This window comes from Macaca thibetana, chromosome 4, assembly GCF_024542745.1.
Source record: "Macaca thibetana thibetana isolate TM-01 chromosome 4, ASM2454274v1, whole genome shotgun sequence".
NCBI lineage: Eukaryota > Metazoa > Chordata > Mammalia > Primates > Cercopithecidae > Macaca > Macaca thibetana.
Genome location: NC_065581.1, coordinates 124,345,562 through 124,417,650, shown reverse-complemented (window position 1 = coordinate 124,417,650; position 72,089 = coordinate 124,345,562). Strand labels below are relative to the sequence as shown.

The window sequence follows — 72,089 nt, the reverse complement described above, 5'->3', positions numbered from 1 at the left end:
AGATTTTATTGCATAACTCCCCCCCACCCCATACAAACCAAAATTCACAGGATCTTCACAGACTGCTGCGGCATGTTCGTTCATTAACAACATAAGGACAGGAGGACTCTATCTGATGAGAAAGCATTAGCAAGATTTGATTTGGAAGGTAATACAATCACAGCAGCAGAATAAGAATTACTTTAAAGTAGTTCCTAGTAAAGAAACTGCATGTTCTTTAGAACCAAGATAAAAACATCTTGTGTTATCTTTACAGTGAAAAAATGAGAATTCCCAGGGACATCTTCATTGCATCAGTAGACTGCTACATTCATTCTTCAAGACAGCCATTTTAACATATGCAACTAATTTATTTCAAAATAAACAGCAGAAAAAGTTAATGTAATTGTTATTTTTTCAACTTTATAAGTTACAAAACCATAGACAAAAAAAGAATTGAACAAGGGCAAGATAACCAATCAAATAATGTTAACCTAGTCAGAGTTGTTCTCCACATTTGAGTGTCATTTATGATAGTCGATAGAATCAACTATCATAATTATTAACTTCTTTGGTGTACGTAAAATACTTTAGGCAATGGAGATCATCCTTTTATGGAAAGCATTTATTTTAGAACTTCCTCTTTATAATTCCTTGTATTTTTTCCAAATTTACTTTGTTTTGTCAGGTAAAATCCAAATGAACAGAAATAGAACTACTTTTCATCAAAATAAACAATTATATATATCTGGGAAATCTTTCTCCTATAAAGTTAGAATAAAGACTCTTGAGAGTCATTGTAAAATATAGTACATTTATAGCCAATAAGGAGATAAAAAAGAGGAAAATAGTACTGCTCTCACTGATACTAGAGGGTAGGCATGGATCGAAATGAGTCAGAGCCACTGAGGTGCAGTCAGTAATTGCTCTCCACTCTACTGATGTTGTGACCTAATTCATTATTTTTTTTTTATACTGAACTTAGATGTTTCCTTTGTAGTCATGCTGTGCCTATAATTTATTAGTTCTTTCCCTTTAAATGTCATTTGTACCCTGGGAAAATTGGAAGTAGAAAGTCTCAACAAAAAGTAACAATTTTCTTTAACATGCTCTTAATAGCAATAATCACCACAACAACCTCAAACAAGGAAGGTATTTTTTTTTTTTCCCATAAAGGCAAAGATACCAACAACATGTTTTCATTTATATTGTGCACCTTCAAGGTAATCAACAGAAATAAAACAAATGCATTCATTTTACTGGTTGTATTTCCCAAGGCAAGTTTATTATTGCATCTCAATAGCTATAAATTCTCCAGGAAAACCAAATATAGATATTATTATGCACCAGGGTGCCTTTATGTGAGCATTATAAATGATTTGATGATAGGATCTTACACCTAAATATTTCTGAAGCAACCAGAGTAAAAGTGTTCTTTTCAATACCATGATACTCAACAGAAATTAGACAGTTAAAGGAATATTGTAAAACATGGATTTTGGTGCAGGCTGTTTATCAGCCACACTTTGAGGACAATGAAAGCCCCAGTTAAGTGCATTTGACTGCATACTGTAGAACACTTAAGATCAAATTCAGGATCGGGTGAGCTATCCACAATTACTGGTGTCAGCAGTTTAAATATAGTTCTTGCTGAGAACACCTTCATGATAACTGTTCCAAACCCATGCATTTTGCCAGGTAGAGGCAATAATTGGTAACTGTCAGTGCTACCTGCAAACACCTTGTTGCTCCAAAAATAACCTGGAATGATTAGCTCTCAGCAATTGACTGCACTTTTGCTGACTTCTTGTGAGTGGTTTTTCACACACAGTCATAGATAAACCCACTGTAACTTAACACAGCTGATGACTCATTTCATGGCTTTCTGCTTGTCTCTTTCAAAGCTGTATGTTGTTTCTGTTTTAGAAAGAACAAGCATCTATTTTTAAAGGAAGGGTGGATTTGCTTTATTATTATTCAGAAAAGGACCAATCTGGCATCCCATCCTATCATCTTATTCTGTGACATGCAGAACATTCCTGGGTTTTGTTCCATAAATATAGAAAAGTTTTATTTAAAGGAACAATGTCAAAATGACCTTCAAGCCTATCTATAGACTTTTGTGTGCTGCTAGAGTAAATGCAGAATTCAAATTGAGTTTCCCTGCAAAACGCATTTTGGAAGGAGACATTTCTAGAGATTACAGATGGTTCAAAAGCAATTTAATGCTGGGTACACTTGGGGTGCTATCTGATTCATAAATAATGAGGACACTTACTTGTTCACTGGATATATGGTATTCAAACAGAATGCAATGAATATTTCTTATGGAGAAGGTGTCAGCTGGAGTAGTTATGTATGGGGGACTTGCCATAAAAAGGCTCAAAGTTTGAGTTAATGTAAAATGAGGTTAATTTTCTTTTATTTTTAAAAAAGATATATTATTTTGCTCAAGAATGTGGGAAGAAATGAACACTTGCCAATATCAAAAAATAAGTATTTTCACAAAATATGTTAAATAAAATATTAGTCTTTACTGTAGTCCTATAGAAATATTTTTTTCTGCTCCATATTTTACCAAAACAACACAAATTTTCATTTTTTGATTCAATGGCCACATATACAATTGCCCACAAATAGAAAAGTTGAACAAGATTATGTAAGTTAACCATCAGGCAAGTTAGTGACCAAACCATTCCCGTCCTTTGCTTTCAAGCCTATAATATAAATCAGAGTTTTTACTGGCTGCAAGTTAATGTCATAAAACAAGTTGTAGTCTTCTTACTCCACACAAGTGTGTGTAAAAGTCTAAATACATCCATTTTTGTTGTTTGTTTTTGTGTCCTGTTTGATCCAAACTGAAGACACGTCCTTTTGTTTTGATGTCTGCTCATTTAATTTGTTGGTTTTATGTTTGATTGTTTCTTTAATATGCCTGTAAAGTAAATAGTTATTTGCAAATAATAAATAACTAGATTATAAATATTTTATATTGTGTCTCCTGCTGCTATTAAGTACTTATTCCTTAATGTAAAAACGTCAAAGGAAATCTGGACCACTGAAGTTACAGGCACAGGTCCAGTTTCCATTAAAATAGAATGCCTCTAACACATATTCTACCAATTTGATTTCTTAGCTATTATTATTTTATAGTACAAATAAATCCTTCCCTCCTAAACTACTATTTTTTCAAGGGATTTAACACATACAATTACACTTAAATTGCAATTCTTCTGCCAGTTCCCTTCATTCTCTTTATCTTGCTTTATTTTTGTAGCACTTATTTCTTTCATAAATATTATGTAATTTGCATATAATTATGTCTATGATCTATCTCCTCTAATTAAAATATAAGTTTCATGAAGGCAGTGTCTTTTGTCTGCTAACAGAATAGTTTCTGAAAAACGAAAAGTGATTTTAAATACTTGCTGAACGAATGAAAGAGTACTCACTAGGGTTCTGAGATGAAATATTTTATCTATAAGACTTTCCATATAAGTTTATATGACATCTATCTTTTTCCCTTTTATTAAAAAAAGAAAATCTTAAATAAGATTTATTTTTAGAGATACTGGATCTTTTTGGAATTTTATGAAATACACTTACAGATTTATAAAACTATAGTGTTTTGGTTTAGATATTAAGAATGATTTTTTGGCCAGAAAACTCATTTTTTTAGATACTAATTGTAAAGCATACATAATACCAATTTGTTGTATTTTTAAAACACAGATTTCCTCTTACACACTTTGAAAACCTTGAAGACTTCATAGATTCCACATCAACCTTGCCAATATTGTGAATCTCTGTAAATAACTGTGAGATACAATATAAAATGTTTATAATCTGGTCATTTATTGTTTGCAAATAACCAATTACTTAATAGAAATGTTAAAGAAACAATCAAATATAAAACCAACAAATTAAACAAATAGACATCAAAACAAAAGAAAATATCTTCAATGTGGATCAAACAGGACACAAAAACAAATAAATTGCAAAATTTTAGAGTAGATAAGAGCCTTAAACTATATATATATACGAGAGAGAGAGAGAGAGAGAGAGAGAGAGAGAGAGAGGGAGAGAGAGAGAGAGTTTTTGTTTTTGAAATGGAGTCTCCCTCTGCCGCCCAGGCTGGAGTGCAGTGGCGCGATCTCGGCTCACTGCAAGCTACGCCTCCCAGGATTCACGCTATTCTCCTGCCTCAGCCTCCTGAGTAGCTGGGACTACAGGCGCCCACCACCGCGCCCAGCTAATTTTCTGTGTTTTTAGTACAGACAGAGTTTCACCGTGTTAGCCAGGATGGTCTCAATCTCCTGACCTCGTGATCCGCCCACCTCGGCCTCCCAAAGTACTGGGATTACAGGCTGAGCCACCGCGCCCCACCAAGATGATATTATATATTAACACGAATTCCAAAATAACTTTTCCCTTAAAGAAAAATAAATTTTATATTAAAAATACATGATTGCTGAGTAGATCCATTATATAAGAGGCAGAAGAAGGATTTAGACCCAGATAAATAAAATAACACAAAGCTATAATTTGTGTAACATGAAAACTAGCCTAATATGGCACGAAGAATTCCAATCACTGGTAGCTTAGGCCCAGGGACACAGAGAGAAACAAGGAGCTATGAGGAACGTTTTTGGGGTGATGTAAAAGTCCTATTACCTTATTTTTTGGTGCTATTTTTGTGAGTTCCTATACCTGTCAAAATTCAAAAAGTTATACACGTTAAATAGATGTAATTATTGTACACAAATTATTCCTAAGCAAATTGATGAGTGAAACCAAAAGTCTCTAAAGATTTGTTAGACAAATAAAAGTTATAAGAACTAATCCCTAAAGAGCCATACTAAAGGGCATACTAAAAAATATTCAAGCATAAAGAAAATGATCTCTGTTGGAAAATCAGAGGAATTAAGAGAGCAAATCTAAATAAATATTGACTGTATAAGCAATAATGATGTCTTGTTTCTTTTAAAGTAAATAGCAAATTAAATATAGGACTTCAAAGGCATACGATTTGTGAGAAAGTGACTTGATTTAAATTCTTCTAAGTTGCTTACATTGCCCAGGAATAAGCCAAAAGTACACATGAATAGTATACATAGGTCATTTTAAAAGATATGTTGTAATCTCTTGGCTAAGTACCAACACAATAATGAAAGAGTAAAATTTTTCCAAAATAATAGAGGAGGAAATATAGTTGAATACATATACATACACACACATATGCACACATGACTGTCCTAAAGAATAAATTAAATACACACATAGGCACACATAATTGTCCTAAAGAATAAAGGAATGAGGGAAAAAAAAGAAAAGAAAAGAAAAAACAGAGCCGGGGGACACACAAAGAGCAAACAGCAAGATGGTAGATTTAAACTCAAACGTATACATAATCACATTCATTTTAACTCAGCTATTGTGCAAATTAAAAGACAATAGCTATTAGAGTGTGTACACAAGTATACACTCACACAAACACAAATACACTGACATACATAAAAAGAAACATATGAAAATGATAAAATATTAATTTCACCAAGAACATATAAACATTCCAAAGTCTATAAGCCTATAACATATTCTCAAATAGATATAAAACAAATATTTACAAAACTGAAGGGCAAATATACAGTGATAGTGAAGAATTTTAATAAACTTCTCCTGTGACTGATAGGCAAAAAAATCAACAAAAATATAGAAAATTTAGTGTAATTAGCAAATTTGACTTACTTGGTAAGTGTGAAACATTGTAAATATACACAAAGCAAGTTGCTGAATAGTTTCAATTGCACATGTCATTTTTTTAAAAAAGGACTGTATCCTTCACCACAAAGCAAGTCTCAATTAATTATAAAAAGTAAAATTATGCAATATGTTTTATGAGTGTAATAACTCAAACTATAAATCAAAAAAGATAACCCAAAAAATCATAATCTGTAAATTAAGAAATGTACTTCTACATAAGCCTTAGATCAAAATAAAATCAAAATGGGAATAATAATAGTTTAGATTAATCATAATAAATTACTACATATCAGAAGTTATGAGATATAGAGAAGTTATACTTACAGGAAAATTTATGGCTTTAATGCCTATTTAAGAAAAGAAGAAAAGCTAACTCAATGACTTAACTTCTTAAATTAGAAAAACATCAGAAAATTAAATGCTAAAATACACAAGAAGGGAAAAATAAAACTAAGCATATAAATTAGTAAATATAAAATGGTTGTAAAGTAGAGTCAATAGAGTAAAAATGTAGTTCTTTAAAGATTTTGTCTGATGAAAGTGATCAAGAAATAAGAGAAGGTACAAAAAATCAGTGTTAGTAATGCAAAAAGAGGATGTTACCACAGATCTTGAAGATACTAAATATTCTAAAATGTTAATACATATAGGATGTTCATAAAAATTGAAAGATTCAAAATTTTAAAACTGTCAAATATCCCCAAATTTAAATGAGCTAAATGCAATTCCACTAAAAATTTCATTTTTTTTTTCAGAATTTCACAATTTGATTAAGAAACTATAAATAATCAAGAAGAATCAACTCATTTTTGAAGGAGAAGGTCATGGTGGAAGATATTGCTTTCCTGGACATGAAAGCTCATCATAAAGCTATATTAAATAAAATAGCATGGCATTGACTCAGGATATATTTAAAAAGACCAATGGAACAGAATAGATCAGAAATAGATGAGAATATTCTGATTAGTTTATTTACTAAACATATGGCAATGTATTGAAGTGGCATCAGGATAAGGATAAAGGATAATATTCTCAATAAATAGTATTGTATCAATTGTTTAACTGTAGAAGAAAAAAACTTAAATTTACTTTTTCCTATCACATAAACAAAAACTTTTCTAAATAAACAACACATCTTTTAGACAATAATATAAGAAAAAATCATTATACTCCAGGTAAAAATTTCTTAAGCATACTATGACTATGCAATTCAATGATCTATCTGGAACAAGTTTTGACAGAGAAAGGGAGGAGCTATTAACAAATATGCTGAGGCATGAACCAAGAATGTGTCTCTCAAACAAGGACAAGTGCATTGCCACATAAACAGGACAAAAATAATTAGTCATAAAGAAAAAATTAAAACATTGATTTCTATTGTAATTAATAATACATAAATTAAGAATCTCAAAATGAAAAACAAGGTACATAATGGGAAAATATATTCATATCCTGCTTTTATGATACATTTCTACTAAGACAAAATTATCCAAGCAAATAGAAAAATATCAAGGGAGTTGAACAGAAACATTGTTGGTGGGGATATCCAATGGTCAATAAACATGTTAAAAGCTCTACTTTATTAGTGGGGCAAGATGGCAGAATAGAAGGTTCCACCAATCATTCCCCACAACAACCCCTTGGGAAATGACAACAATGTAACAACTATCTACACACACACACACACACACACACACGCGGCACCTTCATAAAAACCCAAATCAGGTGAGCACTCAATCAGGTGAGCTGGTTTTAACTTCATATCGCTGAAAGAAGCACTGAAGAGGTAGCAAAAGCAGTTTTGAATTATGATCACTGCCCATTCCCCATCCCCTGCAGCCACGGTATGGTGCAAGGGGTACATTTCTGTGGACTAGGGAGAGAGCACAGCAATTGTAAGGCACTGAACTCAGTGCTGTCCTATTAGAGCAGAAAGGAAACCCAGAGTGAACTCAGCTGACACTCACCCACAGAGTTAGCATTTTTAACCAGCCCTAGCCAGAGGGGAATCTTCCATCCCAGTAGTCTGAACTCCAGTTTCCACAAGCCTTGCCACTGAAGGCTAAAGTGCTCTGGGGTTCTAAATAATCTTGAAAAGGCAGGCTAAGCCACAAAGACTGCAATTCCTAGGTGAGTCTTAGTGTTGAACTGGGCTCAGAGCCAGGAGACTGGGTGAGTAGGGCTTACTTCCTACTGAGACATCAGTTAGGCCAGCTAAGGGAGTGCTGGCATGACCCCTCCCCTAACCCCAGGTTGCACAGCTCATGGCTCCAAAAGGGACCCCTTTGTTTAATTTGAGGAGAGAGGAGGGAAGAGTGGGAAGGACTCTGTCTTGCATTATGGATACCAGCTCAGCCACAGCAGAATATAACAAGGTCAAAGTCATGAGGCCCCTATTCCAGTCCCTAGCTCCCAGTGAACATTTCTAGACACATCCTGAACCAGAAGGGAGCTCACTGCCTTCAAGGGAAGGATGCAGTTCTGTCAGGATTCAACATCTGCTAACTGAAGAGCCCAGCAGTGACACCCAGGTACTACATTGAGGGCCTTGGTTGAGAGTCTCAGACTTGCTGGTTTCGAGTGAGACTCAGCACATTCCCAGCTATGAAAGCTATGGGGCAAGACTTCTGCTTATGAAAAGCAAAGGGAAAAGTAAAGGGGACTTTGCCTTGCTTCTTAGGTACTAGCTCAGCCGCAGAGACGTAGAGTACCAAGTAGAGCCTTGGAGTCCCTGCTTCTAGGACTTGGCTCTTGGACAGCATTTCCGGACTTGCCCTGGGCCGGAGCAGAGCTCATGGCCTTGAAGGGTGAATCCCAGGCCAGGCAGCATTCACCCCAAGCCGACTGAAAAGCCCTCGGGCCTTAATGGAACATGGGCAGTAGTCTGGCAGTTGTCCCCATGGGCCTGTGGTGGTGGAGGCCACAAGGTGAGGCTCCTCTGTCTTTGGAAAGGGAAGGGAAGAGTGGAAAAGACTCTCAAAACAAAATGCTTTAAACTTGCTCATATGTCATTACTATTTTCTATCAATGTTTCAAGTAAATAGGACTCTAGGATCTATGTATTTATACAGTGTTGATTTTTAACCCCTAATTAAATGTATTTATTAAAACCTACTTTAATATTAACCTAGGCACTATTATTTTGAATGGGAATTCAAATGGTATTATTTTATAGCAACCCATTAAGTATTTTAATATTATGTCATATAAATGTTTTAATACTTTTTAAAAACAGTGGTAAGGCCTGAGATGTTAAAAGTTATTTAATAATTTGATATGATTCTACAACAGATATTGAAAGCCTTGTTGATTAGAGAGTAGTACATGAACAAAAAAGAAATGAACTACTTATGCATGACTAGTAATTTGTTATACTTTGATCTACCTAGTCATCTCACATTTGTTTGTTAATAGTTATTGAATCCAAGATAAGATTATAATTGGCTTAGGACACACCTGGGACACTGGTCCTTTGTAAAGATTTTTGGCTCCCAAGAAAAAAAAATCCCAGTAAGTCAAATCAGCAAATTATATTTCTACAGTTTTAGAAAAATGACGATATTTCTGAAAGAACTGAGAGTTTTAAAATAAGTCAAAGTCATTCTGACCATAATTATACGACATCTCAAGGTCATCAAATAAAGGACCTATAATGCAGATAATCAACCTATTTAGAATCTATGACATAGCTTCCCTATGTGCAAATGCAGTGATTAAAAACTTGCCATGCATCTACACTCATGTAAGCTAAATGGCAGACTTCACATGGAAAGGTTAAAATGTAAGATTAATGCTACACAGTAGCTGATCTGGAGGCACCTTAGGGACATGTGATGTGGAGAAGAATAGATAGGAAACTGTCAGTAGCATTAGTGCTGAGTTGAATCTCTAGGTCCAGGGTTCAGGCTGCCTTATTTCATTAAGTTATCCTTTCTCATTAGGTGATTGAGTTTGATATTTCATATTCTAAACCAGAAAATATCTGCATATCTAGAAAGTAGTCTATGCTTATCAATAGTTTTAGAATAGCTTTGGATGTTTTGTCCAAATGTCTTTTCTTTTCTTTCCTTTCTTAGAGACAGGGTCTCACTCTGTTGCCCAGTTTGAAGTGCAATCGCATGATACTTCACTGCAGCCTTGAACTCCTGGACTCAAGTGACCCTGCCACCTCAATCTCCTGAGCATCTAGGAATACAATTGGCATAAGTGCCACCATGCTTGGTTACTTTTATTTTTATTTTTCTATTTTTGTATAGATAGGCTCTCACTATGTTGCCCAGACAGGTCTGGAACTCCTGGCCTCAAGCAATCCTCCTACCTCGGCTTCCCAAAGTGCTAGGATGATACATATAAGCCACCTTGCTCAGTCCAAATTTCTTCAGTTTCAAGGATGTATAAGGATAATCCTCTAATGCATTAGTGTCTTTTATTTTTAAAAGTAGTATTTAGAGTATATATTTTTTTAACATAGAATCAAATGGAGAGTATAGAAACATAACTTGGATGTCTATGAACAAAGATAATTCTTTTTAGGGACAAAATTGTATGGTGTATAATGAGTTGAATTTTGCATGGAAGTTTTATGCACTAACTTACGTATTGGGATTACAGTAACTATACACACACTTAGTCAAGTCAATATTAGTCTTTTAAAAGGCATTTTAAAGACATTGAATTATCTCATTTTTTTTTTAAAAGTATTGTATTATAGCAAGGATACAACATGAGATCTGCCCTCTTAAACTTTTAAGTATAAAAAGCAACACTGTTAACTACAGGTGCAGTGTTATACAGCATAGCTCTACAACTTACTCATCTCGCATTACTGTAACTTTGCCTGTTGATTAGCAGCTCCAAATCCTTCCTGCTTCTGCCCCTGGCAGGCACCTTTCTGCTCTTTGATTGTACACTTTAGCTATTTTAGGTATGTGAAAATTAAGGGCAGATCCTGTGCTCACCTGGTAAACGAAGATAGCTCTTTTGAGCTCCATGTACATTGAGTGTAACAAGAGGGAGGGAGGGAGGAAACCACTGCTCAGTTGGGATTCCTTCAAATTCACGTCTTTCCAAAATGGTAAATTCTGTCTTTATTTCAATGATCAACCTTTCTCGTTGTCAGCTCTGTATTTTCATTTTGTAATATTACTATGGCAGAGGCATTAAAAATATGGAAATGTTCTCCATTGAGTAGTTGCTAAAAATGATGACTAATAATTATCCGCCTCCCAAAAGACATGAACAGACTCTTCTCAAAAGAAGACATTTATGCAGCCAACAAACATATGGAAAAAAACTTAACATCACTGATCATTAGAGAAATGCAAATCAAAACTACAATGGGATGCCATCTCATGCCAGTCAGAATGGTGTTTATTAAAATTTGAGAAACAACAGATGATGGCAAGGCTGCAGAGAAATAGGAATGCTTTTACACTGTTGGTGGGAGTTTAAATTAGTTCAACCATTGTGGGAGACAGTGTGGTGGTTCTTCAAATACCTAGAACTAGAAATACCATTTGACCCAGCAATTCCATTACTGGATATATACCCAAAGGAACATAAATCATTCTATTATAAAGATACATGCACATGTATATTCATTGCAGCTCTATTCACAATAGAAAAGACATGGAATCAACCCAAATGCCCATCAATGACAGATTGAGTGAAGAAAATGTGATACATATACTACATGAAATACTATGCAACCATAAAAAGGAATGAGACCATGTCTTTTGCAGGGACATGTACGGAAATGGGAGCCATTATCCTTATCAAACTAATACAGGAACAGAAAACCAAACACTACATGTTCTCACTTATAAGTGGAAACTGAAAAATGAGACCACATGGACACAGGAAGGGGAACAACACGCACTGGGGCCTGTCGGGGAGTGGAGATGGAGCAAAGGAGAGCATCAGGAATTATAGCTAATGCATGATGAGTTTACTACCTAGGTGATGGGTTGACAGGTGCAGCAAACCACCCTGGCACATGTTTACCTATGTACACAAACCTACACATCCTGCACATGTATCCTAGAGCTAAAATAAAATATCATCGGCACCTAACAAAATTATAACTGATTCCATCTGTATTCCGTGGCCTTGTCCCAAATGAAAAGTAGGGGAAATTAAACTTTGACCTCTTTGGCCTCTTCTCTGTGCTTTTATTTCCTTCTCTAGAGATACTTCCCTATTCCTTAGGCACCCAGTGATTTTATAATCCTTTCCTTCCCCTCTTTATCTATTAACCTCTGCTCTCAAGAAAAGACCCAAATTGAATTTATACTACATTCCAAGAGACTCATTTAAACATTTTGTGTTATCTTTCCCAGGGAGATTTGTATTTTATGACATTCAACTTAATCAAAGAATAAGGCTTTAACAGTGGCATCAGTGACATGATGGATGAGGCATCATTTTGAAGCAATAATGGTTTTCCCAGTGACTCAGATATAGCAGTATGTTCAGATTCAGAGTGCCTGCTCATGAGGTGAGCACTGCATAAGACATGCAAAACTGTTGCACAGGAAAAGACATGGGGGAAAGGAAGAAGTTAAGGTCAAAGAATGCACACTGGTTGTGACAGAAACATGTATATTAAAAGACTTGTAATAGAATGGGAAACAGGTTGAATTCAATCTTGGTATGTCTCCCTTCTACATGAATGTTAAGAATAGGATATCATAAATCAAACTCCAATATTTACAATTGTCTTTTTAGAACTCAATCACCTCTGTCTTTCACAATGTATCTCCTTTTAAAGAATAAAGTTTTGTTTTCAATTTCTTAAGATAGTATTGGAATAGAATTTCCCAAAGGATTACTATTTAAAATCTAAACTTCCTGGTTACTGTGTTCTCATGATTTTAGAACAAGTCTAAAAAATCTAACTTCCCTGTTTTCATACAATTTGCAGAGCTCTGCAGAAACTGCACATCTGGCTCTTTGCCTGTGCACCTGAAGTTATTTCAGGAGAAATTATACAAATTAAAGACAGACACAGAGAAGGTCTTTCTTAATTCAAAGGAACAGAATATATATTCAAGACAAGCAGAAAAGGTAAGAGAAAAGGTAAGGGACTGTAGTGATATTAAGCTAGAAAACTAACAAAATGATGACAGTTTCCAGCAGAGCTTTTCCTTGCACTCTTACCATAAGCATTTGATCAGTGTTCAAAGAAATATTTATATCTGAAAGTGTTTATATCAGTAAAAACATGAAAGAATGATAATAAATGAACCACAAGTTCGACTCAAAGTCAAGAGAAAGAAAATGATATAAGTAAAAAGAAATTATAAATAAGGAAACAAGAAAAATGCAAAAGATTATACCAATTGATAAACCCAAATTTTAAAAAGCTAATTAAATCAAGAATAAAGGATGGAAACACACAATATAAAAGAAGAAAAGAAAGGATTGGAGAAATACAATAATATGGATTCTTTACTTTTAAATATGCTTGAAAAACTAAATACAGTTAATTATTTCTTTGGAAAACACAGTATATCAAACTTGATTTTATGAAAGACAGAAAACCTGTACATGCCAATTTTGGCAAAATAAATAAATCATTGTGCAGAAACTATAGTATATTTCCTCAGTGGTGAACTACACAGATGTAGAAACCATGAGGAAGATCTGTATGAATTGAAGTAGAGTGAGTTCATAAAAAGCAAAAAGAAAAAGCATATCTAGTTTTCTAACTTTTCGGTAAGAATAAAGCAGAAATATAAAAATATAAACGTAACTATTACACAAAGAGAAACATAGGAAGCATAGATTAGAAATCAGTAGATCAATGGGATGGGAATGAGATTGAAGGAATCAAGAGAGTAACTACTGAGGTTTTTTTTTTTTTTTTTCAGTGTGGCTTTAAATTTTTGAACCATGTTATTGTTTTACGAAAATAACAATCAAATGAAAAGAAAAATTTCTAATGTAGAATATGAACGGGGCTAAATCAATATGTTTATCCTTGATTCTATTAATTTGATGCATCATGTTTATTGATTTGCATATGTTGAATCCTCCTTGCATCACTGGGATGAATTTCCCTTGATCCTGATGAATGACTTTTAAATGTATTGTTGAATTGGGTTTGCCAGTATTTTGTTGAGGATTTCTGCATCTATGTTTATTAGTAATACTGGTCTGTAATTTACTTTTTTTTTTTTGTTTTTGACTCTGATGAAGATCTGTTTGCATATTTAAATATTACAATAGCATAACTTTGTCTCATTCAAATACTTACACTTTATGTTTATTTTTCTTATCTTACATAACTGAAATTTTTAGTACAGTTTTGAATACAAGTGTAAATTGAAGGCATCCTTGTATTTTCTCAGTTATAAAGGGAATTATCTCAACATTTCACAATTAAATATACAGATGCTCCTTATCTTATGATGGGGTTATACCTTATAAACTTATCATAAGTTGAAAATACGTCAAAATTGTCAAAAATAAGTCGAAAATACATTTGTTACACATAACCTATTAAATATAATAACTTAGCCTGACTTACCTTCAATGTATCCAGAACACTCACATTAACTTACACTTGGGTGAAATCATCTAAAGAAAAGCCTATTTTATAATAAATTGTTAAAGATTTTATGTATTTACTGAATAACATATGAAAAATTGAAACATAGAGTTGTTCTGTGGGTACCCAAAGTATAGTTTCCACTAAATGCATAATGCACGTGCATCCTTGTATGTACCAAAAATCATAATAGAAACATTGTAGGTCAGGGACCACCTATACTGAATTTGGTTTTGGTTATTTTTATACAATGTATTTTAAAGTTAAGGCAATTCTCTTCCATTCCTGGTTTCTTGACATTTTTGAAGTGTACATATTAAATTTTTAATTCTCTTTTTATCTCTTATTAGATGTTTTGTAAAATTTAATTTGTTTATGGAATAATGACATTAATTAATTTTACTCATCAATTTAAAGTTCTATCATGGGATAACTAATTTGGGCCTGATGTGTTTACATTATATATAGCTTTGTATGTTTGGTTTGAAAATATTTTCAAATATTTTGGGTTCATTCTGAGAAAACTGGGCTATAATTTTACTCATCTATGGACTTTTTTTTTTTCTTATTTTCTGGAAGTTTTCTCTATGGTTAAAATGTTCTTTTACTTGCATGTTGCTAGAACACACATCTGTTTTCTTTGATGCAATAGTTGATGTGGTGTTTCAATTTCATTTATGGTTATAGGCATGACTGATATTAGCTGGTACACACTACTGTGACTATATTGGTTTTTGATAGCCAGTGTTCTTTGTGATTATCTAAGTGCCCATGTGGCTAACCTTCTAATTGGTTGATAGCTGTGCTATATCAGTTGTTAAAACATTTCTAAATATTTCTGTGGGTTATAAGACCATAACTGCATGGGGCTGATTTAATAGCCCTTTTCTGGTCATGGCAGATTAACATTATTGGCCTCTTCAAGGTCCCTTTCTTGTTTCACACATTTATTTTCATTTACTCCTATTCCCCTCCCTTTAGAGGACACATTCTAATGCATTTAATATGCACTTATTTGGTTTTCTTTATTGCTGTAACAAATTTTGAATTGTTTTATATGCATTTTTAATTTACATAAATTCTATTGTCTTACATGTCTTATTAAGTAAGACTTACTTACTTACTCCGTTCGTCACCACACCTTTAAGACCCATCATTCTTCATGTGCTCCTAGGTGTGTTAACTTTGTTGATTGTAACTGTGTTGCTTCGAGGTCCTGAACAATACTGTAGGTGTGGATTTATTGCATTTTACCTACTACAGTTCAAGCAATAATCCCCCAGTTTGCCTGTAACATTCTACTACCACAAATAATGATGCAATAATCAAGCATGTTCCTACCTGTCCCTCGATACAGCTCTGTAAGACTTTCTTTGGGATATATGCTCTAAAGAAGAACTGCAATGTCATAACAAATGGGTACATTTAATTTGATCACCCGATGCCAGATTGCTCCAGTGAATGCACGAGCCTCCCTTCCTACAAGAAATGCAAAAAGATGACTATATCCCTATGATATTACTACCATGGAGTATTATTCAGCTTTCTAGTCTTTAACATTCTAAGAGATGTAAAATAATATCATATTGAATTTGCTTTTGCTTTTTTGTGCATGACAAGTAGTTTTTTACATTCAAGCAACTACTGGTAAATTAAATATAAAGTCTAATAAATAATTGAAGTCTATCATCTAATAAAATTTATCATGTGAACTTAAAGACAACGAAGTCAAAAAGAACTATACCAATAACATTGTTTTAACCCTTATATGGAGGGAAATACTTTAAGTGTGGTTGTTGATTCACACAGTGTACAAATAACATTATAGTAATTTTTGATTAAAAAGTCTCTCACCTTAAAAAAGCACTAGCAAAATATAACATTCAGCTATGTATTTATATATGTATATATGAATATGTGTGTATATGCATAATATGTGTGTATGACCTAGTTGAGGAGTACTTTTATATACAATTCTGTTTTAGCTACAAAGAAAACAGACAGCTTGTACCCAACCAATATATCAGTATGATATAAGTAGTTAAGAAGAATAAATTTTTGGACAAACTTTAAATGTCTACAGAGAAACTGGGTTCTTTAGTTAGACAAAAAATGTGTCACTACTATGCCTCACACAGTCAATTACATACCCATGCTCTGTCCCAAAGTGTCACAGAGTGTCCAAGAAGAGCAATAGTAACTCAAAAATTCCAAAAACAGGCTGCAATAGTCAAGGTTCAGTTAGGAAGACTGAACCATGATAAGTCTTATGGAACAAAGGAATGATTATAGAACTAGAGAAAAAATGGAAACAAAGGTTTAATGTAGGGAGTTCAAGGATCAAAGTCACTGACCAGTCCTCTTGAGGCCACACATGTTTAGCTTTGAGAGTGGTGCTGTAAAGGAAAATCTGGGCAGAGTGTAAGAAAACCTAATGCCTCTCTTTCTAGCTCAGGGCCTGCAATCATTGTTGGGAAGCTGTGGCAGAAATTAGGACGAATACTGAATGAGTTCTTGCTCTCTTGGTTCCTTCAAAAGAAAAAGAGCCTGGCACTTCCCCTTTCTGTTATTTCCTTCTCAACACAGGCTCTCTGCACACATCAGTTCCCCTTCACTTTACACCATGAGTGGAAGCAGCTTAAGGGCCTCACCAGAAACTCAGCAGATGCCAGTGCCATGATTCTTGTACATTCTGCAGAACCATCAGCCAAATATATACCTTTTCTTTGTAAATTACCCAGCCTCATGTATTCCTTCATAGCTACACTAAATGGGCTGAGACAGCTGCCACGTCCACTTCTTGTCAATTAGGCATTCCATATCACTCCTTTAATAATATTTAACTTCTGACTGAAGACAATAGCAAAATCATACACACCTATTACAGTTATCTTTCATCATATAAAAGCCACGATAGCCCTCTATCCGTCTTCAATTGGGGCCTAACTGTGCGCGTGTGAACGCGCGCACACTCACCTCCCCCCCCACATAAATATAAAATTGAGAAATAAATACTTATGATTCATTTCAGTAATGAGTCATAGGGCGGTATTTGATATTTGTAATTTCCAGTTTATACTTACTCCATTATTTCTTTTTCCGTATAAATCATTTGAACTGTTCATGATTACTTGCCTAATGGAATAATGCAAAACTTTTATTCCTTAAGGATCTATGACATTAGTAGTTCCTTGTCTGTAAGAAATTTTGTCATTTTCTATTAACTTTTCTCATGGAATATAATAATTATAAGACATTGCTATGCATATTCCTTGTGCTACGAACTACTTCTAGTCTCCCAATTCTGTAAAAGTAATACAATTTTCACTTGACAGTCACAATCAATTATACAGTCATCAGATTAACCACCTTCTTTACCTATCGATTCATGGTGTAATAATTATAAAGTGGCTAAGTGAAGCCTTAAATTTTGGTTTAATGGAATCATTGTTGTGGCCCTGGTACAAGCATTGCCTTTTTGGGAATAAGTCCTATGAACTGGCAAGACGCAAATTTGAAGGGAAAAAAGCCACAGTTTTGCTCATGGATTATTAGAGTTAACAATGACTGAAAATATTCTCATTTTGTCTTTTTATTTTCAGACTTGTCAATCTTTTCTAGGAAAAAAATAGTATAATGTATTAATTTCTAATATTTAGCATATACCTTGGATCATATTACATAGCCCTTCAATGTGCTGTCATTTAGATGTTGTAATAACTGAGTCTTCAAAATGCTTTCTAACCATTCTATCAGGCCAGCTGCTTCAGAGTTAAGGGAAATGTGGAAGGACCATTAAATAAAGTGCACATTACTGAGCCCATGTGTAACCCTCATTTCAGCTGCCATGCCATTTTGTCATGAGGCCCTTAAGAACAGAGGTGTCGGAGAAAAGAGTCTCGCCACTGTCCACGGAACAGATTATTTTCTCCAGTTGAAAATTAAGATTCTATTTTAGATATTATACTTTTTTGACCATTTACAAAGGACACAGATATTTCCCCTCTTTGACTATTTCAAAATGCCTGTACACATAGCTCCTCCCTAGCCTCCCCTTGTCACTCATTTTCTGCTGTTTCTTCTAAATCTCAGACTATTCAGTCAAACCATTAGATACTTTCTCTGAATTAGCGTAGAGCCATATCTCTAACCATCTGTACTTTCAGGCAAAATGGACTATCAAGTTCATGGCAAGTTTCTGTCCACTGTGTTACTTTCCTATAACCACTCTCTTTTAAGACTAATTCTCATATGAATCATTGTGTTTTTCTATTCAAATCTGAATGGAGACTGCATGTTGTGCAGAACCATATACAAATCAGGCCCAGCATACCAGCTCCTCAGTCAACAGGTCACAGTGAACTCTTCTTGAGGTTTTAGGCGTTGGTTGCAAGAAAGGAGGCAACATAACTGGAGTAGGAGTATGAGAGTATGAGTCACTTGCTCATGTGATATCCTTGTGCCTTTAGGAACTGCTGGTGCCCAAACTAGTATCCAGCACTTCATGTGTTGGTGGGGTTTTGCTGTGCATAGCCAACTTTAATGCCTGATAGCTCTTATTATATCCAGTTTATGACAAGCATACTGGGTTCTATGGTAACTTGGAGAGGTGTGTCTTCTTTTTTATTTTTGTTAGTCTTAATATTATAGGTTTATTAATTTGTTAATACCAAAGTTATCAAAGGAAAAAAATTAAAAATATAGGTTTAGTAAATGTGTTGATGTTTTTAAATAACCAACTCTTGATTTCATTAAACTTTTTCGATTCTTTCTTTTCCTGTTTTCATTTTGTTTCTGCTCTTTGTTATTTTCTTCCTTCTGTTTGATTTGGATTTATTTTGCTCTTCTTTTGCTATTATCCTGAGGAAAAAAACTTAAATTACTTACTTAAGATTTTTCTTTGTTTCAAATGTAAATATTTAGTACTATAAATGTTCCTCTCAGCATTGCTTTGGCTATGATCCACAAACTTTGATATATAATATTTTCATTCATTGCTATGTATTTAAAAAATATTTCTTTTGTGACCTCCTCTTTGACCCATGGATTGCTTAAGAGTGTGCTAGTAAATTTCCAACTGTTTGAGGATCTTCTTGTTTTATTTCTGTAGTTAATTTCTCATTTGACTCTATACTGGTCAGGAAACATTTCATATGATTTCAATTTTTTTAAGTTTGTTAAGGTGGCTTTATGGCCCAGAATACGGTGTATTATATTATACTTTCCATAGGTGCTTGGAAAGAAGGTGTAGTCTCCTGCTATTGCCTAAAGTGTTCGATTTAGATTCTATTGTTTCATTGCGTTATTCATTTATCCCATATCTTTGCTAATTTTCTGGCTAGTTTTTTTTAATCAAATACTGAGAATGGGATGTTGAATTCTTCAGTATAATTACAGATTTGACTATTTCTTTTTAAATATATATTGGTTTATAGTTCGTGTATTTTGTTTCATGAATTCTGTTGTTTGTTACATATTTAGGATCATTATGTCTCTTTGTGGACTTATCTTTTTACCATGTAATGTCCCTTTTTGTCTCTAGTAATTTTATTTGCTCTGATGTCTATTTTATCTGAGATTAATATAGCTACTGTTACATTTTAAAGTTCACATTAGCTATGTTTTTTGCTTTTATAATTTATGTCTACCTATGTTATTAAATTTGCAGTATATTCATGTATATAGCATACAGTTGGGGTTTTAAATAAATCCACTCTGTTAATCTCTCTTTCAATTGTTGTATTTTGACTATTAAAATTTTAAGTAATGATTAATATGTTAGACATTCCATCGTCCATTTTTGTTTACTGTTTTTTCTTTATTATTTTTATTTTCTATTGATATACATATTAGTCAGTCCTCACTAATTTATACTCAGATATGCTATAACGACATACCTGAGACTGGATAATTTAGAAAGAAAAGAGGTTCAATTGACTCACCCTTCTGCATAGCTGGGCAGGCCTCAGGTAACTTACAAGCATGGCAGAAGGGCAAGCAAACACATCTTTCTTCACATGGCGGCAGCAAGAAGAAGTGCCAAATAAAGGGGGAAAAGCCCCTTATAACATTATCAGATCTTGTGAGAACTCACCCACTATCATGAGAACAGCATGGAGGAACTTGCCCCATGATCTAATCACCTCCCAAGAAGTCTTGGGGATTACATCTTGGATTACAACTCAAGAGGAGATTTTGGTAAATCCATATCGATATATAATACATATACAGTAAAACCATATCGATATATAATACATATACATATTTTGGAGATACATGTGATAATTTGATACAGTCATATAATGTATGAAGTTCAAATCAGGGTAGTTAGGATATCCATCACCTTAAATATTAATCTTTTCTTTACACTAGGAATATTTGAATTATTTTCTTCTAGCTATTTTGAAATGTACAATAATGTTAACTATAATCTCCTTACTAATCTATAGAACACTAGGTCTTATTTGTTATATCTAACTATATATTTTTATCCATTAATCAACAGCCTCTCTTCAACTCCTCCCTTCCCCCTACCATTCTTTGGCTTCTGGTAACTATCAATTTTCTCTCTTTCTTCATGAGATCCACTTTTTAAGATACCACATATGAATGAAAACATGCAATATGTATCTTTTTGTGCTGAGCTTATTTCACTTAACATAATGACTTCCATTTCCATCCATATTGATGCAAATAACAGAATCTCATTCTTTTATAATGCTAAATAACGTTCCATTGTGTGTATATACTACATTTTCTTTATTCATTCATCCACTGAGAGGCATTTAAGTTCATTCCATATTTTGCTTATTATGAAGTTTTTCAGTAAACATGGAAATGCAGATATATCTTTGATATGTTGATTTTCTTTATTTTGGATATATACCCAGGAGTGGAGTTGCAAAATCATATAGTAGTTCTACTTTTAGTTTTTTGAGGTACTTCCATACAATTTTCCATAGTGACTCTACCAGTTTACATTTTCATCAACAATGTACAAGGATTCCCTTTTGTCTGTATTTTTGCCAGCATCTGTTATTCTGTGTTTTGTTTGTTTGTTTTGAGATGGAGTCTCATCTTGCTTTGTCGCCAGGCTGGAGTGCAGTGGCACCATCTCGGCTCACTGCAACTTCTGCCTCCTGGGTTCAAGCGATTTTCCTGCCTCAGCCTAATGGGTAGCTGGGACTACAGGCATGTGCCACCATACCCAGCTAATTTTTGTATTTTTAGTAGAGACAGGGTTTCACCATGCTGGCCCAACGGGTCTTGAACTCCTGACCTCAGGTGATCCACCCACCTCGGCCTCCCAAAGTGCTGGGATTACAGTCATGAGCCACGGCACCCAGCCTGTTTGTTTTTGGTTTTTTGTTTTTGAGACAGTGTCTGGCTCTGTTGCTCAGGCTTGATAATACCTGTTTTAAATAAAAGCCATTTTAACTAGGTAAGATGTGGTTTTTATTTGCATTGGTAATATTGAACATTTTTAATATATCCGTTGGCCATTTGTATGTCTTCTTTTGAGAAATGTCTATTCAGATATTTTGCCAACTTTTTGATCCGTTTCTTTTTGTTTTTTGTTTTTTTTGCTATTGTTTGAGTTCCTCATATATTCTAGTTAGTAATCCCTTGTCAGATAGTTTCCAAATATTGTCTCATTATTTTATCTCTTCACTCTGTTGGTTGTGTCTTTTGCTGGGTGGATGCTTTTTCACTTGATATAATCCCATTGGTCTATTTATGCTTTGGTTGCCTGTGCTTTTGAGGTCTTACGTACAAACCCTTCCAGATCATTATCCTGAGGAGCTTCCCCAATGTTTTATTTTAATTGTTTCACAGTTTGGGGTCTTATATTTAAGTCTTTAATCCATTTTAGTATGATTTTTATAAGCAGTGCAAGATAGAAATCTAGTTTCATTCTTCTAGATGTGAATATCAGTTTTCACAGCACCACTTATTGAAGACACTGTTTTTCACGGATGTATGCAGTTGGCAACTTTGTTGCAAAGTATTTGACTAAACGCATAGATTTATTTGTGGGTCTCTATTCTGTTCCATTGGCCCGTTTGTCTATTTTTATGCCAGTACCATGTCGATTAGGTTGCTATAGCTTGTAGTACATTTTAAAATCAGGCATTGTGATACCTCCAGCTTTGTTCTTTTTGCTCAGGATTTCTTTGGCTATCCAGAGTCTTTTGTGTTCCATATAAATTTGAAGATATTTTTATTTCTATGAAGAATATCACTGATATTTGGACAGAAATTCATAGCATCTATAAATTGCCTTCAATAGTACTCTCATTTTGACAATATTATTTTAATCCATGAGCATAGAATATGTTTTCTCTGTGTTGTTTTCAGTTTCTTTCATCAGTGTTTATTATGGTTTTCTTGTACAGATTTTTCACTTCTGTGGTTAAATTTATTTCGAGGTTTTTGATAGTCTTTGTAGTTATGGGATATATTTCCTGATTTATTTTATAGATTGTTCATTGTTAGTATATATAAATGCTACTGAGTTTTGTATATTGATTTTAGTATCCTGCACCTTTGCTGAATTTACTTCAGTCCTACCAGTTTGCTGTGTGGAGTCTTTAGGTTTTTCTAAATATAAGATTATGTCATCTGTAGAAAAGGTGAATTTGACTTCTTCTTTTCCAATTTAAATGCCTTTTATTTCTTTCTCTTGCATAATTTCCCTGGCCAGGAATTCCAGTAATATGTTGAATAAAAGTGATGAAAGTGGCCATATTGTTTTAGAGAGATGTCTTTCAATTTTTTCTCTTTCAGTGTGATGTTGGTTGTGTGTTTGTCATATACAACTTTTATTATTTTAACGTATGTTTTTTCCATACCCAGTTAGTTGCGTGTTTTTTTTTTTTTTTTTTTCTCAAGGAAATGCTGAATTTTATCAAGGGCTTTTTCAGCATCTATTGAAATAATCGCAGGATATTTTTCATGGTTCTGATAATGTGATATATCATGTTTATTGATTTGCTTATGTTGAACCATACTTGCATCCCTGAGATGCAATGCTCAATTGTGGTGAATAGTCTTTTGATGTGTTGTTGAATTAGGTTTGCTATTATTTTGTTGAGAATTTTTGCACGTATGCTTATCAGTGATACTGGTAGTTTTCTTTTTTTATTGTTTCTTTGTCTGGTTTGAGTGTCAAGGTAATGCTGATCTTGTAGAATGGTTTGGAAGTATTCCCCCTTTTCTAATTTCTTGATGCAGTTCAGTAGAATTTGTACTAGTTCTTTAAAAGTCTGGTAGAATTCAGTAGTGAATTCATCAGATCTGGGGTTTTCTTGAATGACAGATTTTTTATTACAGCTTTGACCTCATTTCAGGTTAGTGGTTTGTTGAGGTTTTCAATTTCTTCATGGTTCCATCTTGGTTGGTTGTAGGTGTCCAGACATCTATCCATTTCTTCTAGGTTTTCTTATTTGTTGGCATACTGTGATTTGTAACATTCTCTATTCTTTGTATTTCTATGGTTTCAGTTGCTTTGTCATCTTTTCTGTTTCAGATTTGTTTTTTGTTGTTGTTGTTGTTGTTTTTTTTGAGACGGAGTCTAGCTCTGTCGCCAGGCTGGAGTGCAGTAGTGTGATATCGGCTCACTGCAACCTTCGCCTCCTGGGTTAAAGTAATTCTCCTGCCTCAGCCTCCCAAGTAGGTGGAACTACAAGCCCATACAGCTAATTTTTTTTCGTATTTTTATTACAGACAGGGTTTCACTATGTCAGCCAGGATAGTCTCGAACCCCTGACCTTGTGATCCGCCTGTCTCGGCCTCCCAAAGTGCTGGGATTACAGGCGTGAGCCACCATCCTCGGCCCTGTTTTTGATTTCATGTGTTTGAGTCTTCTCTCCTTTTCTCTTATTTAGTTTAGTTAAAAGTTTGATTTTGTTTACCTTTTCAAAAAAACCAACTTTTTGTTTATCTTCTGTAATTGTTCCTTAGTCTCAATTACATTTATTTCTGCTTTGATCTGTATTATTTCTTGCCTTCTAGTAATTTTGGGTTTGATTTATTCTTGCTTTTCTAGTTCTTGAGGTATATCTTCAGTTTATTTAAAGTATCACATAATTTAAAGTATTTCTACTTTGTTGATACAGACATTTATTGCCATAAACTTCCCTCTTAGTTCTGCTTTATCTGTATCTCATTGACTTTGGTATGCTGTTTTTTCATTTTCATTTGTTTCAGAAATTTTAAATTTTTCTTCATAATTTCTTTACTAACTCATTGGTCATTTCAGAGCATGTGGTTTAATTTCCATGTGTCTGCATAGTTTCTGAGGTTCCTCTTGTTATTAATTTAATGTTTTATTCTATTGTATTCAGAAAAGTTACTTGATATGATTTCTAATTTTTTTTATTTGTTGAGAACTGTTTCGTGGGCCAAGATGTGGTCTATTCAGGAGAATTATTTATGTGCTGCTGAAAATAATGTGTATTCTGCCACAACTGGGGAAAATTTCTGTTAATGTCAATTAGCCCTATTTGGTCTAGTGTATAGATATTTATTTGTTGATTTATGCCTGGATGATCTGTTTATTACTGAGAGTGGGGTGTCGAAGTTCTCTGCTGCTATGCTATGGTAGTATTTATTTCCCTTTAGATTTGTTAATGTTTGCTTCATAGACTTGAGTGATACAAGGTTGGGTGCATAGATACTTATAACTATATATTCTTTCTGAACTTACCACTTTATCATTATATAGTGATCTTTTGAGCTAATTTTTTATATCTTGTAGATGTTTGTTCCATTTCATTCTTTTTTCTTTTTTCCTCTGACTGTATATTTTCAAATAGCCTATCTTTGAGCTCAGAGCTCACTGATTCTTTCCTCTGCTTGATCAATTCTACTGTTAAGAGTTGCTAATGGGCCAGACGCGGTTGCTCAAGCCTGTAATCCCAGCACTTTGGGCGGCCGAGACGGGCGGATCATGAGGTCAGGAGATCGAGACCATCTTGGCTAACACGGTGAAACCCCGTCTCTACTAAAAAAATACAAAAACTAGCCAGGTGAGGTGGTGGGCGCCTGTAGTCCCAGCTACTTGGGAGGCTGAGGCAGGAGAATGGTGTAAACCCGGGAGGCGGAGCTTGCAGTGAGCTGAGATCTGGCCACTGCACTCCAGCCTGGGCAACAGAGCGAGACTCCGTCTCAAAAATAAAAAGAGTTGCTAATGAATTTTACAGTTCAGCAAATATATTTCTCAGTTCCAATATATGTCTTTTTTATATTTCAATCTCTTCATTAAATGTCTCTGATAAATATCTGACTTGCTTTTCTGTGTTATCTTGGAGATTACTGGGTTTTCTTAAAACTGCTATTTTGAATTTTTGGTTAGAGAACTCACATACTGCCATGCTGTTGGTATCCATCACTGGTTCCTTGCTGTTTGTTTGTTTGGGGAGTGATGGTTCCTAGCTTGGTATTGTTTCTTGTAGATGTATGTCTATGTCTTTCCATTGAAAGTTTAGTTATTTATTCCAATCTTCTCTGTCTGGTTTTTGTTCTTGTTTTATTTTTCGACATGATTGCTTAGAGATTCATTGTAATTTAAAAATTTCTTTCCAGCTTAGTTTCTGCCCCCTTTTAAGCACTAGATGACTTCATAAGCCCAGGTTTGTCTCAGCTCTAGTAACAGATCAGAACTCTGCCCATCCCAAATGAACAGATCTCAAAGGGGATATCCCTGCAACGTGTGACTGCAGCCTAGGAGTTTGTGTCCAGAAGACCCATGAAGTGTACCTCCCCAGTGTGCGGTTGCCGAACAGCCACTCTGATTCGGCATCGCCTTTGGCTTTCCTCTTTGTTTATTGAGCTCCACATTACATGGTGTTATGCTTTTTACTTCAGTCATCAAATATGACTTAAGAAGTTCATGAGAAATAAGATAATCTAGCATATATATCCTTGTTACATATTTGTCCTTTTTTTAAAATTCTCAGCTTTACTCTTTTATATTTTTCTATTTGTTGAGAGTTTTGTAACCCCTTTTCAAGAGTAGGCATTATTTTACCCTTAACTGAGAATGCCTTTATTTCGCTTTCATTTCTTAAGGATATTTTTGTTAGATATAGAATTCATGGGTAACAGATCTCTTTCTTCACACCTAAAAAATGCCAATTATTTCTGGCCTCCATGCTGTAAGAAAAGTTTATTATCATACAAATTAGAATTGCCAGATAGATGATGTGTTCTGTGGTTACTTATCTTTCTCTTTAGTTTTTAGCAGTTTGATTATAACGTGGTAAATTTAGGGGAGTGTAATGCATTTGGAGTTTGCTCAGCTTCTTGAATCTGTAGGTACGTCTTTTGCCAAATATGGGTTTTTTCCAGCTATTTTTGAACACGTATTTCAGCCATGCATTCTTTCTCTTCTTTTTTAGAATTCTGATATCATGAATGTAAGATCTTTTATTTCTGACGTCCATAAAACTTTGTTCATTCTTTTATTTAAAGTATACTTTCTCTCTGTTGTTTGAATTGAGTGAAATCTTTTGATCAGTTCTCAATTTCAGTGATTTTGTAACCAACACTCTATTATGGAGCTCACCCAGCAGACTTTTTTTTTTCCTCTTTATATCTATTATGTTCTTTCACTTCTGTAAGTTGTTTATTTTCTTGTAACTTTTATTTCTTTGCTGAGATTTTTAAAACTTACTTGCTTCAAATTCACAATTATCATTGAAGCAATATTATGGTACCTGCTTTGAAATATTTGAGATATATATGCTAAAATATTTATGGATTAAATAACATTATATATGGAATTGGCTCCACAATAATTTGAGGGAGTGTGGGAGTGGCCTGGATATAAATAAAATTAGCCCAAAGTTTACAATTGTTAATGCTAGGTTATTAGTACACGGCCATATTTTATCGTATGGTGTCCAGAATTGGTGGGTTCTTGGTCTCACTGACTTCAAGAATGAAGCCATAGACTCTCACAGTGAATGTTACAGTTCTTAGTGTGTCTGCAGTTTGTTCCTTCTGATGTTAGGACGTGTTCGGAGTTTCTTCCTTCTGGTGGGTTCGTGGTCTCCCTGGCTTCAGGAGTGAAGCTGCAGCTCTTCATGGTGAGTGTTACAGCTCTTAACGCAGCGCATCTGGAGTTGTCCATTTGTCCTGGTGGGTTCATGGTCTAGCTGGTTTCCACAGTGAAGCTGCAGACCTTTGTGGTGAGCTCATTAAGGCAGTGCAGACCCAAGGAGTGAGCACCAGCAAGATTTACTTCAAAGACCAAAAGAACAAAGCTTCCACGGTCTGGAAAAGGACCCACGCAGGTTGCCTGCTTTTATTCCCTTATCCGACCCCACCCACATCCTGCTGGTTGGTCCATTTTACAGAGAACTGATTGGTCCATTTTGACACAGTGCTGACTGGTGTGTTTACAATCCCTGAGCTAGACACAGAGTGCTGATTGGTGCATTTACAATCCTCTACCTAGACATAAAAGTTCTCCAAGTCCCCATCCTACTCAGGAGCCCAGCTGACTTCTCCAGGGCTGCAGGCAAAGTTTCCTGCCAGTCCAGCACCAGGCATCTGCACTCCTCAGTCCTGGGGAGGTTGATGGGACAGGGTGCTGCGGGGTAGGGGGCAGCGGCCGTCAGAGAGGCTCCAGGCCACAAGGGAGCCTACCGTGTCGGGGCTCCGGCATGGCGGGCTGCAGGTCCTGAGCCCTGCCGGCCCCGGGAGGCCGCTGAGGCCTGGCGAGAATTCCAGCATGGCGCCAGCAGGTCGACAGTACTGGGGGACCCAGGGCACCCTTGGCAGCCGCTGGCCGGGGCGCTAAGCCTCTCGCTACCCGGGGCAGGCGGTGCACACTGGCCGCTCCGAGTGTGGGACCACCAAGCCTGCTCCCGCCCAGAATTCGCGCTGGCTCCTGAACGGCTTGCATAGCCCTGGTCCCCGCCTGCACGTCTCCCTCCACACCTCCCCGCAAGCAGAGGGAGTTGGCTCCGGCCTCAGCCAGCCCAGAGAGGAGCTCCCACAGTGCAGTGGCAGGCTGAAGGGCTCCACAAGCCTCACCAGAGCGGACACCAAGGCCAAGGAGGCTCTGAGAGCGAGAGAGGGCCGCCAGCACCTTGTCACCTCTCTATATTATTGTCTCCACGTTTGTAAGCATTTAAAATTTTTCATGGTAGGAAATGATGGGGAAGACTCTGAAATACACATTATCCTAGTAGAAAGTATTATTTTTTATTGTTACAAATATTATATATAATTGTTGTAAAAATTTGTGGATACCATAAAAGAAGTTGGTCTTACTTTTATCTATTTCTCCTTTTTTATTAGAGGGAGAAATCACATGCAAATAAACAATGAACTCTACATTTAAAAATACAGCTTTTGACCTAGTGCTAATTGGAAGGGGAATTCATCTAGCCCTAAAAAGTAATTTTTATAATAAATATCTGCTGTATTTTGCTCATCTGGGATTTAGTGTCCCTAGGGAATCAAGATCTTAAATTCAAAACATGAACATCTCTTAGAAATAAAGTAACATCATGTTTATGCATTACATATATAAATCTGTGTGGGTATATATGTAAAAATGCGTGTATACTTTAAATAAAAATATCTTTGTAACCCAGTAGTAGATTTTATATGGAGAATTTGTCTTTATATTCTCCCAGTTTCATCTTTCTTTTTCTTTTATTAATTGGTACATTCAATGTTACTTTGATACATGTAGACAGTTGGCATAGAGGAACCATCATTTTCAATACAAACTGGGGATACTCTTGTCTTTGTAAATTAAGTATGATCTGTCAACTTCTATATATTTCTTTTGTGTTTGTGACATCAGAAATCAGAAAAATCATGGTATAATACTTCCCTTATAAAAGATGTTTTTACTCTTTTACATATTTGTATCCATTTTTAATCTTCATATTACATATTTTCTATAAATATTTAATTCTTGGTTATAGAAAGCTGTATTCTAATATTAGTACTAATGGGAGAGAAAGATATCCTTTCACATTACTATTCTGCAAGTGAGTGATGAAGTAATTGTTAGATCGCAAGCTTTAGCTATTCTACCGTATGTACAATGGTTAGGTGAAGTATTGCATCCTCATCCCTGAAACAAGGTACTTCTCCAGAGAGAAATACCTTGGAAGAGAGGATGCTCTTCCTCATGGTGTTTGCAGCCCAGCTCCAGGGACAGAAAGATACTGTGTTCAAACAAAACAGAGGTCATACAGCAATGAGTGAAGTTCATGCAAAGGTCAGTAAAGAAAACTTGCTCTGGGATAAATTAATCAAAGGATCTTCAGGGAAGGTTATTTTAGACTCAACCTGACTATCTACATCCCAGCACTATAAGCAAGTAGTGCTTTCCCGCTTAAAACATCGAGTGCTGGTATTTATACATGTTCAAAATAACCTAGCCTAAGTGAAGTGTTCTTGAAAATAAATTTAAACTTCCTCATTAAAATCCTAAATTTGCTCATCTATCTTGCTCAAGAGGGAATTTTAGCTGCCTTATGTTAGAAATTATAGATGAGAGATTATATTAGTGAGCACATTTCTAAAAATACCTTTTGAGTACACATATAGCTTATTAAAAAGTGAATGGAATGAAATTAAGTACCATGCTGCAACTATTATATTTTATACTATGTGTGAAAAAACAAACTATAGCAAATTTATATTTAAACCTCTAAGATAATGAGACAACAAATAACTTACACTTAGAGTTCTCTAAAAGTGATCATTATCAGAAAATTCTTAAAAACTAGTGCAGAAAACAACATATTAAAAACACAGACACAGTGCTAAGTGATAAATCTTAGTACCATTTCTGACACGGTAATTTTGCAAAAATCTTATAACAGTTCTACATGGTTTTTTAAATATTATTCTTATATATCAAATAGTTAATAAGACTTTCTCATATCACTGAAATATATTAATTATGGTTATACTTGTTGTAGGTTATGTCAGTAACAACAAATCAATAGTAACACAACTCCTACCTTAAAACATTATCGATGAATAAATCAAGCTGTATTCAGTCAAAGATGAGTGCTTTCACTTTTCTAAGCAATGATTTCATTCACCAATACCTTGTTTTGTGTTCAGTGTAGGAATTGGATAGGCAGTGCCTGTTCAATCTCCTTTTAATGATTGTTGATAGAGCAGACAGGGGGGGTCTCAGAAAGCTGAATATGTCCTTGAATTCTAGCTCCATTTTTGGTCTCTAAATGCATTACTATGCCCTCATTCATTGGATTTGTTAATAATCTTTGAGAGGAAAAATAGCATTTCATTGCACAGCAACAAAAAATCAAGGCACAGAATACAAGTGTGTGCATGGCAAAGAGACTCAGATCACTATGATACCACACTCATTCATTTTCATTTCCGGCAAGACTAGACTCTGCATTTATTTTTGATCAAAGAAATAAAAACAATAATGAGAACTTATGCACATATCATTTATACAGCTGGGTTTGTTTTAAGACTTTTTAACCTCCAGCTTGTTATGTATGTCTGCAAACTGACTGGCAAGGGATAAAGCAAGTACGGCAAGATAAATTCAAACAATCTGCTCCTTCCTGGAGATCTTTGTAAACAAAATCAATATCTGTAGAAAAATATTGAATTCTTGTGTACTTAAATTCAGAACTTCAGAGATACTCAATAACATATTCTGAACTCAGTAAGAAAAACTGCTAATGCTATTAGAATAGATAAAATTTACATTTTCTCTGAAAAAATGTCCCTAGGCTTTCTATGAAACCTAGAAAATAATATCATTTATTTTCAACATATCTGATTTGGTGACTCTATAAGATATATATACATTTTGAAAAATAGGATGCTGTTTTAAATGCATTTGAGTATTTGTTTGTACCCTCTACCTAGATACCTATTTGTTTCTGTATTCAAGATACCGTATTTTTGAAATAAGGATAATGATTTTTCTATCGGGACACATTGCCATAACACATTCTTAAATAATGAGTACTGGAAAGACAGATATTTAGTTGCCAGTCCTTAAATGGAGGGTCTATTAGAGATAGATATAGATAGGTAGATAAATGGATATAGAGATACATAACAATTATAATAGCTATTATATATTGTAATACATGTGTGCATGTGTGTGTTGTGCTATTAAGCATCCATGTTCTAAGATTACCTAGAATTTAGTAACTCAGCTAGTGAACCTAAAATTAAAATGTCTAATATTTGTAGGAAATTAAACATTCTGCAGTTTTCTTCTTGTGGAGTTTTGTTATTGACAGGTTTCTTATTGAACGACATCAATGAATTATGATTTAGTTATTTTTAACTTTACAACATCTTCACGTAGCAAAAGGGAATTAATATCGTGTTTGCTTTAATTTTATGCTTGCATTTATTAGCACGTTGGATGTCACATGTTTTTACAATTATTAAAAATAAAACTATTCTGCTTAAAGTGCTTCTGCTGCCACTTTTCTTGGGTGCCATCTTGTTTTTAAATTACTAATTGATCTCTTGCTTTTGTGTACTCAGAATATTCAGAATGTATTACCTAATAAATTTACATAAGATGCTCACATATGATAAACTGTATCTTATACATCAATATAGAAGCACATAAAAATATAATTCTTACCTTTTTAAGTCTGGAGATTTGGATATATTTCAGAATATATCTTGTCTAAGAATTCAAAAGCTAATTATTATGTAAAATTGAATTGTGTTTCACAACCAATCTTATGTTATCATAAATCTCTTAAAGAGAGTTCTTTAACTTCATGAAGAGAGAAGGTCAAATGTATCATAAGATGATTTTAAAAATAGGCTTAAAATGAGGCAGCACAACAGTGTGATATGTTTTACATTAGAACAGTAATTACGCAACATTGTTTTAATCTCACACACATACAAATTCCTCTATTGCCTCTGCGTTGGCTGACAGATGCCACGTGGAATGTTGGTATGTTTTTTGTGATATAAATTATACCTGTATCTTCAGGGTGGATTAAAATATCATGTAAATAATTATTGTACACACACTCAAAGCCTTGAACTGTCTACATGCCTTTGAATGCTCTATCGTGTGCCTTTGGCCCTTTACTCTTGGTAGATCTTAATCTTCTTACCACTAAAATTTAAAAAACTATATATCATAAAATAATTGACACCTGGTATCCATCACATATAGTGCTTAGTATAGTATATATCAATACATATTAATTATAATTAATACAAATCATACTATTTATTATAAATTATTTTATGTCATTTTCTAGACCTTTTATTTTCAAAAGCCATTCTATTTTATTGGTATCAAAAATAGTGGTCTAAAATCTTTTTTTGTGAAAAATCTTCCTTAAGCCAATGTCAAAGATTTCAAACATAGTTGGAATGCCATTGTATTCAATTATTGTGGAATGAGGCACACAGATGTGGTGGGAGCCAAAAATCAACTATACTGACAAACGTCATTAACACTAATTTGCTTTCTGCCACTGATTTGCTTGCTGCTCCTTGCCTAACACTTTCCAATTCATTCTAGGCATTCTCTATGATGCTATTTTGCACTTTATTTTCTGCTTTGTCTCCCAGCCTAAAATGATGCTCCTCAAAATTAACAATTACTACTTTTTCAGGAGCAATTAAAATGATAAGAATAACCGAGCTTAAATTTCACATGACAATATAGATGTTTTATCCTTTAAGTATAAATAAATGTTCCTGGTTTACTAGATCTTAGAAAAACACAATTAACATTTGTAAACTTTTAAGTAATAATTTGCATAAAACAAATTCAATGATTCATTTCTTAAAATCAATAGAGCACTAAACCTAGAAAAAAAAAAGATATAACTCCCATTCTTCGAATTTACTGCATATTAGATTAAACATATCAAATTCTCCAACCCAAAATTTGGCAAAAATATTAACCTTTTTCCAATTAAATTATTTTTACAAGGAAATAATGTGTTATCTTTGGTTTACTTTCTCCAAATAAACAAACAAACATATAAAACAACAAGACAATCAATATTTTATTGTATCTTAAATGGGCCACTTAATTATTCAAAACTTAATTATTTGATGTATCAAATACATTATATTACAATTTGGAAATGGGAAGCTAAAAGATCATTTTTAGAGCTTTACATCTCTAGGCAGAGGTTACTGTGAATTAAGACAGCCTGGGCTTACCTTGAAATAAAATCTCAGGAATAAGTCTAGAGCAGTTGCCAGACTTTAAGGTTATATTTTCTTTCCAGGGTAGCATGTTCCTTGAGAACTGCTGACTTTAAATCTTTAAAAGACAAAGCGCAAGCCCATGGTGTCTTATATTAATCTTTATTATTAGTGTTTTTCATACATTCAACAATATTAAAAGGCATTTACAGCATGACAGAATGAGGAACTCCATCAACCCACACTCCAGCACAAATGGTGAAAATTACTTAAAAACAATTATTTAAAGTCTCAGGAAGTGATATGAGGGACATATAGACAAGTTATTTATGGAAGAAAATCTATTAGCCTTTTGTAAGAACAGTGAGAATTGAGGTATTTGAACTGAGAGTTAATTCCGACTCATCCTTTTATATTGAGCAGAATAGAAACATCACTCTGAACCGGGAGTTCCCTGACTCCCCTCGGAGGACATGCAACAGGATTATGACTTGTCTATTAAGTCACTGCTGCTGCTCAAACCCCTTACAGGAGGTGGAGCATACAGACGGGCAGGTGCAGGAGCCGGAGTGAACACCCCTAGACTTCAGCCCCATGGCAGCATCAAGGTGTGAGAGCTTGTGACTCCCGAAGCCCAAATGGGCATGTGTTACAATTCAGCCTTTTAGCGTTGCCATCCACCGACAGCTTAAGTATTAACCAGCTCAGTGGACCCTCTTTTGAAAGGGCAGAGGGCCAGTGTGACAGCTGTCTGTATCCCGAGCTCTTGTCCAGCGTTCCAGAAAAATCTGTTACACGGACTTGAAGGATGAATGCGGGTGTTTTATTGAGTGGTGGAGGAGACTCTCAGCAGGTTAGATGGGAAGCTGGAAGAGGGATGGAGTGGGAAGATGATCTTCTGCTGGAGTTTGAATGCTCAGCAGCCAATCTCCTCTCTGACCATCCCCAGCCAAAGTCCACTTGGTGTTCAGATGCCCCTTCTCTTCTCTCTGCCACACCGTTCTTCTTTTCTGTTGATATGCTCATCTCCTTGTCTACTTCTGGAGCCTGGCATCCGGGATTTATGTGGGTACAGGATAGGGGGCATGCCAGGCCAAAGGCAGCTTTTGGGCTTGAAAACAGGAATGCCTGTCCTCGTTTTAGGGCTGCAGGTATCCAGGCTTGAGGGTGGGGCCTGTGCTGAGGAACCACTCTCTTCTACCCAGTAATTCTTTGTCTCCTGTCTGTATCAACTCCAAATGGATGCAGCCAAAATAAAGGGCTGCCTCTTCCCCTAGCTTCCCGTTAGAGTATTATTTTCCTTGGAAAGACAGGACATGAGCATTTTCATCCTGAACCCAGCTATATGTTACTGAGACTATGAGTTTAGCCAAATGATGGTGGCTTCTGCCATTCATTCTAAATCACGAGATGTAACGTCTACCTTGGGCATGGTACTGCTGAGATCCTGGGGCCCTGAACAACCTTGCTTTTGTTCCTAAGGTAGTGATTCCATATCAGAAGAGTTAGCAGGAATATCTAAGGCTACTTTCCCTATCCTACACCATGGAACACTCAGTTACTAAAGCAAGGTGTCACTCAGAGTGAAGAACACTACTGTCTCCATATCAAACTCCAGAGATGTGGGTCAGAGATTTTGCCTGAAGGCTGGGGAGAAGCAAGTCATAGAACACATAGCTCTTAATCTTCTCTCAAAGTAATTATTTTTACATGCAATAGAATGTCTAAGAGTGCTCTCAAAAGCAGTAGAAGTTGTAGTGAAAGGATATTGGGAAGAGATTACTGGATTCATTTGACGTAGACAAAACTTTATGCCAGATACTTTGAGAGAACCAGAAAAAGAAATAAGTGAGATGAGCCCACTTGGGATCAGAAAAAATAAAATATCAAACAGTGACCTCACAAATTATCCTTTCCAAGGAGCCTGAATTTGATTGGCTTTGTCTATGAATCAATTTATGATTCAGAATATTGCTGAAAAATATAGAGCAACCAACTGGCAATTACTGGAACAGAACAGCAGAACAAGGTCAAGGAAAGAGTTCAAAGAGAGCTCTGTCAAAACCACTGTCATATCAGAATGACTATAAGATAACCAACGCTATGCCCTATATTACTTTGCTAGAGCTGTCATAACAACGTAACACAAACTGAAACAACAGCATTGCAGCTCTGGAAGCTAGAAGTTCAAAATCAAAGTGTTAGCAATGTTGTCTCCTTTGAGGTTTGTTAATGAGAATGTATTCCATGCTTCTCATCTAATTTCTGTGGTTTTTCTGACCATTTTTACCTTTCTTGTCATGTAGAAGCATCACCACAATCCCTGTCTTTATCTTCTTGTGGTTTTCTCCTGGTATGTGTGTCTGTCTCCAAATTTCCAGATTTCCTTTTTTTTTTTTTTTTTTTTTGAGAGAGAATCTTGCTCTGTTGCCCAGACTCGAGTGCAATGGCGCAATCTCAGCTCACTGAAACCTCCACCTCCTGGGTTCAAGCGATTCTTCTGCCTCAGCCTCCTGAGTAGCTAGGATTACAGGTGCCCACCACCAGCTCTGGCTAATTTTTTTCTATTTTTTTGTAGAGACGGGATTCCATTGTGTTGGTCAGGCTGGTCTCAAATTCCTGACCTCCGGTGATCCACCCGCCTCAGCCTTCCATAGTGCTGGGATTACAGGTGTGAACCAACATGCTGAGCCGATTTCTTTTTTTATAAGGACATTGGACACACTGGATTAGAAGCCCATTCTACTCCATTATTACCTCATCGTAACCTAAATATTACATCAGCAATGAGTATATTTCCAAATAAAGTCACATTCTGAGGCACTGGAGGTTAGTACATAAGCATATACATTTTGAGGGGACACAATTCAATCCATAACTGCCCTAATGAGGCATAACAGGCATAACATCAGAGGTTTAAATGGGGAGAGGAGTAGGTGCCACTAAAAACCCTCAGCTAGTAATAAATAAGCAATGAGCAAATACAGATAAGCCTGGGAGAAGGTTACTCAGAGTTGCTATAATGTATTCTGTAAAATGTTCACTTTCCAAAGATCACAAGAAATATATAATGAGACGTGCAAAAAAAATAAATAAATAACAACAACAACAACAAAATGACAGACAACAAAAGCTGCCTGTGAGAGTAAACAGATGTCAGATTTAACAGTAATAGACTTCTAAACACCATTATAAATGTGTTCAAAGAATGAAAGAAAAGCATGGTTAAAGAATTCAAGGAAGATATGATGACAATATCTAATCAAATAGATATTATCAATAGAGCAATCAAAATTATGAAACAAAAGTAAAAATTCTGGACTAGAAAAGTATGATAATTGAGTGAAAAAATGTAGAAAGACAGCTCAACAGTAGAGTTGAACTGGCAGAGGAAATAATTAGCAAATTTGAAGTTAAACTGATAGAGATTATACAATCTCAATAACAAAGAGAAAAATTAATAAAGAAATGAACAAAGCACATCTGGGAAATGTGGACATTATTCATCCCATTAGCATAAGCATAATGGGAGTACTAGAAGGAGAAGAGAAAGAAAAGAACACATAAAATATTTTAAAACTCAATTAAAAACTTCCCAAAGTTATCGAAAAACAATAATCTACAGATCTTTGGAGCTCAACGAACTCAGAGTAGAGTAAAATGCAAAGTGATCCACAAATGTATCATAGTAAAAATGCTGAAAGACAAAGACAAAAACATATTTGTTTTGTTTTTTTTTTTGAGACGCAGTTTCCCCTTGTTGCCCAGGCTGGAGTGCAATGGCGCCATCTCGGCTCACCACAACCTCTGCCTCCCAGGTTCAAGCAATTCTCCTGCCTCAGCCTCCCTGAGTATCTGGGATTACAGGAATGCACCACCATGCCTGGCTAATTTTGTATTTTTAGAAGAGATGGGGTTTCTCCATGTTTGTCAGGCTGGTCTTGAACTCCCGACCTCAGGTGATCCACCCACCTTGGCCTCCAAAAGTGCTGGGATTACAGGCGAGAGCCACCGCGCCTGGCCAAGCTCTTGAAAGCACCAAGAGAAGAAAAGAAAAGCCCAAAATCAGAACTCATCCCTTACAGGGAACTCCAGTAAGATTATCAACTACTTCTCATTAGAAACAAGGGAAGCCTAAGGCAGTGCAATAGCATATCATATAGGAAGTAGTCATAGACACAGTCAACCAAAAGTGTGAAGCTGTATTTCAAAAATGAAAGTGAAATAGAAATATTACCAGATAATCACAAACTGAGAAAACTTGTTTCTAAAATAGACACCTTACAAGAATCACTAAAAAAAAATTTCTCAGGCTGTTAGCCCTGACAGGAATTTAGATCCATATACTCACACACACAAAAAAACAAAGAACCTTAGTAAAGGAAAGTACATAATTATAAAAGACAGTATGAATGCATATTTCTTCTGTCTTTGCTAAATTGATTTTAAAATGAATTGCCTAAAACAATATGTACTCAAGAAGAAATAGATAATCTGAATTAACCTATATTAAATGAAGGCTTTTAATTAATAATCAAAACACTACCCACAAAGAAAGCTCAGGCCTAGTTGACTACACTGCTGAATTACAACAAACATTTAAAAAAGAATTAATACCAAATCTTCACAGGCTCTTCTAAAAAGTTGAATAGAAGGGAGTACTTCCCAGCTCATTCGATGAATTCAGAATTACCCTGACACCAAAATTAGATAAAGACCTCACAAGAAAAGAAAAATCACAGGCCCATTTTAAAATTACTTATTTTTCTTGCTATGGTTTTATGTGAGTTCCTAATATATTTCAGATATTAATTTCTTATCAGATATATGTTAACAAAAGAAGAACAGCTATACTCTGAAAATTATAAAGCATTATTCAAAAATTAAAGACCTAAATGAATTTTTAAAATCCAATGTTTATGGACCAGAAAACTTAATATTGTTAAGATACTAATATTCCTCAATTTGATCTGCAGATTTAACTAAATCTCTGTCAGAATTCCAACTGATTGATTGGTGGAAATGGACAAATTGATTCTAAAATTTATATGAAATTGCAAGGGACCCAAAATAAACAAATTTTTAAGAGAACATAATAGGACGACTTACACTTCCTGATTTCAAAACTTACTATGCAGCAACAGTAATGAAGACAGTGTGGTAATGTCATGAGGACAGACATATAGTTCAAAGGAATAGAATTGAGACTCTAGAAATAAACCCATGTGTCTATGGTCAACTGATTTTCTGAAAGAGTGCCAAATTCATTCAATGGAGAAAAAGTCTTTCAACAAGTGATACGGGCCACTCATTTGTTTCTAATAAAAACAAACAAACAAACAAGCAAACAAAACAAACAAAAAACAAGTTGTACTAAGAAAACTGAATAGCCACATGCAAAACGATAAAATTATACCCTTACCTCCTATTGTATACAAAAATTAACTGAAAATAAACCTATGACCTACATGTTAAGAGCTAAGCAATAGCACTCTTAGAAGAAATGCAGAGAAAAATTTCCCTGACCTTAGATTTGGCAGTGCATTCTTAGAAATTAAAAACAAAAAACAAAAAACAAAAAAAAAACATGAGAAACCAATAAAAAGTATAGGTAAATTGAACTTTATCAAAATAAATAAAAAAAAACTGGTGTTTCAACAGACATTATTTTCCCTTAGCTTTTATTTTGACTTCAGGGATACATGTGCAGGTTTGTTATATAGGTAAACTTGTGTCATGAGGGTTTGGTATACAGATTATTTCATCACCCAGGTATTAAGCCTAGTACTCATTATTTATTTTTCCTGATCCTCACCGTCCTCCCAACCTCCACCCTCTGAGGGGCCCCAGTGTGTGTTGTTCCCCTCTATGTGTCCGTGTGTTCTCATAATTTAGCTCCCATTTATAAGCAAGAGCATGCAGTATTTAGTTTTCTGTTCCTGTGTTAGTTTGTTAAGAATAATGGCCTCTAGCACCATCCATGTCCTTGCAAAGGACATGATCTCATTCTTTTTAGGGCTGCACAGTATTCCATTCAACAGACATTATTAAGAAAGGGAGAAGGCAACCCGCAGAATGAGAAAATATTTGCAAATCATATATCTGATCTGAAAGCTTTATCTATTATTAAAAACTATTACAACTCAATAAATAAAAAAGTCAAAAATCTCATGAAAATTGGGTAAAAGATCAAAACAGAAATTTCCCCGTGGAAGATATATGAAAGCCAATAAGCACTTGCAAGTATTTCATGTCATTAATCATCAGGGAACTTCAAATCCAAACCACAGTGGAATAGCTCTTTCCACCCATTAGAATGATATGTACATCGGAGAATTGAAAACATATGTCCAAGCAAAAACTTGTACTTGGATGTTTTTAGCAGCATTATTCACAATAGTGAAAAGATGGGAACAATCCAAATAAATATTTATCAGTTGATCAAAGAATGTAAAAAATATGGTATATCCTTACAATGGAATAACAATATATGCTATAGCATGAATGGAGCTTGAAACATCATACCGTGTGGAAGAAGCCAGTCACAAAATAACACATATTACCTGATGTCATTTATATTCAGTGTCCAGAGTAGGCAAATTTATGAGACAGAATTCATATTAGTGTTTGCTTAGGTTTGGGGAGCTAGAGTAATGTTGAATAAAGAGTATGGGGTTTATTTTTGAGGTGATGAAATTATTCAATAACTGACTGAAGATAGTTGTGCATAATTGTGAAAACACTAAAAAAATTGAATTGCACACATTAAATCGATGAATAGCATGGCATGTGATCTGCATCTAAATATAAATGTTTGTAAAAAGAAAATGAAAAAAATAATTTTTTGATAGATTCATTGATAGGCCTATAACCATAGTTAACCACTTATATTTATCTACATTGGATGTTAATTTTTTTCTTATAACAGAAACCCTGTTTATGATATATTTTCAATTCCCATCACTTCCACTCTGTCAAGCACAATATCTGCATAAATTACATCTTCAAATATACATGGCACTAGTATTATTGTGTATTTGTTAGGAATGTAGTTAGGACATGGGACTTATATGTCTAATACCCTACAAAACATTTGGTTGGTGCAAAGTAATTGCTTTTTTTGCATTACTTTTAACAGGATCAACTGTGGTTCTAGTTGTGTCATTGCTATTTACCATTTGTTAACTTTGGAATGTCATTTATCACTTCTAAGACATAATTTCATACTATAAACTTCTAAGACATAATTTCATACATACTACATACCACGTATGTATCTTACCACCTTGTTTTATTTTAGAGATGAATGGGACAGTGTATGTTTAAGGATTCACCTTGAGCTATTTGATAATAAACATTAACTGTCTACCCACATTATCCTTTAAATATTAAAGATGTCATAGCCGTCTTTTTGCACAGATTGGGTAGATAGGGATCCATAAGAAGGATGATTTTGTATTTGATAACCTGCTTTTATTAGTGTAAATATAAGATGATCTTTTTAAAAAGTTCTTTATCTCCCAGCTACTCAGGAGACTAAGGCAGGAGAATCTCTTGAGCCTGGAGGTGGAAGTTGCAGCGAGCAGAGATGGCACCACTGCACTCCTGCCTGGGCGACAGAGCGAGACTCTGTCTCAAAAAAAAAAAAAAAAAAAAAATCCATGAGATATTATAACTCAAATTACTATGAATTACAACAGAAACATTTTTTTGGTTTTTGCAAAATTAGAATAAGTAAACTTGGTTTATTCTCACAATTATGATTAATCTGTTGTGTGAATGCCATAATGATTAGTCATTATGTTTCAGTTTTCTGAATAGTAAACTCTGAGCAACTGAATATAATTGAAAACAAAAAATAAAAATTTATGACTAAGTGATCATTTTCTAAAAGTATATACCCTCATATAAAGTTTAAACATTATTTTATAAATATTAGATTTTTGTCTCTGTTGTTATGAGAAAAGTGTTTCCTTAATCTAGTAACTTTCCTTAATGTAGTAAAATCAAGTAATTTTACTCCCACTTCAGAAAATAAATGTATGTATATTTGCTATTTCCCTGACAGTAATGCAAAATCTTTGTAAAATCTCAGTAATTTGTAGGCATTGAGGATCAAGTCAGGCTGAACTACAGGGAGAAAACATCAATTATTTCTAAGCATAGTTGTACCTGCAGTGATGAATAAACGTGGGTCTGGAGTACTTAAAAATGAGTACATTGTATTTCACAGATTAACTATTTTTTGATTTTGTAACTTTATATTGATTGACTTAGAAAGCTTTGTTCTTATATTGTAGAAAGGTGAACTTTATTCTAGCTCATGTTAAATAATCACAATCAAGCATATGCTATATTTTTGATGTTTATTTGGCTAGCATTGAATTAGGATTCCTTTAGTTTCAAATTTTAACACATACCGCTGTAAACTGCTTCAATACAGTAGGAAGGCAATTGTGTTTTATTACATACCTCTTGACTTCTTGTCTCAGTTGTCTCTCCTCCTCTCAGTAAATGTTAGTTGATGGTAATTCCACCGTTACAGCCCTCTCAATGGCAACATTCTTTATCCTGTAATATTAATGGGGCACATAACTATGACACATAACTCAGACTTCTTATTTCAGCAATTTTCTATCCTATTTACTTTAACTGGCACCCCTAGAGTTACAGTGCTTTATTGGCTTAGTTTAAATGTGCTATTGTTACTTATGGGTTAAGCAGGTAGGCTTGATTGCATTAATAAAAATTGATAAGTAGGCAGGTTATCCTTCCTAATTTATTTCCATGGCAACAGACAAGCAAACCTGCCTTGTTTCTCAGGAGCAGAATGCTAATAATCAAATGTGCCTCTACTCAGATGAATATATAACAGAGTTTACTAATATAAATGTCTTGACATTGTGTGTTTTACTGAAGAAAAATACATATTAATTCTGCATCTAAGTTACATGATGGATATGCTCAGGAGAATGAAAAAATGAGAATGTTCCCTCGAAACATCACAATTGTTCATTAAAGTAATGTATTTTAAATAGTGTGTACACTGAACAATTTAATTCTCTGACATTCACATTGTTTATTTCAGGAGGTGCTTTTATTACAGAAAAATGTCTTAATGCACAGTTATTTTGACATCTCAGGAAATAATGGGTCCCACACAAGAGTTCAATTAAGCAATAATCCCTGGGAAAATGGTCATTACTAGCAGTTAATGATTGGTTTGTTAGTTAATGGCCCAAGGTAAAGCTGAGGGCGGTTAAGACTCTTAACAAACGAATTGTGAATTGTAGCAATGGCTTGTGAATTGTAGTAGTGAAGGATTTTAAATGTTTTTTCCCCTGGTTATGAACCACCTTTAATGGTTTATGATAGCAATAATGTGCTTTTTAAGACTGATTTTAACGTTGGACAGTCTGAATTACCTGATATTTCTAGTAAACTGACAGTTGATTTTCTACTGATACTTCCTAGTGCTATAAATTTGTCGGTGTGGTGTCTTTTTAGAATATAGGTACTTATACCCATATATTGTTCATGTGTTCAAAATGGATGCAATGTTAAGCTAAATACAAATAGCATGCTTCTTTAGTGGTTTTCTAGGTTACAAATATTACATGCATTCCTAGTAGTGATAATTGTATATTTTCTTTAGGTTTTGTGGCTGGCAAGTTTTGACCTGTGATATTAGTTTAACTTTATCTTGAAATGAGATCACCCACAGAGTTTTTCCTTGAAAAGCTTTAACATTACAGAAAGGGCTCTTGCATTTCCCACACCCCCACAGCTCCCAAAGGAAGAAAATACTAGTGGCACTCCCACTAGCTTACAACCATGTTTTCATGTGTTCATGAGTAATTTAACAGAATAAATGTGCTATATTCAGAATTTCTTTACCTAACATCAGCGATATCTTATCACTTCTCTTTTTTAATCTGCAGGAAATTAGACTTCATTAGTCTGGGTACTTGCCTCACAAAACTACATATAATGAAACTATAATAGCTTCTGGGATCCACGATGGGTTCCTCCGCTTTCAGAAAAATACTATATTCAGCTTCAATTAAGTCTAGGCCTGCATAACTGACAACCACAACCAGTCAACTGGTGAATTGATGGGAAGATCAAACTGATAATTTGGCTCTCTAGATATATTTTTGAAAAAAAAATTAATTGATTTCTTTTAAAATTAGTTTTTTCAATCCATTGAGTTAACATTTTGTAGGTATCAGCTAGAATTTGGAATTGACTTCAATCAGAGGGGTCATGTGGAGGGTCAGTCTAGTTCTATACACACGCAATAGGCACATATTATCAAATTAAATTATTTGATTAAAATTCTCCCATAAAACCAGAGTATCTTATTAAAATGTTCTACCACTTACATATAGGGATTTGCCTTTGTGCAAAGAACATCCCGTGGGAGAACATGTTTTGATCCAAAACAAAATAACAATCTCTCTCCTTCTTTTCTCTCTCCCCCCACCTCTGTGCATGTGCTTGTGTATGCACGCACGCACACACACACACACTCTCACACACATCTATGGATTTATTCAGCAACTAACATTTGGTGAAAGAAATGGTATATTCTTAAATTTCCACATGAATAAAATGAGAATCATGCAAGTAAACTGACCTATACACTGTCAAACAAGAACAAGTAGCTAATCTGGGATTTAAAGCACTGATGTTGTTAAGTCAAGTCATATGTTTGTTCCTATTACATAAAAACATCAAACAAAAATTAGAATTACATTGGAAAACGTGATATTAAACACAATGAAAACAATCTTTTAAAAATAGTGTAATAGTTTGAAGCTAATATTTTAAGATTAAGAGCCAAAGATTATTATTACTAAAAGAATACTTACCATTCTAAAGTGTCACTATTAAAGCATTTTTCCCTCTGAGAATAATTTAGTTTTCTGAATATCCTAAACACTGTAAGAATCTCCACATGTTCCGTGATACATTTTAACTTCAGTATCAAATGGAAATCAATTAAGGCTCAATAAATTTAGCTTTTATCTGAGGTCAGAATGGGCCCCAGGGAGTCATCCAAATCCTACATAGTGTTGACATCTAATTTATATGTGCAGACGGAAGTAAAGATTTGGGTACTTGAGGATTTGTCAATTTATGCTGCTTTTTCCAATCTTATTCCTATTCACTAAATCTATAATTCGTTGGTATTGTTTTTTCTTAATAATGCATATTTGTGTTCTGAAGAAACAAAATACTTGACATTAGATAAAGAATTGATGATACGTAAATAATGACTATTAGCCCAATAAAGACATGCTGTCAGCAGAATATCTTCCATCTCTTTCTAACTTAATTGGGAATGCAATGCAGTGTGTACATTATGTTGCTCCAATTAATTCAAATCATTCCTAATTGGGATGTCTTAAATAACTCCCTCCTGGGTCTAGAGAGGAAATTGAATCAAGCATTAAATCAGGAAGTCATCTTTATCTTTGAATATATTGTTATTCATAATCAAATATGCTGATATTGATGTTGCCAAAGATTAGGAAAAAAAATATTTTTTAGTACTTTGTAATTAAGGAAGTACTAGTTAGTTAAAATCATGGTTAACTGATAGTGGTAAAAACCAATGGACTATTAAATGTATATTGATTACTGTGGGCAAATGGAATTGCTTACTTGAAGTATTTAGGATACAGAACTAATGATAAAAATACAAACCTAGAGACAACAGGAGCTGATTTAATAACCACATGAGTAAAAATAGATCTCATTACTGTGAATGATGTTATAGAAATAGCAATATGGAGGAGACAGTATTCAGGGCAAAATACATAATGAGAAAGGAAGTTCAATGTTGAAATAGTAATAATAATTCTATGAAGAAAAAAAGCAATGCCTTCCCAGAGGGAACCACAGTGGGAGAAAAAGAAATAAAGAAGAATGCATAGTCCATAATGGAAAGCATTCCCAGTCTAATACTCAGAGGACACTTGGGAAATTAAATTGCCTTCTAGGTACTATATTTTCAAAAGGTATTGAGGAAGATAAAGGCTCCAGAACTGATGCCATAAAATAGACAGGTAAAGGACCTGTAATTATTTAGTGTAAAACAGAAAACTGGGGGGAGATGGTCACTTTTAAATATTTAAAAATTTGTAATTTGGAAGAATTTCACTTAAATTTTTCTTCCCTGGAGTTCAGTTATGAAATAATGCATAGGCATTAAATGGAGGCAAATTTAGCTCAATGTAAAGATATCATTTTTACCATTAGTAAAACTATCCCAAACAAATTCATGTAAAAGTTTAATGATGCAGTATGTTATAAACATTTAAGATGAAACTAAATAATTTCTTTTATCCCTACTGATTTCTCCCCATACTATCTTACGTCTTGAGAGCTTTAGCTGCTGAAAGAAAGGTTTTTGGGAATCCTGAGCCAGCTTGGAGAAATTTAACCAGAGATGGCACAGAATGGCCATTGTTTCAGCCTAGCCCTTAAACTCCAGGGATATGCTAAGATTACACGAGTATGTTTGGGTAAGGAAGAAGGGAAGTAAGCTGAGGCAGAGTACATACTTCAACCAAATATATTTATGAGCACAGCTTCAACCATGGCTTCTGTCAGTCCCATTTTGACTGTTGCAAGTCACTTCACCTCTCTGAGCTCAATTTCCTAAATACCAGATGATGATGGTATTAACTGATGTTGTGACTATTTCAGTTGACTTGGGTAGTATCAGATAAGATATTGGTTGATAGGTAAGAAAGTTACCAAATGTGACTGTGAGTTTACACATCTGAGGGTATGCACAGGCTTGCTGGCTCTTCACTAGAACTATGTTATTTTCTACCTATGCACACAGATGTCTCTACTTCCCAACATCCATGTGGCCTGAGACTGAGTTCTATACAAGAGAAAGATGGCATGTGCCACCCTCAGGTCTGGCCCATAGATCCTTCCCACACAATCCTCTTTGTTTTTTAGTTTTTTTTTTTTTTTTTTTTTTTCCATTCTGGCTAGAAAGGATGGACCCCTGGGGAAATTTGGAAATCAGGTGTCAAAGATTGAGCCTCAGGATGAAAAGAGTCATTTAAAGGAGAATAGCAACATTCATTTGTGGATTTATGTGAGCCAGAAATAAAGTACAAATGTATTAATTCACTGATGTCTTGGAGTTGCTGTAGATGTTATCCTAACTAATATGGAAATGAGTTAGAATGTGATATTGCCAGCCAAAACCTAAAAATGATAATATTGACCTACTCACTGAGGTGCAGATTACAAAGAAGTTGATGTTGGAGGATGGAAAGATGGAGACCTATGTTATGTGACAAAATATTTAGCAAGTAGGTTGCCTTTGATGACTTTTAAATTGGACCATCTTCATGCTAAGGTCTCAGCACTGAATACAGAGTTAGAAAGAGATGTGCATATCACACCATTTCATAAAATTTCTATTATACAAATACAATAGAAGTTAATAACCTCTACAGCAGAGATAGTACTAGCATTAATAGGATGTGATGGATTTTGATTATTAATCAGATTTGTTTTTAATATAATTTATTTAATTATGTGTTTATTTTAAAATAATGACTGTGACTAACAATTGGCTCACACAATTACTGAAAATTAACTAGTCAATTTTTGTGATCTAATGTGAATCAGCTCAAGCACATAACTACCTTTTCAACTTCGTAAGAATAAGAAAAGAATTTTATCTGTTGTAAACCACTGGTATTTTGGAGTTTACTCTGACCACAAGTAGCACTGAGCTAATGAATGCACGGGCTACATTCTTCATTCAGAAGGGGCATGTAATTTCAACTTGTTCGCTGCTCCACTTGGTGATAGGGAGTCCCTGCTTATATCTTTAATCTCTGAAATCTAAGGATCTTGTCTGTAGGTGGCATTTCTCCAGGCTTCAATAGAAACTTTCTTGTCCAAGTGTGTTGAAGGTGGAAGTGTGATTGTGAAAATCCAAGTTTAGTAGCAAAATTGACATCTAGTAATGTAGAGTTAGATGCTTTTTCATTATCACAAGGCAACAGGACCATAATGCTTAAATTCTGTGACTATTGTCCACATAGATAAGTCAGGGGCTGCTGTAGTAATCTCAGAGCAACTAGCAAACAGAGAAAGAATGTTAGTTAATGTTAGTTTACACACCAGACATATGTCCCTGAAAGATTCATGTCTAGTAGTAGGTGTACTATGACACTGAACAATGTACCTTGATATAATCTTTGAGAATTTCTGTAACATTAATTCTGAGGTTAAATCAAATAATTTTCACGTTAAAAGTTATCACTGTGGCCCTGGCCCTTTAGGTACTGACTGAACCCACTTATTAATATATGGGAATCACAACCAGCCAGGTCATAAAACTAAGCTATACATAAGAGTAAAAATTCTAGGTAATTCTCTTTGCCTTATTTTCTCCTTGTCTCTGTCTCCCTTCCGTTTTGAAAATCATTATCTGATTATCCTTCACCTCCCAAAGTAGGATAATATTTCCCATAGCATTTTTTACCCCACCCAACTCCCATCACTGTTTAATCATCCATTGGAAGAGGAGAAGTGGATGGCCTAAAGACTTGCTCCTATCTTCTGTGTGCTCTCCACAGGAGTTGTGCCTGGTACTGCTGTCACTGGAAGCTCACACTTTTCTCACTATATCAAGTAAAAGACTGCTTCTGTTGGCATTTTCTCTGGTGAATTCTGATGTGGTGTTCCTAGTGATATTCCCGTTCTCTCTTCAGCTTGCTATTTCAGCGTTTCCAGAATCAATATGCATGTCTTGGATGTTTCTCCTACTTTCTGGTAGGTGTCTAGTAATTTAATATGCAGATCCTCACTACCAAAGTCTTGTAAGCATGTGGCTGCTCACTAAGACATTGATCATGCCTTGGATAACCTTGCAGGGCAATGTTCTCAATGCTCCTCTTAACCCTTCTCATAGAGATGTCCATTCTTAATCCTGAATTTTTTTCAAACCTACTTTAAAATACTTTTTAGATAGCCATCTAAACTTCTCAAAAAATCTGTAGTTTTAGTACTACATCATATTTAGCCTAAACTTTAAAAATTACACAGTTGCCTCTCCCAGAGAATTTACTTTCTTTGGGGTGTTCGTGCAGAGAGCTGAGCACATGGTTAAACTTTTAAATTGTCTAATCAAATCTGGCTTGGTTGTCTCTTCAAGTTTGAGAAAGACCACCCCACTCCAAGGATTTTTTTTTAAAATTCTGGTTTCTATAAATAGGTGCTGATTTTCTCTTCAACATTTGCCAAAAACCACTTCCCAAGGAAATTCCAACTTATCTAATTGTAGGCATACTATACTGGGTAAATCTTAATTCTGTGTTTTATATAGAATATGTCTTCTCTACGGAGCTTCTGTGCCACTAGGATTTTTTTTTTTTTTTTTTTACAAAGTCTCTCTGACTTTATTCAAAATTTCTCAATTTGACTAGCAATTTGTCCATCATAGTGAGGGTGCTCTTTTGCAGCAGAAAGTACTAGGCCATGGGAAGACCATTCCAACAAGCATGAATGTTTACAATTACTGATTACTGAGGATCTTCTCCCTGTTCCCTCCATATAATATATGGACAGCCTGTAAAACCATGGGTGTAGACAGGGTAAATTCCTTACTTCCTGGAGACAACTGGGCATATATTCATATATGATTTGCCTTCGGATTGCAATGGTGTTATGCCACCTGCCTCTGGGTATATTCCAACAAAATTGATAAAAAAAAACCCATGGGTTTTCCTGAAGCCATTTTGGGGCCATTCTTCTTTCTCAAGAATGATTGTTTCCTTGTTACAGGACTGTTCTTTGGGTGACCTTGGACCAACCCAGTTCCCAGTTTTGCTTGTAGGTTTCAAGAATAACTAGAATGTTCTGGGAATGTAAAATCCTGAGGTAAGGAGGAAGTGGCTGGAATACTATAGGCTCTGTTGCAGCTCCCTTGTCTTCCCAGAACAGGGTGGCCTTCAACAATTTAGTCCAGTGGTTAGTGTGACCCTGAGGTGTATAACTTGGAGTAGGCTGCCACTGAGGCTCCCTCCACTGTGGTGTAATTGGGCATGCACAGCAGAGACTTGATCCAACCCCGGGTAGCTTTCCTGAGCTTTGGGAGACTGGCTTGTGGTGCATCCTAGGTTTCTGTTGTCCCTCATTGCCTATCTGTAAGTGATCAATCTGCTTCCTGTAACTTGTGCTGCATGTGAGTGTTCTGTTTCACTGGACTCAGACAAATTGGCCATCAGCGCACCGGGAACCTGCTTCACATTTGTCAGCATCAGCGTTTCGGAAGCGTTTCTCTACTAATTTGTTTCTCAAAAACTTTTATCTCCCAAAGACCAATCATTCTCCCTATCTCTTATCATTTTCTGGTCAGCCAGATCATTTGGATTCCTCAAATCAGATTCTTGTGTTCGCCATTAAAACTTTCAGAATACGAAGCATTGAAATGGTAGTGGGTCAAGCTGAAGAGTTTACTCCTATTTAATTGAATTCTGGTGTTTATTTGAAATAGGTTTAGCTCAGTGATTGAAAATCAAGCTTTATTTCAAATATCCCTTTTTGTTTAATGCTGCAGAATTGCATTTTCAATGTTGGAGACAGGATTAGAGAGAAGAAGAACCATGTCTAATGGGTATTAAAATGCAATTTCACAAACATTCTTGAAACAGTTCCTCTAACAATATTACTTCGCACTTAACTAATTTATTTGTTTAATGTGAAGTTAGCAAGAAATCTAAAATCAGAAAAATAAAAATAAATATGGGCCATTTCCATAAAACAAATACATACAGGCACACAAATTTGGCTTGCATTTTTTTATACAAGCAGATTTTTATCAACATATTATTGCCACACAAAGACAATCAGGGTTGTTTTTTAATACATTATTTTGAAAGGTAGGTCAGCATCACATTTCCTGCAAGGATTTGTTTTATTAAGTCAGTGATTGTAAGAGGAATTAAACCATAAGGGACTACTTCCTATATATAGGTCACATATTCATTTACTAACCCTTTCTGACAGTGGGGAACTTAAACAAATAATTTAGATACTTTTACACAAGGAAAGTAGTCAAACAGAAACACAGGGAGATAAATATACTCTAGAATTCCAATTGCAAATGGAAATAAAATATTTCCATGAGTCGTAAGTAAAATCTTCTCAATACTAGCCAGTAGGTTATTGAAATTGCTACATTACTTTGAGTCAGGGAAATACTAGGATGATGCCTACAATTGGAAAATAATAGAACCTTTTTTTTCTTCTCTAATGATATTAATTTCCTACACCAGAACATGAATAGAATGATATTCTTAACAAATGAATAAAAGAACTATACTCATTCTCACTTCAGCTAATATGTTCTATGGTGCAAACAGTGGGGAGGTGATAAATCAGGCCACTTATACTACGAGTCCAGTGAAAGTATTGTTTTCTAACTTCAGCCGTGTTCCCAAGTGGCCAGGATCATGGATAAGAAATGGATGTTTTATAGTACACAAGGCTCAAATAGGGAACAATTTTACTTTCATTATCCAGATTCTGTACATATTCGTCTTTAGCCTCGACTTCTACAGATCACATTTTGAAGAATTTCATTGGCCCTCTAATTCACCTTTTTGTTTACATGAGAACTTTTTTTTTCTCAGCATTACTAACAGAGTGTTATTGTATCTCATATTGAAGATTATTAACTGCACAAGGTAATATATTTAATTACAAGAAAATATTAAAAAAATAAAACTTTGGTATGACGTTGAGCTAAAATTCATCAACATGTCTACATTTCTCATAACATTGACTACCCACTATTTCAGTTTTTCTAAGTTCCTTTATAGCTCCGACACCCTAAAATAAACATTTTTAGAAATGATCTCCTTAGCAGAGAGAATACAGGCTCTATTGTTTTCATAAACCAAGATACTGTATTTTCACAATTGTACCCAAGATCTTTGTTTGCTCTTTTAAACACATCACATTGTTTATAGGTATTGCTCTTGTGGTCTTCTAAAATCTCTAGGCCTTTTTAAAGCAGTTTTTCTTTTCTAGGTCTTCTTTTACTATATGTATTAGTCCATTCTCACACTGCTGTAAAGAACTATTTGAGACTGGGTAATTTATAAAGAAAAGAGGTTTAATTGGCTCACAGTTCCACAGGCTGTACAAGAAGGATGGCTGGGGAGGCCTCAGGAAACTCACAATCATGTCACAAGGCAAAGGGGAAGCCTGCACGTCTTACATGGCTGGAGCAGGAGGAAGAGAGAGTAAAGAGGGAAGTGCTACACACTTCTAAACACCAGATCTTGTGAGAACTCACTCACTGTCATGAGAACAGCCAAGGGAATGTCTGCTCCCATGATCTAAGCACCTCCCACTAGGCCTCCTCCTCCAACATTGAGGATTGCAATTCGACATGAGATTTGGGTGAAGACACACCGTGAAACCATATCACCATACTTAGAAATGTATCATTGATTATGCATGTTATACTTTTCAATTACAGTTTTAATGAAGAGGTCACATAGACTTCTGTTTTTCATATGTACTATGTTTACCATCTGTTAAAGTTGGGTGTCTCTTGCCTTTTTGATAATTATTCTTTGTATGTCTTCCTCCAAAAGACACAACAATATCCAATGTATTTAATCTGGAAGTTTTGATCCACTGATTAAGAAGCAACCTAATTGTCCTATAATCTAAGCTGAATTTCAGTCTAAACAGAGACTGTAACAGATTATTAAAGGGGAAATAAATTTAGAGACCATTTAATCAAATACTATCTTAGAAGTTTAGAGAAAATGAGTCTCAGATAAATGAAATGCCTTTCTTAATATGATTAAGCATTTATTGAAAGTGAGCTACAACATATTTATTTGTAGTGCTCTCCATATCAGGGAATAATTTCCCATATTTATAAACCAGGTTTGTGAACTATAGTAATTAACTGTGGTTATTAAATTCAACTAACTTTTCTAGATTACAGGCTGCAGCTAATCAAATTTCTATTACTATCAAAGTCTCTTTGAAAGAAGAAATGACGCAAATATTTTATTTCACCTGCTAATTATAATGTTTGTTAATGAAATAAATGCATTATTTCCTCATGTTAGGAGGGAGTTCAAGAATACCAGTTATAATTTTTTTTTAGTACTTGGAAATAAATACATGAACTCTGGGGGCTGTCTCAATCTCAGAACATTCTGAACTTAGAAACGGTGGTTGGAAAAATTGTTTTATTAAAATTGAAAGAAGAAGCAAAGAAAGTTCATGATTTATTGATCTGCTTTTCTTGCTAGCTTGAAATAAGAGAATTGGTACCAATTCTGTATGCATATATTGATTATTATATAAAAGGACCTGTAAGAGGGGCAGTTGAATACTGTTGAAAGTGGCTAAAAATGTTTCCGGACAAACCTTATGAGATTTTTATGGTGTCAATTTTATTTGAACACTACACTCTTGTTTTCGTTATTTTTCAAAGAAAAGGGAAAGCTAATTTAAGTCAGATACAGTTCTTTTTACTGTGAATTGAAAAGGATCAATGATCTTAATGGGTTGATGGTAAGCCCCAAATTGAAAACTATGATATCTGATTCACATTTCATAACTAGTATCTAATTCTCATAAATTCTTAACGTTAATGAAATTAAATATTTAATGAATGATGTTCCACTGAAAAAAATGTAGAACCACCATGCCCATACTTCCTTCATTTGAATCTTTCTTTGCATTGCTTTAAATCTAAGTCTTGCAGACATTATTAAGTCAATATCTTCAGGGGGTATTTAAAATTATCATTATCTTATTTTGTAAATGATTAAAACCATGGTGGTTATTTTTAGGAACTATTATAAGGAAACATTCCCAACTAGGAGAATAGAAATAAAATGCAGGTTTCCATCTGCATTTTCCATTTTTAAAATCTCTTGATACATTTACAGATTTAAAAAGCATAAAAGTATATGAGGTACAGTTGAGTGGTCAGAAGATCATAGTGATATATAAAATAAATATGATCTGAATAACTACAAATACAGAAAAGTACAGTTTGGAATTATTCCCTCAAACACTAAAGTGACATTCTTATTGATGATGCAATTTTATTTTGGTAAAATTTCAAACAACAAATTATGCTCTTTTAAAAATTTACTTTATAGTTGTTTTCTGGAAAATTTAAATTAAAACCAGACAAATTATTTTGTTTATAAGTAAAAGACAATTTCGTTCTTGGTTCAAATAATGCAGAGCCTCCTCACTCGACTTTGCATGAATAACTGACAAGAGTTCAAAAGAGTTCAAAAGGTCTTGTAGGGGCTAAAAAGTTTTTCTTCATGTTATATGCATATGTACTGCAGGACCTCTGGTACCCCAGCTATCCCCCAATGAAATGTGTGTGGTTGCTCCCAACACACTTTTACAACCAAAAAATCTATATACCTTTCTAAAGCATCACTCGATGTGACTCCACTCCTCATAAAAACATTGGTTATATGGTATGCTATAGATTAGATACAATATGGTATATGAGTAAACATACAGAGGTAGTCACAACCGTGTTATTATTAGGAATAGAACTGAGACCTTAAAGTAGAATCGAAAGAGAGGAAACTTTCAATATAAGAAAAACTGAATACCCAAGAATGTAATACGCTCCTGGTCTGCAGGCAAGTGAAGCAAAAATGAATCACTTGGTAATAACTTGCAAAAGGCAATTCTTCTAGTGATTAATTAATTGAATGGCCACATTTCCAAGAACAAAGTATTATAGTAGAATTTTTCCACCTGAGAATTTTTGAGTTATCAATCCATAAATATTTCTTTTTTTTTTTTTTTTTTTTTTTTTTTTTTGAGACAGAGTCTGGCTCTGTCGCCCGGGCTGGAGTGCAGTGGCCGGATCTCAGCTCACTGCAAGCTCCGCCCCCCCGGGTTTACGCCATTCTCCTGCCTCAGCCTCCCGAGTAGCTGGGACTACAGGGGCCTGCCGCCTCGCCCGGGTAGTTTTTTGTATTTTTTAGTAGAGACGGGGTTTCACCGTGTTCGCCAGGATGGTCTCGATCTCCTGACCTAGTGATCCGCCCGTCTCGGCCTCCCAAAGTGCTGGGATTACAGGCTTGAGCCACCACGCCCGGCCAATCCATAAATATTTCTATATCGATTTATCTTTTTCTGACATCACCCAGTTGCCATTTTATTGGTTAATAAAAGTTTCTTGTATATTTTGTATTGTGGGCGTTGTTCATGTCACAAGATCAAAAATTTTATCAATGGTAGGATATCTTTCATATCCACAATGTTTTATTCCCCCCTTGTTTCTCTTAATGTTTAGATTTAGAAATATCTTAACAAATTTATGATTTGCAAATACGCACACACTTGAGGATTAATGATGTAGACTAGTTTAAGAGGAATTCTTGAATTTAACTGTAAATTGATTGTAAGATCACTAACATTTCAACTAAATTTCTCATCTATTATAATTTCTTCCTTGGAGTGTTCTTCATAATTATTTATATGCAGTTGTCTAATATCCTCTTTTGGAATGATGATTGAGGAGTGTGGCTATGTCTAATTTACCGAACAATCGTATTTCCTAAAATCTGTAGCTCCTTGTCATAGCACTCATGAATGCTCAATGAATCGTCTTGCTTGACTCATTAAACTTGATCCTGAAGCAGATTCGGCAGAGACTATGTCTATGTCTTTCTGTTAAGAAAATAACCAGCCAGGTCTGGCAAGCTCTGGACTGCTCAATGAACCATTTAAATAAATTGACTGGTTAATTTCAGCAAGTATCTGATTGATTCAAATCTTTTTATTTACTTTTTATCCCACAAAACTTAAAGGATGCTGGAACTGATCACGTCATCAGATAAACTTAGCCAGACCTACATCTAGCCTGGGTCTTTGATGTCAGATCACTGAGAAACAAAAAGAAAAATTAAAGGAACCAGGGACCCTAAAAGAATGGTCGGTGGTACCTTTCCCTTTTTCTTTCTGCTGGTTCCTCCTTCTTTTTCCTATATTCCATCAATACTCTTTTTTCTCTCCTCCTGTTGCTTCAGCATATTGAAAGATGGTAAGCTATGCATAAAATGGAGGAAAAGCAGATGCGCTATTGTGAGCCCCTGCCAGTGATGCTGGATGAAACACACAGCAAGGCCCGGCGCGGTGGCTCAGGCCTGTAATCCCAGCACTTTGAGAGGCCGAGGTGGGCGAATCACAAGGTCTGGAGATTGAGACCATCCTGGCTAACACGATGACACCCCATCTCTACTAAAAATACAAAAAATTAGCCAGGCGTGGTGGCGGATGCCTTTAGTCCCAGCTACTCAGGAGGCTGAGGCAGGAGAATGGTGTGAACCCAGGAGGCGGAGCTTTCGGTGAGCCGAGATCGCACCACTGCACTCCAGTCTGGGTGACAGAGAGAGTCTCCGTCTCAAAAAACAAAAATAAATACATAAATAAAAATTTTAAAAAAAGAAGAGACACAGAGCAAGGGCGAATTATGGAAAGCTTATGTCAGAAGATAGCTATGGCATTGTGTGTAACTGACCATTTGCCTGCCCATAAAGCACCGCAGAGACACTTAAGTAGGATTGGGTTATTTTATTCCTAAGCGTTGTCAAAATCACTTTTTCTCCTCATGAGAGTCTAGCAACTGAGGAAGTAAACAAGTATTTACTGAACTATTAAGATTATAATGATTCTTCTCCTGAAAAACATTAAAGAAGAAAAAAATGTTTTGTGCCAAAACAGAAAGGAGTCCAGGGAGGTCAATGAAAAAAAGTTGTTTCCCTGTTTGCTTTTTTGTCTGTTTACGTGCCCAAATGAAGCAATTTCAATGTCTTTCTTAATGTGGAAAGGGTGATCAAATCCGTCTTATTTTAGTCACTTATTTCTCTTACCTGCCATTCCTGAAATTTTGCACATTATAATTATAAGTAAAAAACTGAAGTAACTATGAAACAAACTAGTCTTCAAAATATAGTTCTTAAACACACTTAAGTCAAGAAACTGAAAGGTGAATGGTCTGACAGACATTTTTATAATCTCATTTTTTTAATGAAGAAGTGAAAAAACAATCTTTGAAAAACAGAACAATATAATTTTAATTCATTTTGAGTTAATGGCTGAAGACCAGAGGCAAAATAAACCAAACAGGAAGAGAAAATAGTACATATGGGTAATATGACTTGGATAATGCTACTAAGGAACCATAACTTTTGACTTTAATAACTTTAATATGATTCAATTTTCAATTTTAACATTATAATGACTCACATTCCTAATTATTACTTTTTTCTGCATATCACGTTCTTTCTTCTTGGGATTGTTGCTAGCACTATTTCCTGGTTAGCACATTTACTTTATTTTGTCTCTTTTAAAAACATGCAATCAACATTTCAGTATAATAATTTCCCAGCTGTATTTTGCATTCTTTGCTCAGAAACGTTTTCAGAAAGAATGCTAAAACTCAACATTTCATGTGATAAAAATGTTTCAGGAATTGTATTTCCTCAATTTTTTCATATGCATGTATAATTTATTTTAAATAGACAACATTATCAAAATTCTAAGCATATTAAAGAGCATATCTTCTTCTCTATGTATCAGTTTTCCTAAAATTTATAGATTCTTTGTAAAGAAAGATAAGCTTTTATTGCCTGTGGCATAAGAAATAATTATATGCATTATTTGAAACCAGAAACAATCATCAAATATCTTTAAAAATTTATCTGTGGCGTCTACTAACTAATGGTTCTCCATCAGATTTTCCTTTTCAAAAAATAGTTAAGGCAAAAGTGTTAAATGTGCTTTTATTTAAATAGCAGAAATGTCTATTACACCAAAATCTTACATAGGACCCCATTTATGAAAAAGATCCACGTAGACTTGAACTGAATGGGTCAGAGGGCTGTGTTCTGCTATATAATTTTCTACTTGCCTCTGCAGCAACTTGTGGAGATCCAAAATTAACCCAAAGTTTCACAAAATACTGTTGGAAAATCAGAGTCAGTTGCCAAACTTAAAAGCATTTTGCATTTCCTTGGCTTATAAACCAAGAAAAGGAGCTTTGCTTTCCATTCCTGCGCCTCAAACCACTCACCAACGCACTCAATCCATTGTAGGCTTCTACAACACTCTGTATTTATCTCTCACGCTCTTGACATATTTCAGATTTTACTCTTTATATGCTTCTTTCCAGCCTGTTTGGCCTCTCTATTAATTCACAGACTATAATTCTCCAGATTTTTTTTTTTTTTTTTTTTTTTTTTTTTTTTGAGACGGAGTCTTGCTCTGTCACCCAGGCTGGAGTGCAGTGGCGCGATCTCGGCTCACTGCAAGCTCCGCCTCCCGGGTTCACGCCATTCTCCTGCCTCAGCCTCCCGAGTAGCTGGGACTACAGGCGCCCGCCACCTCGCCCGGCTAGTTTTTTGTATTTTTTAGTAGAGACGGGGTTTCACCGTGTTAGCCAGATGGTCTCGATCTCCTGACCTCGTGATCCGCCCGCCTCGGCCTCCCAAAGTGCTGGGATTACAGGCTTGAGCCACCGCGCCCGGCCTCTCCATATTTTTATACTCTCATTTGCTAACATTATCTTGGGCAAATACTAAGTACTCAGGAAACATTTGCTAAATAATGACATGAAGAACCAACAGATAATCTATTAAATAAATAAATAATTTAAGAAGAAATTAAATATACACTGATCAGTAGAATAAAAGGTATAAAATGATGTTTAATAATACCAATTTGCCATTAATAATCTATCTGCATACTATCTAACCTTCTTGCACATCTGTAGCCTCAATAAAGAAGCTTCCCTCCTTATACCTCAACAAATCCCTTTACCTATTGCATTGTGGTATTTTTCTATGTTCTCAGGAATTTTTATTGCTATAGATTGTTCTTTCTTCTCTATTTTCAACCTTTCCTCTGCCAATTATTTCCCTTCAGAAAGTAAAAATTCTCAAGCTGATACAAAATTAAGAAATATCTTCTTTTAACTCCATCACCACTTCATCTCCTACCATTCTCAGTTAAATATGTTAATAGTTCAGGAAGAATACAACCTACTCTGTGTTTCCACCAATGTTTCATTTATTCTTCAATCTGCTGCCCATTATCACTATAATGTGTCACTTTTGCCAAGATAAAATGAATAATAACAAAAGTGATGATGATAATAACAACATGTTATGGTTTCCCATGTGCCAGGCATCGTTCTAACTAGTTACATGTTTTAATTTAATATTCCATAAGAACTGACTCTGAAATACATACAGCTTAACTAGATAATACAATTATTAGCGGTAGAGTCAGTATTTGTGTCCAGTCAGTAGGCTTCAAAACCCAAACTTTATAACTGCTAGACTACAGAGACTGTCACCAAAAGTTATTAAACAATTCTGGGACTTCTTTCCCAATCTAACATTATTGAATGAATATTTCTTCCTTCAAAAAATATTATATTTCCTAACTTTTGGTGAAATGTTCTCCTGATAACTTTTTTCTTCCTCTTAATGCCTTTTCTCCCCAAACATTAAATGTGGGTATTTCTAAAAAATATATCCTATGTTCTCTTTTCCTATTCCATATACTTTTTCCTGGAGATCTAATTCCTTCCAGTGGCCTCAATTACTGTCTCTGCATTAATAACTCAATAATCTTTATCTCCTATTCATGTCTATTTACAAAACTAGTGATATATATCTAATAGCCCTTAAACATATATACTTTGATAATTCATGGTCCTCAAATTCTAAATGTCCAAAGCTGAGCAATAGGCACCAAAATTTAAATGATCATGTTTAAAATGTTTTAAAATACAGAGAACTAGCTGAAACATTTCAAGAAAGAATGAGAACATATGAAAAAAGAAATGAAAATTATAGAGATGTAAAATGGAGAAACAGCATCATGTCTGCTACTGGCTCTTAGAAGAGACTGAGGTCCTAACCATGGTAGTATCAGATGACCATTCAGCCTGAGATACCTATCACTAACTGGGTATTATCTGACCCACAGCCAAAAAGTTGTTCATGCACAGAAGGAATATATTATCAACTAAAAATATTTACATATAAGAGACTAGGCTCAGTCATGTAGGAAAGGTACAAGTAAATTGAGCAGGCAGATCATACTTTCTTAATGCTGACTCCTACTACGCTGTCGTCTCCTTTCACCATTGCCTAAGCCTTCATGTTCTTTACAGTTAATTGAATGAGAAATTAAAATTTGAGCCTGGTTAAAAGATGGATCTACATGATATAATGATCCATCCAGAAGCAGATGGCTGAGAAATTACAACCCTCCCCAGGGGTGATTCTGAAGCAGAGTCATAAAGGAAAATCCTTCCAGTGGACAGAATTTTGAACAGCACTATTTTATTTCATTTTATTTTATTTGTTTTATTTTGTTTTGTTTTGTTTTATTTTTTAATTTAATTTAATTCAATTTAATTTAATTTTACTTTCATTGGCCACTCTATTTGGCCAGAAATACAAATATGCTCTGATTCACAGGCAGTTGTTAAGAGTTTGGCTGAAAGGTCAGAGACTTGGAAAGAATAAGATTGGAAAACTGGAAATCTAGGGAAGAGGTATGAGGACAGAGCTTTCAGAATGAGCCCAGATTTGAAGATGTTTATATCTCATATGAATAAACACTAAGGAACATCCATTGTAGAGAAGGCTTTCAATAATCAAGTGGACACAATGACACTCACTGTGCATATCAGTAAGCTTCTTTCTCAGGCAAGCATAGTATTTGCTCAATGGAACTATAAACAATGTGTCTATACTGTCAGGAGTAAGGCTACTAATGAGTTTAAAAATATGTTCTTCCTCTTACCAAAGCTGACCTTGCTACCACAAATGCTACTACTAATGCTAAGTACCTAAAATGTCTCTAGCAGTAACCAGTGCTGAGACCCAGTTATGACACCATACCCCAGGAGTACCGTCAGGCACCTGATGGCAAGTTGATTACATTGGACGTCTTCTTCACAAAGGGAGCAGAGATTCTGCCTCTCTGGGGTATGCACTTATTCTCCATACAGATTTGCTTTATCTCCCAGTAATGCTTCTGCCAGCTCTGCCATCGGTGGACTCATGGACTACCTACCTACCATCATTATATGCTGCATAAAATTACTTCTTATCAAGGAATTTATTTTATAGAGAAAGAAGTGAAGCAATTGGCTTATGCTCATATCGTTTACTTGTATTTGCACATGCCTGAGAAGTCACTGGCTTAATAGAAACATAGAATTGGCTTCCTGAGGATTCAGTTAACAGTGCCAGTTGGAAGATGATGCTAAACTCAATCAGAAACCATTTTATGTTCCTGTCTCCTTTATTGCTGGAATACATGGATCTGAGAATTAAGGAGAAGAAGTGGGAAAGACTCCTCGCTAGTGTACTTAATAGTCTATTTGTGAAAATTTTGGTTCTTGTATCAGGAACTTTGAGTTCTGCTAGTGTGGAATTATTTTGTTTCCTAAAGGAAGAATGGTACTACTCAGATACACATGTTTCCATTGAAGTGACGCACGAGAATGCCTCCTGGACATTTTGTGCTCCTTATGTCATCAACTTAACAAATACAAAAAGTGGTTATTCTTCTGGTTTATTATATTCATAATGATAATGATTATGAAGCTGAAATAGATTTGCAGTTTTACAATGGAGGCAAAGAGGAATCCATGTGGAACCCCTGGGAGTCTCTAGGGGTACCTCTTAGTACTTTCATATCCAAAAGTAAAGATTAATCATAGACTAAACAAACAAAAAACGCAGGACTTTTGAAAATAGCACTTTCAGAATAACAGTTTGGGTTACCCCACCTAACAAAATCTTGGCCAGCTGCAGTATTTTTCTGAGAGCAAGGGAATATGGCAAAGCTTGTAAAAGAAAAGTCATAAATATTAATAATAGTCATGACCAGTTATTAAAATGTGAACTATAGTTATTTTATATAGTTTCTCCTTATTTGTTACATATATATGTGTTAGATTAATTATATTCTCTTCTTTCCTATTTTTCTTTTTATTTTATATGCAGCATATTGGTGGATAATTTTATAATGTAGTCTTTAGAAAACAATATTCAGTGGGATTGTGACTGAATTTGATTAGTGATTAATACAGCAAATGATGGACGATTAGGGCCATGGGCCTCATCATTTTGGTGAGAGAAAAAGGACTTTGCACTTACGTAAAGGATAACAACTTTTTATTAGAAGGAATTATAAAGTCGTTTGCTTGCTGTATGGAAACTCACACTACATGAAGAGTGTGTTTGGAAGCTGAAGAGCTGAAGGGATAGATTATGCCCATTCTGAAAAGTGTCTCTCATCTCATCACCCACTCTTCTTTACCTTTCTTTATGATACTAGAAATGAACCTAATAGACATTCTTCCTTTGCTAGCTGGTTGAAGACATCCCTGGAAGGACACTGTGAAATGAGACAAGTAGACAAGAGCTTTCTTCTTGTATCTTGTGTGCTGCTTTTCAACGTGACAGCCAATCCAGAAGCATGTGGCAAGCCTGGGGGCACTCACACCAGTGGTTCAGATGGACAAGCTGCGGTCAACATTTGGGATGTTTCCTCATCATCTAGCAGGTTACTTCTGTACAACACCTATGGCCATGGTCTCTGGAAAGATTTTCCCCTACCACATGGACTTACTTCAGCATGTTTCTTTACCACCAGCAGTCTGCATGTTCTTGCCCTTGCCAAAAATACCTGAATCTCTATTAGCAGGGGACCTCTTCTAAGTTCTTAGTTCCTTCCTGATTCACACTCTCTTAGCTCTAAAAGTGGTAGTTGTTTCCTGCATTTGTGACTTTAAAATCATTCAGTATTCTTTTTTACCCCTTTCCATAGTTAACAAATATGTCTATTGAATTTTTCCTGCTTTAATTACTAATATATTTTCTATTCCCTAACTGCATCCTAATAGAAACACTAAAGGATTTTCTCAGGCAGAAATAAAAAGATTCCACAATGGAACATAGGAATCGAGAAATAAATGAGAAGCAAAGGTAAAAGTAAATATAAATACACTTAATTGACTGCATCAACATGTCTTCTGAAGTTTATAATATGTAATGAAATAAAATGTGTGGCAATAATATCACAAAGAGTAGGAGACTTAATTCAGTCAAATGATTATTATATGCTTGCATTTTCTAGGAAAAAGTTAGAGTACTAATTGCGTTAGATTTTAATGTCAAGATGAATAATGTAATAGTGAAGATAAGCCCTAAAACTATAGTAAGTCTAATTAAAACACTAATAGAGAAGAAATACTGAATAATAATGCTACTAATAGTAACAATACTGGTTATTACAGAAAAAGCTGATAAAGTAGCAGAAAACAGGCAAATATATGAAACAAAAATCAAACATTGACAGGATGTTAAATATAAGCTAGACACAATAATGATTATATTAACAGTAAATAAATTTTGAAACTCCAAATAAAATACACATATCATCATATTGGTTTAAAGTAAAATCAAACCCAATTTCATACAAATTACCGCACAAACTAAGATACAGAATTTTACAGAAATTAAAGAAAGGTTAAAAAAGAAGAACAAGCAAATATTATCCAAAATGAAGCTGACAGTCTCAATTTTTTAAAAAGGGATATTTCAAAATGATAAAAATTTTAATTCTCAATTTTCATGGACTTATTTACATACTCTTAGGATATATAAAATCAAACTTGATAAAATTTTTAACTAGTAGAACTAGATAAATCAATTGTCATAATGGGAGAATTTAAAATGCCACTGTCACTATCTGATAGAAAACAAAAGATCTATAAAGATGGTGTTTCGTATAGATATTTTATAGAAACCCTTTATCAACTTAAAGACATTCTTCTTGCCTTAGTTATCCAAGCACTTTTAAAAAGTCATTATACATAGTGACATCTGCTGAATAAATTTTCTGTATATTTTGAGATGATAATATTCTTTCCTACTTTAATGATTTTATGTAGTAAATTAATGTTTTTTCATTGATGTTAAACCAACCTGGAATTCCTTTTATGAACTCAATTTGATTGAAATGCATTGTTTTTAATGCATTGATGAATTAGCTTGTTAATTTGTTTATGGTATTGCATCTATACTCATAAAAGTGATTGATCAATATTTTTCCTTTCCTGTCTTTGTCTAATATTACCATTCTGTTTGTCCAATGACATGAATTGAAAATTGTCCCTTCTCTTCCCTTTCCTGGGAGAATTTATGTGAAATTATAATTTTTATTTCCTTCGAGGTTTGAAAGAAGTTCTCTAAGAAACTTTCTGGGACTGATACTTATATCTAGAAAAATTTCCAATAACCAGTTGCACTGTTTAAATGATTATAGAACTATTCAGTTTTGTATTTCTTTTTGGTTATATTTTGGTGAATTTATTCTATTATGATTAATATATTATAGTTTTGTATTATGATCAATATAGTGTTCTATTATGTTATTTGCTCTTATCTTAATCACATTCTACTTTGAGTTATTCTAATTTTTTTTTTTTTTTTTTTTTTTTTGAGATGGAGTCTAGCTCTGTCGCCCAAGCTGGAGTGCAGTGGCAGAATCTCAGCTCACTGCAACCACCGCCTTCTGGATTCAAGTGATTCTCCTGCCTCAGCCTCCCGAGTAGCTGGGATTACAGGCACCAACCACCATGCCCAGCTAATTTTTGTATTTTTAGTAGAGACGGGGTTTCACTGTGTTGGCCAGGCCGGTCTCGAACTCCTGACCTCATGATCTGCCCATCTTGGCCTCCCAAAGTGTTGGGATTACAAGCATGAGCCACCGCACCCAGCCTCTAAATTCTTAATGTTGTTGCTTAGCTCACTAATTCTGAGCTTTTCTGCATTCTATGCATTTTTACCTAGTATTTTTATTTGATTCAATTCTCAATATTTTCTAAATTTTATTATGATTTCTTCTTTAGTTGAGTTTATTTGTATTACAGTGTAATATTCCTAAGGTGCTCAACTGGATAGACACAAATTTAAATTTATCTACATACCACTATTTTAATCCATGTAACTACCACTCAGATCAATAGATAAATGATTTACAGTGTTCCATAAGTTTCCTTAAAGTCTCTTTCCAGTTGATCTCATGCCCAAATCTCTCCCCACATCAGTATACACTCATTAACTATCTAACTTTTTTCATTTATTATCTCACTGGTGAGATTCATCCATGTTGTTTCATGTAGCAGTAGTTCAATCTCATAGCTGTACAGTATCACATTGTATGAAGGTAGCACAATTTATTGATTGATGTTATTGTTGATGAATATTAGATTATTTCCAGCTCTTTGGCTCTGAGGTATTAATCCTCTATGAACATCATTGTTTAGACATTTGGTAAATATGCACTGTTTTCTCTTGGAAATGAAATGGAACTGTGGAATTCCACCTGAACTGGGAATTGAATTGTAGATTTTTTGGAATATAGAATGAGAGTAAATATATATTGTTGTCAGATAATTTATTCTACATGTCATAAAAATTCCTTGTCATTTGATGCTGCTAGCTTTATGAACTATTACATTATCAGTTTTCTTGAATGTTTTTTGAATAGTCTTCAATTGTGTGTATTTCCTACTCGGTGAGTGACATTAGTTCTGTCCTGTTAATTATGCTGGTAATATCTGTTGTATTCGTTCTGATTATCTTTGTCAATTTCATCCATTTCTATGATATGTATTAAAAAGTATCCACTCAATTTTTAGATTTGGCCACATTTTCTTAAAATTATGGCAAACTTTTCATTAAATTAAGTTATATTAATAGCTGCATTCAATTTTAGAACTACTCAACTTAGATGTGAATTAAATGTAAATTTTCATGTAGTGATCTTGTCTTTAGTTATCATAATTTTGTTTGTATGGTTTTTAATCTGATATTAATTTAACTACAACAGCATCATCTACTTAGTTTATGCTTTATATATATATATATATATATTTCTAACTTTTGAAATTTAATTTTCCATTCCTTTACATTTTAGGCTTGACTCTTGAAAATAGTATATCCTTTAATTTCATATTTACAAGTCTCAACTTCATTTTTGAAAGAAGGTTGTTTCATTTATTTCACTTTCATTTAATGTGATATGTTTACATTTACATATATTACAGCACTAATTCTCAATCACTTTTTACCTTGGAGAAAACCTTGAAAATATTTACATGTGTCAGGGAACCTCTGCAAAAAAAATTGTTATATCTACATTGCATAATATATTGGCATGAATAAACTTTAGCTATATTAGTCCAATAATAGTTGCCTCTTATTTTTTGAATAGAGAATAATCTATTTTCTGTGGATCTGTTTATGTTGGACAACTTATCATCATACCATGTTTTTGTATATTTTCCTCTACCATCTACTAAGGTAATAGAATATTTAAAAAATAATTCAAATTTTTCTTCCTTTTAAAAAAATTTAATCTCTTACTTATTTTTTCAACTCAATTCAAGTTTTTCTGAAAGATTTAACATAGAGTTTTACTGCACAGAATTCTAATAAGGATGTTACTATAAAGTATGTGAAAAAGTTTTCTTTTTTCTCTCCCCTTCTTAAAACCAGAATTGACCTGTCAGCCAAACTTTCTTGAATAAAATTTGGTATTAAGCTTAATTTACCTTTCTGCAGATTAATTTCTTTCCTTTTCAAAACGTATAACTCAAAAAGAAAATATACAAATGGTGATTCTAATTGGATATTATCTGATGTTATTACCACATGGAATGGGTTGATATGGTTGAATGATAAAACTACTAAAACTGTAAACCAAAGACGTACGATTAAAAGTATAGCCTAAAATATAATTTAATATATCTTTGGAAAACATATTTTCTGAGTGGTATGTTTAGACTCAATATATCAGTTATCAAACTGTTATGCACACGTGTTGGTTACATAAACTTTTTCATAACTCTATATATGCCTAAAAGTTATTTTGTAATCAAATATAAAGAATTAAATTTATATGAAAATTGTGCTTATGTTTCTTTGCTAAATAGTCACTCAATGCTGGTTCAAACTTGCAATAAACATACATTAGTTTCATTTTAAACTGAATGAGACAATTTCTTTAGTTGCTCCCAATGCCTTTTTAAACAAGTAGAAGGTTGCATACCCATGTTAGAAATTAAAAACTGCATGAAAGCACTCAGTGCCTTCTGACTGGAGGGAGATTCTTTTTCTTCCATAGAAATGTAGAAGGTGTCTAGAGGCAGAATAGTAACTCTAATCTTGATTGTGTGGTCAGACTGTAGCTCATTAAGTTATTTCTCTCTCTTTTCTTTCTTTCTCTCTCTCTCTCTCTCTCTTTTTCTTTCTTTCTCTTTTTTTTTTTTTTTTTTTTTTTTTTTTTTTTTTTTTGACAGGATTTCACTTTGTCATCCAGACTGGAGTACAGGAGTTCAGTGACACGGTCTCGGCTCACTACAACCTCAACTTCTCAGGCTCAAGTGATCCTCCCACCTCAACCTCCAGAGTAGCTCGGAATACAGGCGCACACCATCATACCGGGCTAATTTTTGTACTTTGTGTAGAGACAGGGTTTCTCCATGTTGCCCAAGCTGGTCTCCAACTCCTGAGCTCAAGCAATCTGCCCGTCTTGGCCTCTCAAATTGCTGGGATTACAGACATGAGCTATGGCTCCTGGCCTCTTTCTCTTCTTTCAAAGCTAAGTTCTCGGGCTGAAAAGAAATTACAGAGAAAGTGTTTATTATTCTGTTATATACTTTGAGTTGAGAGGAAAGAAAAGTACTGTTTAGTATTATTCTGGAGTTCTCGCGATGATTTTCAGAAAAGTTTGGGCTTTGACATGTCCTTTCTCAGTCTAAGCCCAAGTAATGGTGAAAATATTTCAATGTTCTCTTTTGTAATATGATTTTTTTTTTTTTTTTAGACGGAGTCTGGCTCTATCACCCAGACTGGGGTGCAGTGGCCAGATCTCAGGTCACTGCTAGCTCCGCCTCCCAGATTCATGCCATTCTCCTGCCTCAGCCTCCCAAGTAGCTGGAACTGCAGGGGCCCGCCACCTCGCCCGGCTAGTTTTTTGTATTTTTTAGTAGAGACGGGGTTTCACCATGTTAGCCAGGATGGTCTCGATTTCCTCGTGATGACCTCGTGATCCGCCCATCTCGGCCTCCCAAAGTGCTGGGATTACAAGCTTGAGCCACCGCGCCTGGCCTGTAACATGATTTTTAAAATGAAACTGATATTTCTAAATATGTGATTTTTCTCATTTAACTACAAAAATTTTGCATTTAAAGTAAAAAAAAAAAAAAAAAAAAAAAAAAAAAAAAAAAAAAAAAAAAAGTATCCAGGTCCTTGCAAAGACTTGTTAAACTGGATCATGTGATAACAATGTCTGCCAATTAGGTTGGTTTCTGCAGTGATTTTTCATCTTTAAAGTGCTCAGCAAAATTCGGCCTGCATTTTTTTTTTTTAAGTGCTTCTCTAATTCTTGTTCAGCTGAAACATCCTATCAGGAACTCTCCCTCCATTAAGCCACTGAATTCCTTTTTGCAGCAGGAGGTGTGTGTGTGTGTGTGTGTGTGTGTGTGTGTGTGTGTGTGTATGTGTGTGTGATATTTGCCCAGGTTTTTATATATTTTTAAAAAGATTCTTAAGCAAGCTGGTTTGGATTTAATAAAATTGACCATTTTTGTGGTATTCCTGAACTTTTATTATTTCCTTTCCATGACTTTCTTTACACTAGCACCAGTTTGTGAACAAAACATTGTTTGATGACAGTATTTGGACTTTGGCTTAATACGAGAGGTAAAATCTTCAAGGAGCCAACTACTGATGGAGTACCTAGTGCAAATGCTAATCCAACCCACCAAAGAGAAAACTTCTGTTTCCGATATAAAGATAAAACATTAAATATAACTAGTCATTTGCTTGTTACAGACCACTCTTTGCACAGGGAATGTTACTGTGAATTTTATTATCATTTACAAATATTACAAATGCTACAGAATGCCATTTATTGGTGAAATCTGTTCATCAACTTGGATATTAGGTTCTGGTTTTTCAGTTTATTACACAAAACCTCTTCAATATATTGTAACATATCATCAATGCCTTGATGATCATACTCCTTAAAAGTGGAATCTTTTCAAACTTTCCTTCAGCATCTTTTCTCAGCCATTACCTCAGCATAATTTTACATGCTGGCATTATTAGGTTTTGACCATTTGTGTAACTTTTCTGGACAATATTTTCTGCTAATACATAACTTATATCCTTTTCACAGGATGTACTTTTCAACAAACATGATATTTTAAATTCTAATAGTTATACAGAACAATCAGTACTATCATTTATCCAGTGACTGTGATTTGAAATTAGTGTCTTTAATTTTCCTGGAAATAATGTTGCATTTTGAGTTTGTCACAGAAGACAGAAAGGCATATGCCAGGTTGGACTATCAGCTCAAGTAAAATTCACTGAGAAATAGATTTTGTTGGAAAAAGAGATTTTATGTGTCCCTTTCCACACCACTACATGACTCAGCAGAATGTAAGTCTTCATCACGAACCTTATCAGAATTATCCATTGGTACTAGCCTAACATGCTCCTCTTCCATTTCATAACTAATCTTAACAGATCACCCCATTGAATCCTCAGACACATTTAGAAATCCAAGGGCTAATAAGATACAAAATAGAAGGGTATAATATAAAATGAAATGAGAATATTGAAAAAAAATCACAATATAATTTACTTCTAGCCTATAATCAAAGTTTTGTAATGTCTATCGGCAGAGAACTTACATTTGATTACCTGAGACACCTGAACTTAATTTCTCCCCTTAAAACTTTTCTTAACACATAAGCAGTGTTGCAGTTAATTCTGTTACACGTGGCAGATAGTATTTTTCAAAGAGAGCCACATATTCAGAACGCAATCTTCTGTAATAACCAGCTAATGCTTATCATCACATCATTTTGTTCCTTTTACCCAATGTCAAGAATGAGAAAGCTGAATTTCCTTGCTGTCATTTCTGAGGAGTAGGGGCTTAATATCTATTTCATCACTGTTTTTGAGGACTAATCTTATGAATAAGTCTCTTATTTGATGCTTCACCACAGTGTGTCATATGCTATACTTTTTGCAGTCTGCAAAGAGGAAGAATTGAACTTCCATTTTTCCACAGAAATTGTTGGGGCTTGCATTAGGTTGTTCTTGCATTGCTATAAAGAAATACCTGAGACTGGGTAATAAATTAAAAAAAAAAAAAAAAGAGAGATTTAATTGGCTCACAGTTTTGCCGGCTTTACAGGAAACATGGGATCTTCTTGGCTTCTGGGGAGGCCAAAGGAAGCTTACAGTCATAGTGGAAGGTGAAGGAGGAGCCAGCAAGTCACGTGGCCAAACAGCAGCAAGAGAGAGAGAGAATGAGAATTTGCCACACATATTTAAATGACCAGATCTTATGTGAACTCAAAATGAGAGCTCCCTTATAACCAAGGGGAAGTTCTGAGCCATTCATGAGGGATCAGCTCCCATAATCCAAACACCTCCTACCAGGTCCCACCTCCAATGTTGGCGATTACACTTCAGTATGAGATTACACTTCAGTATGAGATTTGGGCAGGGACAAATATCCAAAGGATAACAAGGCTAAAAAGGTTTCTTTCATCTTTTTTTAATTACAATAATTTTTTGGTATTGTTGAATTTCTCATCATCCCAGTGATGCTTTAAAAACTTGTGTGTATTTGTGTCTTTGTCCATCTGTGCTGCTACAACAATATACCATAGCCTGGTTACTTTATAAATAATCAAAATGTATTTCTCACAGTTCATGAGGCTGGGAAGTCCAAGATCAAGGCACTAGCAGGTTTGTGTGTGGTGCAGGCCGTTCTCTCTTTCAAAAATGGCACGTTGCTGTACCCTCCTAAGTGGACAAATACTTGTCCTCACATGGCTGAATAGTCAGAAGGGCAAAAGAGACTTCCTTCAACCTCTTTTATCAGGTCTCTAATTTCATTCGTGAGGACTCTGACCTTCTGACTTAATCACCTCCTAAAAGCACTACCTCAAATACTATCACAATGCAATGAAGTTACAACATACGAATTTTGGAGGACACATTTAGAACACAGCAGTTTGTTTTGTTTTCAGCATATCTGTTATTTCACTCCATAGGAATTTCCATCATATTTTTAGGAATAAAAATTCAAAAAGATCTTCCTATAAAGCAAGTATTTTAGTGTCATTGCCACTTGAGTGCCACAGCTTGAAACTATTCTGTTGATGATATTACTCTTAAAGTCTAAACTCCTTTACATGCATTACCAGGTCAGCTCTCCTCTGGTCCCTGCTTGCTTCTCTTGTGTATTTTCTCCTTCCCCTTCAATGCACTCATTCTGTTCCAGCTTTCTAGGCTTCTTAAAACATGGCTTCCATTACTTTGTTTTTCTTTTCTTTTCTTTTTTAGTCTACTTCTATGTAACCTCCATGTGTTTCTGGGGCCCCCTTTTTTTTTTTAGCAGAAACCCTTATCTAGAAGCTCTATTTCCTCATTCCTCAACCCCTTCTATCTACTTGCTGTCCTAAAACTTCGCCTCTTAGAGGATACAGCCAAAGTGCATCATGTCTGCCTTGTTAGTTAACTCTCCAAAGTAGGAAATATACCCCTGGAGAGTGAGTTCATTGCACATCGGTACGGCATCTTTCCTTAGATCCCAGCAAAAGGCCATAAAGATGGAAGGAATTGAGTGTAGGTACAATAAATAAATGAAAGCATCATACCATTATATTACTTATGATGGCCCAAAGAATAAGAGGGTGCACATATGTGGTATGTAAGTGTGCATGTGTTTGAGATGCTTAAAATTATTATTCTTGTAAAAAGGGTTTAAAGGAAGATTTCCTGTTATAATTATTCACTCTGAAAGCTTTTTATTTATCTTTCCTGGCATGTAATTTAAGCAATTTATTCTGTTTCTTGATTTAAAGTTATAATTATCATTATTTGAATTACTTGCTTTGTATCAGTTTTTACAGTATTCCTATAGTCATATATTTAGACAATATAAATAATTATTTATGTATTTTATTACATGTTGCTATTAATCTTTGGGGCCAACAATTGCAGTGTGTTCATGTCCATATTATACAACTCTAACTGCTGCATTGAACAAACATAACTCATTAGGATGCAACTATTCCAAAAAAACTATTGTTTTTCACTGTGACCTGGAAATCCACTATGATATGTCCTTCCTCTTTTCTCTGTGAGAAATCTTAGATAGTCTTCATAACATTATTATTATGCCATTATTCTGGCACAATAAGTCTAACAGTCACCCTTATCTGAGGAAAATTTCCATTTTGTTAATTAAATTGTCTTTTGTAGTTGAGCCTTCATTTTCACCTCCCCAAGCAAAGGCCTTCCTCAAGCTAGAACTGTAGTGAGAAGAAGGGATGTTGTCAGTTTCCTCTCCCTTTCCCCAATATTGTGCTAATGCTATTGCTGCACTTCTTTGCTCTCAGTCCCTAATTCCCATCCCACTAGGTTGCCTG

The 72,089-nt window shown here is 34.7% G+C and overlaps 1 long non-coding RNA gene across 1 annotated transcript; it reads left to right on the top strand.

Moving 5' to 3' along the window:
* The first annotated feature begins 34,027 nt into the window (after positions 1 to 34,027).
* On the top strand, positions 34,028 to 67,235 carry LOC126952641 (uncharacterized). Its single transcript, XR_007724975.1, has 4 exons — positions 34,028 to 34,319; positions 61,931 to 62,125; positions 62,466 to 62,547; positions 66,930 to 67,235. It is a non-coding gene; the product is annotated as an uncharacterized LOC126952641 (long non-coding RNA).
* Positions 67,236 to 72,089: the final 4,854 nt, after the last annotated feature.